The sequence below is a fragment of the Culex pipiens genome, chromosome 2 (assembly GCF_016801865.2).
Source record: "Culex pipiens pallens isolate TS chromosome 2, TS_CPP_V2, whole genome shotgun sequence".
NCBI classification, from domain to species: domain Eukaryota; kingdom Metazoa; phylum Arthropoda; class Insecta; order Diptera; family Culicidae; genus Culex; species Culex pipiens.
This window is the reverse complement of record NC_068938.1, coordinates 220728248-220800336: the sequence shown is the minus strand read 5'-3', so window position 1 is coordinate 220800336 and position 72089 is coordinate 220728248. Positions and strand designations below refer to the sequence as shown.

At 36.2% G+C, this 72089-nt stretch overlaps 3 protein-coding genes across 3 annotated transcripts; 1 reads left to right on the top strand and 2 right to left on the bottom strand.

Moving 5' to 3' along the window:
* Positions 1–34500: 34500 nt before the first annotated feature.
* On the bottom strand, positions 34501–37151 carry LOC120416703 (serine protease grass-like). The gene is made up of 3 exons (XM_039578518.2): positions 35963–37151; positions 35703–35893; positions 34501–35638 (listed from the first exon to the last, which is right to left on the bottom strand). Exons 1-3 carry the CDS (start codon positions 36436–36438, stop codon positions 35163–35165), a joined length of 1143 nt encoding a protein of 380 aa, XP_039434452.1. The 5' UTR covers positions 36439–37151; the 3' UTR covers positions 34501–35162.
* A 53-nt stretch (positions 37152–37204) lies between these two features.
* LOC128092923 (transmembrane protease serine 9-like) lies at positions 37205–39104 on the top strand. The gene is made up of 2 exons (XM_052708116.1): positions 37205–38384; positions 38443–39104. Exons 1-2 carry the CDS (start codon positions 37333–37335, stop codon positions 38690–38692), a joined length of 1302 nt encoding a protein of 433 aa, XP_052564076.1. The 5' UTR covers positions 37205–37332; the 3' UTR covers positions 38693–39104.
* A 14365-nt stretch (positions 39105–53469) lies between these two features.
* LOC128093099 (leucine-rich repeat-containing protein 39-like) lies at positions 53470–54499 on the bottom strand. Its single transcript, XM_052708751.1, has 2 exons — positions 54336–54499; positions 53470–54284 (listed from the first exon to the last, which is right to left on the bottom strand). Exons 1-2 carry the CDS (start codon positions 54356–54358, stop codon positions 53489–53491), a joined length of 819 nt encoding a protein of 272 aa, XP_052564711.1. The 5' UTR covers positions 54359–54499; the 3' UTR covers positions 53470–53488.
* Between the last annotated feature and the right edge of the window lie 17590 nt (positions 54500–72089).

Here is a 72089-nt window from a genome sequence, read left to right as displayed (position 1 = left end):
TATTTCAAGATTACCTTTTATTGAAAACGTAAATAAAATTTATATTTTTTCAGGAAAACTTTTTTTCATCAAAATGTTTTAATCGATTTTATTTTAATATAAGATGCAAAGAATATTATTGAAGGAACAAAACATGTTTTTAAAAAATCAGAGAGCAAAATATGTCGAAAGGTGAATTAACAAAGTTTTGAAAGTTTGCTCTATCTATCTTTAAAAAATAAAAATTTGTTAATTTTATTTTTTATTTATCCACCATTATTTCCGATCTACCACTTTTTTCAACAAAATGGATAGCCAGAAGTTTGGGCATTTCTATATTAAAGTCTTGTATTTGGAAGAGTAATTGTCTTATTAACCTCTAAAATCAGAAAATATGAACAAAAATTAATGTCTTGACGTTGTCCAAAACGTGCAATCACTGATGAATAAAAATCAAGTTATTGCAAACGAGAGGTTAGAAATTAAAAAAAAAGAAACCGAAATCCTTTTTGCGAGACAATAAAAACCCGGGATTATATTTAAAATATACTAGGGCAGCTCAAAAGTAAATAAATAGTTTAGAAATTCCCTTCTTGAGATTAACATTTTCGAATGTTTTCATGGCCCTCTACAACCCAACCCGGTCTGAAGACGGACTTCGAACTAAAAATTCTCCAAAAATCAATTTTCAATCAATTTTTGATCTAGTTTTCCTTTAAAATTTCTGAAATTTTTTGGGTTGAAAGTTTGACTTATTTTATGTGAATTTACTAATGTTTTTAAAAATGTAATTTTTCTGGGGTCAACTTTGGCTGTGTTTTCCATTTTCCTTTTTTTTGTAAATATAAATATGCATTATTTTTTGTAATGTCTAAAGGTGGGTACAATTGGAATTTTTGAAAAAAAAGAGATTGAGCAAAATATTAATGTTAATCTTTTTCTATTTATTCATTGCAATTTAGAAACAAAGGACAATCCGAACATAAAAAAATCCTATCTAAAACCATACATTTCTGCATAATTTGATTAGTTCAAACGAGCGCAAACAAATCAAGCATCAATCCGCTCAACATCAGCACACAAAAACAAATGCCACGGTGAATAACTCCGTAAAAAAACACAGAAAGACATTAAAAATGAACCGATTTTCATGGTGCAAAAACAACACCCGTGCCGCCGCCATCGCCATGTCAAACAAATCAGCTAACCACCAAAGCACCTGGGGTCGGCCGTTGCGCAGCGCTTAACACAAACTAATCAAAGCAGGCAAGCGCGGGCGCGCGCGTCACGCTGTGTCACCGACCGGTGTAAACACAGATTTGCAACAGGGCACACATCGTGACACACCCTCTCCCTTTTGTCCCTTCATCTCAGTTGGCGGCGTGTCGATATGATTGATGTGTGTGTTAGTTGTTTAGGTGAAAAAAAAAAACACAATTTAATTGCTATTTAATACTGGGAAAGTGTTACAATGTTGTAACGAGCAGTAAATTGTGCGTTTCACGCGGAGCTGTCAACGCGTCTGTCAAACCGGTCAACTTCTGTCACTGTTGAGTCACCGAAAGCAGTCCGCAAATGACACCGTCCCTCCATTGTTTGTCAGAACAGTGGAGGTTGGCGGGAGCGGGAAAATTCACGACCTACCGTCCGTGATTGGATAATTGAAAATTGTTTTTATGAAAATTTTAATTTAAACAAACACTGCCGTGTCCCTCCCCTCGGGCCGCCCGGGAATTTATGATTTGGTTCGACAGCCGAGCCAATGAACAAGCAGGAAAAAAGTGCCCCCCCCACCCTACCTTGATCGCTGGCAACCCTGTGCTAATGTGTAGTTTAAGGTTAGATTTATGTTTTAATAATAAATTAAGCCTACTAGGGCGAACTTTGTTAGCAACGGGGCAATTTTTTTTCGAGTGCGCGCCCTGCACTACAACTGCACTAAAAGCTGCATACAAGAGCCCTATAGTGGCACGATTGTCGCGAAAAAAAACGAAACGAACGAGCAGACAAAATCGCCAATCGTTAAATTGTTGTTACTTTTTTATGATTCATGCTTAATTTATTCCCACTCTCGGCCGGGCGCATTCGCGCTCTTTTGTCGTGCCATATGGTTTATGATTGTGTGAGTGTGTGTTTGGGTTTGTTTGAAATTTTGTTAGAGACCATTAGGGCGGTACAATTGAGGGGGGTGAGGACCCTAAATTATGGCACACAAAGATAATCGACGTTCACCGGGGTTTTGTTTGTGGGTTAAGCCACCTCCATCGGCAGATTTGTTAATGAAGCTGTGTTTGTGCCTCAAATCGGTGACGAAGTTTTTGTCACGATTTTTCAAAGCCCGAGCCCGTGTTGATTTTGGTGAGTGGTGAGAAGAATTGTGGCCCCCCCATAATGCTGGAACAAGTTGTAAACTTAATCGTTTTTCGCACACAACGACGACGACGACGAGGTCGACTTTTCTGGTGAGGGCATTAAATTTATCTGTGCAGTTGAATGACATTGTATTTTTGTGGGAGCTTTTCGAGTTAGTTAAACTTGACGCTGGATTGATGACATAAAAGGAAGCCAAATAGGGTAGGGAGTGATCAAGTTTCATGGGACTATTACTGAGAGGTGATGGTATGTTTGTGTGGTCTAGTGACGTGAAGTCGTAAATTCTGGCCGAATTTAAGTCTGCAATTCATATATGCCATTGTTGGAACAATCTAATACAATAATGGTGGAATAAACTGAAAGTAAAAGTGTAAATAAACGCCTTTAGAACAAGGTCATCAGAACTTTGGTATGCACACACTTTTTTACCAAATGATATGTTTCACCGAATGTACATTTAAATTTTGATGAATTTTTGCATACATCCTACATGATCATTTCCAAAAACATAGAAAAATATAATATAAGATATTATCAATTTTCTTCAGTTATTGCCTTTTTCAAGGCTAGAAATGAGGGCTCCCTATTATGCCATATATCTGTTCAAAAATAATTAAGTTTTTAAAAATCATAAATGATCATATTCAAAAGGATAATTATTACTAGCTATTATAATTCTTTTATATATGAGTAGTACTTTGATTTTCTTTTATATTTTTTGTGTTTCTAGGAGTTTCTGCAAAAGTTTGAACATAAATAGTTCGTTGAAAACCCAAGATTTTTTTAACATAAGAATGTTCAAGATATTTTGATCTGCAAAACTTGAATTATGAAGAAATTCACAGAGCAAAAGTTACAAAAAATGGGCAAGTCTGATATGAGGATCTAAATCAACTTATTTTTTTCAAAGATATTTTTTATAGATTGTATAGAATATTTTATCACAAAAGTCACTGAACTTACCTATCCATCAAATTTCTACGAATATGTATTGAAAGACTTTAATTGACACATTTTAACAATATTTGACCACCATTGACAAGTTTCCGAAAAGAAAATGACCAGATTTGTAGCTTTCTTTGAAATTACCTACACAAAAAAAATGGTAATGTTACATCTGGGAAGGGGTACATTTTTTATGTCTAAAAAATGCGTAATTTTACCTCTGAAAATGAGTAATTCTACCACTTTTCTGTAGTAATGTCACCTTTTCAGTCTAAATAGAGGTAAATTTACATCATAAAAGAGGTAAAATACAACCTTCCAAAATTACACCTTCCAATTTACACAATGTTTTATTGTGCAGAAAAAAACAAAGCATAAGAAAAAAAATCTTTGCATAAATTGTTATGACCCACATACTCATTTGAGCATTAAACAATGCAGAAAATACAATATTCAAAAATTGAAAAAAAAATTTACCCGAGAGATCTACAAAATGGGTTTTTAGATCCTCTGCCATAAAACATCATAATATTTTAAAACATTTTCGAAGTAATCAGGTTTAAAAAATGGTTTGCCTTTCAAATTCTTTGAAAAAATCAAATTTTGTTTAATATCGTACCGTTTTCGCATATCGACTTTTGTTCTTTTATTTGAATTTGTCCATGCATTCTTTTTGTCAAATTAAGCCACTCTGCATCATTAGTTTTCCCATACAAAGTATTTATTATCACTTAGAAAAAAGCTATAATTTTTCAACATGCAATTAGCATAGCATAGCATTGGTGTCTACCCGTAGCTGCTACTTCGTTATTGACCAGGACCCCCAAACATTGCTCCGTGGACCACAGATGAAAAGTAGGAACCAATCATCACCCCTTCGCAATTTTCAAAGGTCCCTATCGTGCTGATCAATACCGACGCCGGCCACGACCAGAGGTAAGACACGGGGAAGTGGATGGGAATGTTAGCCGATACTTGAGTGATGGGACCGCTAAATCAGCTGCGTCTCCGATAAAGTATCACATGAGTTTTGAGGGGTTAGTAATCTTATGAGGTCAGGATTCACTGTGGTAGGTGATGCGACCATGAGCAATTTGTTTATCGGCTGAAATTTTAAAAATCTTAGGCAGCCGGCTGCGGAAAGATACCTATCTAGGGATTTAAATATAGTATTAAATCGACCGCGATTCTCCAGAAATTCTCCGTCGGCGTGCCTTCCGATCAACGGTGATGTAGGAAGGGCTTCATTCATTAAAACTATTTTATATCATAAGCCTTAAAACATATTCGTCGACGTGCCTTCCGATCCTCGATGATATGGAAAGGACTTAATCCAGCAATACGACTTGCTTGTCTCAAAAAACAAAAATCGATCGTTTCTATCGAAAACTATATAAAGAGAACAAAAATAAAATTCATCGGCCAACGAACGCGCGAACTAAAACTAAATGAAAAAAGAAGAAGAAGAAATCCAATCATCCCATGCACTCGAACAGCGACACAAAAGAGATGGAAAATAACACGAAAAAACAGGACTGCGCGTCCCCACAAGAACCGCACTACTGATCACTATAATTTTTCAACATGCAATTTCTCGAAAACTATTGGTTCGATTTTAAATTTTAACTAACGAATCTTTTATCACTTTTTCTGCTCATTTAAAAAGGCTGATACAAATTTTATTTATTTTTTTTATCTCCCATCTCCCCTTCAAAGCTAGCCCGAAAAATCCCGAAAAATATTTTTTCAAAAAATTTCAATTTTTCAATGAAAATTTAAGTGCAATTAGTTGCAATCAACTTAAAATGCATTCCTCTGTGTTTAAAATAATTTTTAGCATGTTTGGGTTGATTTAAAAATCTTTTGAATTTTTGAAAAATTTTGATGACTATTATCGCAAAAACTTTTTTTTTCGCTAAAATATTTGTTTTCGACAAATTTTACATTTTTGAAAAGTAAACCTATCAAAGGTTTGCGATTTTTCCGCGAAATGAAGAGTACAATTAAAATACGTACGGAAGGGTATAGAATTATACTGACCGTGGCAGAGAAGTGTTCAAAGTACCTCAAAAAGAACTTTTCAAAAAAAATTGAAAAGTTTTAAAAGTTAATTAACTATAGTTAAGAAAATGTTCATGAAAGTCATTATTTTTAACTTCTCAAAGTGTCATGATTTTCTCAATGAACATGATTTTGAACCGGAAAACGGAATGCATTTTCGGATTTTATGGTCAATTTTCTATTAGTAGAAAGTTTGTAAATAATATATAATATGTGCTTTTGAAACACAATTAAAAAAATCTCCAAATTTATAGGCAATTTCAGTTGCACAAATTTCATGTAAAATGTGAAAAATTGTGATTCGTGCTTTGAATTCAGTTTAAAATGCAATATGATTCGATAATTGTATAAACAAAACTTGTTTAAACAAATTTCAGGCAAAATTCCGACTTTTTGACAGTTTTACCTAAAATTTATATGTTTTTTGTTAAAAAGCTTATAAATTTAGTAAACTAAATATAAACATTTTTTTTCTTCTTGAAAACTATATCAGCTACTTTAGTGATGGAACAATTAACGTACAAATAATGTTTGAACATCTTAAATATGATGTTTGAAAGAAAAACTATGGCTATCAAAGTCGCCCCGGAATTTAAACTAAGAATTTTTAACGTAACATTTCTTCTAAACACTTTTGTAAAAACTTTGTTTACAAAATAGTGCATGGACTTTGTGTGCCATACCCCTATACATGATTTGAAAATTATAATCTTGAGAAAAACCTTACCTGTTGGAAAATATTCCAAAAACGAATTGAAATCCTATCAAAGTCACCCCAGTTTACGGTAGTGTAAAATGCATTTTAAAACACTTTTCCCATGCAATTGTTGAATCTTAGGCTTGTTATTTCTATTTTTGTTTTCCAGCCTTTTGAAGTTTAAATAATGTGAAAAAATAATTTTCCTCAATGTCACTAAATAGCCCTCATTTTTGAACTCGTTATTCAATCTTGGAAATTATTGGCTCGATTTTCAATATAAACGAATGATACTTTTATGATTTTTTCTGCTCTTTAAAAAAAAGGAAAATTTATTAAGAAAAGTAAACTTCGAAAAAAATATTTATTTTTCATGTTTTAACATGTTGTACTTTTTTTGTATTTTATTTTTTTTATGTTATAAAGAGCAAAACTTTTTTATTTTTGACATTGAAAATCGAACCGATAGTTTGTAAGATGCTTTTAAATGACATTGAGAAAAATTTATTCATTGCAGAATTTAACAGAACTTTTTCATGAGGAGATGTCTTAGATAAAAAAATAACCCGGCCTGGAAAACATTTTTAAACGTAAACGCCAAACCTGGACTAAATTAAATCACTGAACTCTATAAAACTTCTACTTTAACTCATGTCTCATCCTCGTGAACGCCTATCCCAACAGTCAAAAAGCCTTGCCATCAGTGTAAATTGCACTATTCCACGCAAATAACCCTGTCCTCCTACACACGCGGACAGTCTCGCTCCTCCGTTCAATCCCCGTTTTCAAAGTCAACTCCCCCGTTGACCCGTTGCTGATCCAAGCAACACACAGTCACTGACTGACCAGACCATTCCCGGGGTCCGGTCCTTCCATGAAACAATAATCCCATCGTTCATAACTCATGGCATGCTGCGGCGGTGTGCGTGGTACAACCTGCAAATGAAGGGTAATTTATAATTATGAATGAAAGCACTTTTTCATAACCACGTGTGTGCGTGCGTGCGCGTTGCGTGGTGTATAGAAAATTAAATTTCGTTTCCAAAGCCTGCTGCCTGCCGCAAGGATCCCTTCAGCGCGCGCGTTGTCTTCGGGGTCATTAGGCTACGGTCACCGCCTGCTCCGAGCGGACTCCTCCAAGCTGACTCCAACGCCGGTTGGTTCGCCTGGGAAGATAATTTCAGGGTCGTTCAACGCGCGCGCGTTGGCGTTGGCCCGTAAGGGTTCCGAGCCTTGTGATACTGCACAGTTGGAGGTGCGTTTTGCCTTCCTCACCTCACTGAGGCAAGGCTATAAAATCACTCAAAAATTGAACTTTTTAAATAAGCCTCCCAGATATACCTTTACGTATACATATCGACTCAGAATCAAATTCTGAACAAATGTCTGTGCGTGTGGATGGACGTAGAATTTTTTTTCTCACTCACTTTTCTCGGAACTGGCTTGACCGATTTTGTCCGGATCTATGTTTTTGGATTTGCCTTCAGGTTCTTTAAGTCTTTTTTTAAATTTCATCCGGCTTGGTGCAGTACTTTAAAAGATATGTTCGAAAAACTGTTTTGGTTGATACTAAAAAGGGTTATTATTTACATAATTTGAAAGCTCCGGCGGATAGCTGTCGGAACTTTACGCTCAGTGCACGCACACAAACACTGCAGTGCTTTCAAATGGTTCATTAAATTTATCATACCTAGATGGCAGCACTCAGATGTATAGTGTCTTTACTAAGTAAGCGTTAGCCAAAGCTTTCGTAGTGTGTGGTTGCAAGGCTTTTAGGAGGAAGGCAGCAACCACCTTCCGGTGGATTAAGTAACGTTTTTTAAATTCATGTTCTGTACGCCGCAGAAACAACTGTCGCGAGCGCGGCAACAACAATCTCCCACGAGATGCGACCTTTTGTGTTACGATCTGGAATTCAATTTTCGACTTTTTCCCCTCTACGGTGAAGAGCAACAAAGGGACGAAACCAAAATATTGTGGTTCTTCGGGAAACGAACCGCCGCCGCTTCTATTGAATCAAAACAAAACCTCAGCATGTGCGCCCGTGGAGTGCGGAGAATCGAATTCTATTCATAAATTCTTGCTGTTTAAACAGGTACCTGCAGATCGTAGCAGTCGTGTGTTCTTCGGGTCATCGGGTTCTAGCTGGGATCGCAGCTAGCGTTGCTTTTTTTGACAGTTTGCTTCGTCCGTTTGGGGAACAAAACAGAAAGCAAGAAGCATTGTGAAGGAGAACATAATAAAAATCAAATTATAACCGTTTAAAGGTTAATTTTTATCTATTTAGAAGGTTTGGAAGGTGGAAAAAGGAGAAAAATACAAAGTGATTTCAAGCTGTGCCATTATCGGATTCTTTCTGGTGGTTCTCGTCGTGGTCGTTCTCGGGGCTTTCGAGAGGTCGAACTAAAGTGGAGAAGCGTGGCGAATTTGGGAAGTGAAAACATTGATTTTTAATCAGCTAGTTTTGGCTTTCATTATTTCGTTAAATTGATTCTCTGAGAAGGTTTCCGGAGTGAAACGATTCACGCTGTTAGAACGTTGACCTTCACGATTACGGACTTCAGCTGGAAATGAATTTAACAGGAGATATTCTATCTATCAATCCGTCTATCTGTCAATCTGTCAATCTGTCAATCTGTCAATCTGTCAGTTTGTCAGTTTGTCAGCGTCTGTCATGTAGAGAATGAGACGAGGATAGGCAATATTAGGCAAAATTAAATTATCTATTGAAATATTCTACGGCAAATAAGTGCTACAAATGATATTTGACCATTTCAAATGTTGGAATCGAAACTTGATTGTTGTTGCTTGCTGAGATGCAACGACGACGCACACAAAACAAGAGCTACCTCGTGCACCATGAAAAAGGCCAGCAACGCGTGAGTGACCGTACTAGTGTGGGTGCGTCGAGCAGGTTGAGCTTGTCTGTCTGCGCAACGCGAAGCGCTACCAATGGAAAGAGAGAGGGAGAGTGACACCGAACGATGTCATCGATTGCTGCGATGCCTGCACGGTGCGCGCTGGCGAGAAATAAAACAAGAGAGTGGTATGTGTGTGTGTGTGCTCTGGGATAGATCGTGAGTCGGGGCCGAGTCTTCAGTCTGGTTTGGAAATTTGCAGTGGTTTGACGACATTTTGCAGTTTTCATCTTCAAGATGGCTGCATATAAATAAATAAATAAAATAAGTGCCTTTGTTTACTACATGTCAGTCTGCCAGTATCTGTCAATTTTGAATTCGGAATTTGCAAATTTTGATACAATTGAAATTAGCAGTTTGGAAAATCAATCTTTCAAAATGTGCTATTCTTTTGGCTTTTGTCAAACATTATTCCAAATTTCGTTCCCAACCCCATAAATCGTTGAGCAATTTCCCGCTTGTTTCCAAGAATAATTCCAACTTTTCTCCCAAGGAAGTCCTGCACCGTTAACCCACTAAAGTTGCCCCGCAAGAAACCTTTTGTATCGCGCAAAAGCGCCGCTAAATGATGCTGAAACTTTGATAATTTCGCCTAATTTATGGCATATTTGGCCGGACCAGTCTCCACCACATTCAGATTCGCCGCACGGCATGAATCTTAAAGATCCTCGTCGTCGTCGTCGCCGGGTCGTTCCGGGATTTTCGCCCCGGTGAGTGAAAGAGCAAAAACCACCGGTGAAAGAGAGCTCATAACACAACATTCATAACATTCATTATCGTTATCGTTGGACATTCATGAACAAACAAACAAAACTGTGCTCAGCAAGATTGGGCCAAGGGATAAGCGCCGCCGACGCCGCCGCCTACCTCGCTCTGGCCGAGGAGTTGAAGAAACAAATGATGGGAGCTCTCCCCAAGAGTCTTGTGCATTTGTGTGCACCTTAAGATAGTTCCCGTATGCCACTCTAGGGGGGACACGTCAGCCGACCAGACTTGGGGGGAGCTTAAGCCGTATCGTCGCTGAAAAAGGGGAGCGAAAAAGACAAATGGGACGACAGCAAATAGCTGAACTGACCGTAGAGCGGAGCGAATCCAGTAGGCCTTGCGAAAATTGTAACGGGAGTGCGCCTGAAGGTAGAATGTTTGCGTGACAATTTGTATGGAAATTGACAGAACCACCAACGGGTGCAAAGTCACCCAGCTCAACGGTTCCGGGAACCCCTTCTGAGAGATGTGACCAGACCAGTTGGCCAGTTAGCAGTGGCGCGGCAGCGGGCAGTAGTGTCCCCGACGACTTCTGGTGTCCCGTCCTCGCGGTGCACTCCAGAACAAGCACAAGATAAACAGCGGCCATCCGTCTGTCATGTGGCGTTGGGAACGTAAGAAATCACCGGATCCGTGCCGAGCGCGTGAAAGGGCTCAATCTGGCATGTAAATACAAAACAAATCACCTCCGGTTTGAGTAATGACCGAGCTTCTGTGTCTCGGGATGTTTGTACACAAGCCGTGCGGAATGACGAAGGCGCGAGAGTGACCGGAATAGATGGATTAGGGCTCTTAACGGGGACGGTATCGAAAGTGGCTCTAGGGATGCTGGAAGGAGACCCATGACGAAGTGCAATCCGACGTCGTCGTCGTTACTCATGCGGCTGACTCAACATCGCAGCAGGCTGTGCAAACGTCAGTCTTTGTTCTGCTTGTGGTGTTAAATTGGAGAAAATAAGATTTTAACCTCAATTACGGACGTCAACTCTTAAGTTCTTAGCAATGGAACAAAGCAAGTTTGAGGTGTAGTGAAGTGAAATGTAAAGGTAAGTAAAGTGCTGTCAAACTGTCAAACTCTGTCAATCTGTCATCTGTCAAGTAAGCTGTCACCCTGTAGTGCACCGCGTAGCGGTCACACCTAATCAGTGGGTCGCTATCGACCCCAAGATGAACTGATACACCCCTTCTGATCGATAGGACCCTAGAACCAACGTGGCGCTACGCCCTCCAAAGGGGGCGCGCACATTCACCATGATTAATCACCCGGAATGCGTGTTCTATCGGACGGCTAACGAACGACGCGCAACCACCCCGGTCGTAGCAGGCCACTAAGAAGTCATAACAATAAACATCAGGCCGTGTACCGGCAAACCATTAATCTGCACCTCGTTTGCATCGTCCTCGCCGCCGCCGCCTACTTGCACCATAAACGGGAGGCATCGAAGCGTACTTTATGGCGACTATTATTAATAATTTTATATTAAAACTTGGCTCTGCACTATACTGATCTCGACAGCAGGCTGGTCGTTAGAAGTAAGAGTTAAAAAAAAAACAGCAGTTGCAGTGTGTGTACCTACATTATGTTGCATAACTCTGTCGAGAGCATATTACCTTGCGCAGTCCAGACGGGGCGACAACTGCAAGCACTCACCAGGGTACGGGTACTACTACTTTTTTCATCGCCACCAACCAAACTACTAAGAGGAGTACAAAAAAGTGCAACGCTGCTGCTGGATTAGAGCACGCGTGCGCCATCTGGATTTAACGACGTGTAGGAAGCGTAATAAAGAGGGTATCGCTCCGGGTGGCCAACTATGTTTTCGGGGCAGGCCGGTTAGCCGGCATGCCGGTGATCGAGCCTACCTCAACGTCATCGTTGTCGAGGTGGCCATTTTTTTTTGCGTGATATTGTTGGTTAGGCGGTTACGCAAAAAGAAAATAAATAGTTTTTTTTTATAATGTAAAATTGTATTCATTTTTTTGTTTACCCCATTTTACTTCAAGTATTTGCCCCCCCCCCCCCTAAAAAAATGTCACTGACTAAAATTTAAATTTCATTGAAAAAACTTCTAAAATCGTTTTTAACTATAAAACATAAAATTCATTCTACAAGGGTTATTCATGTACATTTTATATTTCCAATTAAGCTGATTAAAATGAATTTAGGAGCATAGATTGGTTAATGATACAAAAGCAATTTTGTTAAATAAATTAATTGATAGTAGCAGAACTGTAACGACGTATTTATTTTGTGATTTTTTTCGCTTCATTTACTTATGCCTGAATTTATTTTTTGCGAATTAAAAGCAAATGGTTTGTATTTATTTTTCATTTTACTCTTGAACCAATAAATTTATTAAATCGATATTATTTTCTTTTGCTACTTTTAACTTCTTTATTTTCCTGCAATCACAGAATTTCTATTTTTTTAACCGATTCTTTCTTGCTTATTTTTTTATTGTTTTGATACCTTGCTTAATTTTTCATCCTTGTTTATTTAGCATTTTAAGAATTTCTTTACTATTTTCATTATTTACCTTTTCTTTCTTGGTTTTTCTGTTTTTTTCCTTTTTTGCTGCATTGATGTCTTTTCTTTTTCCTGATTTTTTTAGCATTACTTTATTTTATTTTTTCCTTTTTTAACCTTTTCTTCATTGGTCCTATTTTTCTTTTTTGTCTCTTTGTCTCTTTTTCTCTTTATTGTGTTCTTTTTCTTGCTGTGTAATCTGTATTTTTTTCTATTGATTGATTTAGCCTATGTTATCCTTTTTCATTAAAATTTTCTCTTGTTTTTTTGTTTTCTGTAATATTTAAAATTGTCATTTTTATTTTTAGAAATTTTTCTATTTTTTCTGACATTTTGTACATGTTTCAACGTACTTTTAACTTATTTGTATAGGGCTATGCTATACACTATGTTTTTTTTTATCGTTATTTGATGCAAGAATAATTAATGAAAATACTTGAAACGAATGATGAAAAAGTTGCCCAAACCTCTTGAACAAGAGGTAGAAAAAAAATAACAGAAGAGAGTAAAAGAAAAACTTATTTGAAGTGCATTTCCCTGTGTGTGTGTGTGTGTGGTCCAATCCAATACCCGCTGGCCGGCAGCGAAATTATGGGAAAGTATAGTTTGTATCAGACTTCGGTTATGCTGATACAGCTTATCTCAGTCCCGGGTGGTGATAGCCCTCGCGCTGCTTCCAACGACCCATTTCAGAATGACAGAGCTCCTTGCGGTCCAATTCCGAGGTCGTTGGGCATTGTCCGGCCCCGCCTAAACATAGAGCAAAAACCAGACGAGTTCTCGATCTATCTTTAAACTTCCAATCCCATCAGGCAAACAGGGATCAGCGCGTATTTAATTATTGTTGAAAAGAAGGCAAAATTTTAAATTTTCAGTTCGGATAGATCTCACCAAGTTTCTGGATCGACTGGTTGTCCAATTTCTAGGCAGCTTTCAAGCACCCGGACGTTGTTTCCTGTTTTGTTCGCAAGCGCCCGGAATTCCACCTGCGAGCAGCTTGATCACATCCTGGAGTACAAATTCTCTGGCAATTCTTGGTCAGCTGCAGATGAGATACTGCGGCTTCAGCGCAATATCCACCTTAGTTTAGTTTCACTGATCTTCCAACACCTCCTCCAGTAGTAGATAAAACTGCTTCCAAAAGCATTCCATTGCACACTACTTTTATTTTCTTTCGCACTATTTCATTTTTGTTATTTTAGGCGTAGACAAAAAACAGGTTGAATACCACCCTTAGAGCGAGCTAGCTCACATCGCACTAATACAACTGCAAGACCGAAGCCACCGCGACGATTTGCATGAACTGTCAAACCCGTCGAACCAGGCGTCGTAGAAATTAAAATCACGAAAACTGGTCAAATTCATAAAAATAAAGGAAATCTTCACTTTCTACAAGTAAATCCACACATTTTACAATCTTTTCACCACTTTCCGAGGTCAGTACTATAAAATAAACGTTCAAATAATTGAATTTCCGCGGACCGCACAGCTCCAGCTTCACTCTCGATGGCCTTATTTGAAGTGCATTTCCCTGCTTTGAAAATCATATTTAAAATTGTTGGGCTCGGTTTAAATACTTCGAATATTATGGTGGGGGCATTCGCCTGCAAATATATTTGTCTGCTACAATTTTATAATTAAAAAAAATAGCAATTCAATAGAAATAATGAATATTCTAATGTCAAATTCAACGTGCAATCGCAAATAAGTTTTGTTAGAGCCATTTTTTAGTACTTAGTAACAGTCATTAAAAGAATTGTAGTTTCATTCTTAAACACTATTGTGTATCCGTGTAAGATTTTTTTTTTCCGAAAATGAAAAAAATCTCATTAATTTAAGTTCCTGAAATTGTTTGATGTTTGATTGATGAATAAATTTTAATTGTTTTTTTTTTCTAAGTATAACCTGTTGAGCTTTCAACTTTCAAATGACTTTATCTTGGATAGTATGTATGAAAAATTGAATTTAGGGGATATTTTGCCAAATACTTGATACTTAAAAAAATCCTAAATTCCAAAACAAGCTTAACTCGACTATCAAATATCAAAATTTGCCCTTTTTTATGTTAAGCGTTATTTTATGATTCTTTCAATAAGATGAAATGGTATCCAAGATATTATGAATATTTTTTGTTCTGAAAGCCTGTTTTCGTTTTTCATATTTTTCTGTAGGGGAGAGTGGGGAGACTTGATCCCCGGTTTAGATTGAGTTACACACATTTTTCGAAGAAGTGTTGCAAAAAACTTCCAAGAGATCTTTTTTCTTTGTTTTGATAAGTATAGAAAACACTCAAAAATTATTCAAAAAAAATATTTTTTATACATGAATTGTTTGATAAACATATCAACTCCAAAACCCTTACGCATTTGACGTTAAATTTATCGTCATACAATTTTTACAATCAATTGTTTAAAAAAGTGCGTTTAGGGAGACTTGATCCCTGCATTTTTACAGTCACTGGAATCTGCCTCAAGATTAATTAATTGGGCTGAGTTTTCATACATAGTTTCCTTTAGTATAGTTGTACATAACTAACTGCAGTTTGAACCATTTTGCAAAAGTTTTGTAAACAAAAATTACCAGCTTTTGTAACATGCTCAATTTTGGTCTAAAAAAGAAAATTTTAAGTTTTTAAATATTTTACATGCTAAACTTGTTATATTTTGAACACAAACGTACAGGTTTAATGTGAAATTGCTGTATCTTATAGAAAATTAAAAGTTTGGATTAATAAGAAACATTTTGCTTAAGATTTCTTCAAAATGTTGAAAGGGGGATCAAATTACCCCCAACATTTTGAAAATGCCGATTTGAAATATTTGTTTAAAACGCTTGGCATTATTCGAAGAGTTTATCTGATAAAATACCCTTATCAGCCAAACATAGTTGAATGTTTAAGCTTTCAATTCATGCAAAAAGATCATAATTTTGTGAGAAATTGACAGAGTTATGTGCGTTACAAAAAAAGGAGATCAAGTCTCCCCACTCTCCCCTACAGTTATTTTTTTAAATAGTATAGTTCAGTAGTGGCCAAGAACTTGAGAAAATTAAAGTTATACTTATTTGAACCTAAACATTAAATAAATCTGATAAAAGTGCTGCCAACGTCGAGATTTTTCATGCAAAACGAAAAAAATCGCAAATCTTCAATATATTGGTTCGCAAATATTTATAAAGCTATTTTGAAATCATTTCAAACCCACACTGTCTTAGATTTTTAGATTCTTGATATAATATTATTTTAATAACTATACTGCCCATGTTCGCATAAATGTCCCATATGCAAAAACGGCAACCTGAGAAAACCGCAAGGCAAGTTTGTCCCACACATAAGCCTTAGGTATTAGGTTTTCACGAAAAACTGGATTTCCTCCAGATTTCTAGAACAAAGTACTGGATGTTATATGCTTTTCTGAAAGATCTCACGATTTTAAACAAAACTGCTGATCGCATAAATGTCCCATATGCATTTTCATCGCATTTGAGTTATTGATGCAGTTTGGTACAAAATCGTGTGCTCTTTCAAAAGAGCCTATAACATCCAGTACTTTGTTCTAGAAATCAGGAGGAAATCCCTTTTTTTCGCGAAAACTTAACACGTAGCCTTATGTATGGGACAAACTTCAAATGCGTTTTTCTCAGCTTGCTATTTTTGCATATGGGACATTTATGCGAACATGGGCAGGCATCAATAACTCAAAAACGATGAAATTGCATATGGGACATTTATGCGATCAGGGGCAGTATAGAGGTGTGGAAAAAATCCTTATTAAATTTCATGCAACTCTACACTCGACTAGTGGCTAGAGTTAAGTTATAAAATTAACAATGTTCATCAAGTTGGAGATGATCTTAATATAAAATAAACTGCACAATAAGGATTATAAGGAAATGCAAATTAGAATGGAAATCCCGAAAACAAATAATTTCAAAAAAATATTTATAGATATGGATTATAAATTCCAATTCACAAAAAATATTTTATATATATTTCTTGAAAATTAAACATAAAGCAAACAAAAAAGTTCAAGAATTGTGTAAATTAATGCTTTTCAGGAATTTTTATTTCAGCAAATTACATCAACTAGAATCTAATAACAAATCTTCGCTTGTTGGCTATCTTGTGACACGTCCTATTTTTTACAGCAGACGTGTCACAAGATAGCACACAAGCGACGGAATATTGTTTAGGCCTTTGCAAATATCTTCAATGTCGGTGTCACTGTCACCTTCAAAATTGGCCTGCAAAATCAGGGGACAATTTTTTTATATTTAATAACTTAATTTTGCTTTATGTAACCCCCTTAAACTTCCCCGTTAGCCATAGATTAGAACCCACGCTTTTGCGCTGCGGCAACCCTTAACTTCCCTTCAGGTCACCCAGCCTAAACGGGGGCCAAATACTATCGCCACAGAGTCGTACGTCGTACTAGAGAGTTTCGCACTATCTCAGAAACAGAGCCTGCTACGCTGCGGCGGCGACGGCAGTCACAGCCATCTGTTTTGAAATAGTCAGCCTCAGAGGGCTACGACAAAAAAAAAAAAAAAACACCAGAGTTTGTAAACTTTTCCCCTCGGGAGGGAAACTCCACTCGGCCGGGTTGGCCAAAGTTCCGCTGCGTCGGTCACCTATTCGCCGGGCCGCCGCTGCTGCCTTTCGGGGGTGTTGAGTTGGGTTGTGCAAAAAATATTACCCAGTTTTCAGCTGCATTTGTTACGCGATAAATTTATTTCTATTGTTGTCATTTGTCATTTATGTACTTTCCAGCATCCAGCAGCAGCAGGCCATGGCTTCTCCGTTCGTAGGGAAAATAGGGGAGACTAGGTTAGGTTTAGGTTTAGGGGTAGGGGGGAAGGGGTCGGTTTTACCCGCTGTTGCGCTGCTGGTTAATTAATTTATTGCAGTGTAAATGTGGCAATTTCTCCGTTTATTCATCACGCAATAAGCTGCGAACGCGTTTTGTCGTCGTCGTTTGGCTCCTTTTTTTTGCTTCATGTTATTGGATCTAACACAATTCGCACATGTTGCGGGATTTTATGGCTTGGTTTTGCTGGAATAGTGCGTGTATGTGTGTGTCTGTACGTGTGCAAGTACCTTGATGGTAGTGGCTGTGGATGACGGAAAACATTGTGTGCAACAAATTAGGAGCTGCCTCGGAAACATGCACCCCGTCACATTTGAGCGTGTGTGTGTATGTGGTGACATTTTGCGTGTAGTTGTGGAGCAGTCAGTGTGTAACAGAATGTGTGGCAGTGGTTTACGGGAAAATGTATGATAATCGGTTGATTTTGAACTACTTTTTTTACATCGAACAAACATCGATCTCCTAGAATGGCAGGCTAATTAGTGCTGTCACTTTTCTAATTGCTTGCATCTATTATGGAACAATTCAGATCAATGTCATAAAACAGGTCACTTTTTGCAGAAAAATATTCTAAAAATAAATTTAACTGAAATGGTGGGTAGTTTCTCGGAAATCACTGGGAACCAGACATTTTAAACATTCTGTTTCTGTCAATTGCAATAAAATACCATGGTATATACAAATATCACACCATTTTATTGTACTGCGAATACTTCTTAATTTTATATCCAGGGTGAACTCAACAATTATAAAAATTTAAATTTCAATTTGACATGATTATGCTGTGCATCCTTATTTCACTTTTTCTGTATTTTAATTTTAACAGATTTCAAATTTATAAAAAAATACAGTGTAGATAATATATTTTAAAGATTTCAATTCTCTGCTCATGGCATTTCTTTATGATGTTTAAGTTAAATATTTAATTTTTTACTACTTAAAGTAAATATTTTGCTCCCTCTAGTTTTTACCTGAATGATGTGCCTATAATTTTTGAAACTTTTTTGAAGCAATATTTCTAGAGTTTTTTTTAAGGATCAATAAACATACGAAACACAGTAACTTATAAAACCTTTAAAAAAACTAGAAACAGCTTGAAAAATTCTGCCATGTTTCATTACTCAACTGTAAAAGCGTTTGGCAAATATTTTTTTTAGAAAATTATGCATTTTTTTGTTACTAATTTGTAAACCAATTTGGCTTATGGGTAATTCTCCGCCAACTCACACAGCAGTTGCCCCGACCCCTCTTCGATTTGCGTGAAACTTTGTCCTAAGTGGTAACTTTTGTCCCTGATCACGAATCCGAGGTTCGTTTTTCGATATCTCGTGACGTAGGGGTGGTACGACCCTTTTCATTTTTGAACATGCTAAAAAAGAGGTGTTTTTCAATTATTTGCAGCCTGAAATGGTGATGAGATAGAAATTTGGTGTCAAAAGGACTTTTATGTAGAATTCGACGCCCGATTTGATGGTGTAATCAGAATTCTGAAAAAATGTATTTTTCATCGAAATAAACACTATTTTTTTTAAAAATTCTGTCATTTTCCGTTACTCAACTGTAACAAATTTTGGAACATGTCATTTTATGGGACACTCTTCGAATCTACATTGACCCAGAAGGGTCATTTATTCATTTAGAACAAAATTTTTCATTTTAAAATTTCGTGTTTTTTCTAACTTTGCAGGGTTATTCTTTAGAGTGTGTCAATGTTCTAAAAAGTTGTAGAGCAGACAATTACAAAAATGTTGATATATAAACATAAGGGGTTTGCTTATAAACATCACGAGTTATCGCGATTTTACGAAAAAAAGTTTTGAAAAAATTACTTTTTGCGTTTTTCTTTGTTTCGTCGTCCGTGTCTGTCGCGGGTTACCATGAACGGCCATGATCAACGACGACCAACTTTTTCAAAACTTTTTTTTCGTAAAATCGCGATAACTCGTGACCCTTCTGGGTAAATGTAGATTTGCAAAAAAAAAAACATTAAATTTTCCTTTAAATTACGTGTTCCAAAATTCCGAGTAACGGAAAATGGGAGAATTTTTCAAACTTTTTTAAGTGTTTTTTTTGATGAAAAATACGTTTTTTCGGAATTCTGAGTACGCCATCAAATCGGGCGTCTAATTTTACATAAAAGTCCTTTTGACATCAAATTTCTATCTCATCACCATTTCAGGCTGCAAATAATTGAAAAACACCTCTTTTTCGCATGTTCAAAAATTGAAGGGGTCGTACTGCCCCTTCGTCACGAGATATCGAAAAACGGACCTCGGATTCGTGATCAGGGACAAAAGTTTCAAAAGTTAGTTTAAAAAAAGTTGCTTTCTTGTGTCTCTTTGTTTCGTCGTTCGTGTTTGTCGAGGGTTACCTTGAACGGCCATGTTCAACAATGACCAACTTTTATTTTTCGTAAAATCGTAAATCAAGCAAACTCCTTATGTTAATACATCATTTTTTGCAATTGTCTGCTCTACAACTTCGTAGAACATTGTTACACTTTAAGAAATAACCTTGCAAAGTTACAAAAAAATGATATTTTAAAACAAAAATTTAGTTATACAAAAAAAATGATTCTTTTGGGTTATTGCAGACTCTGAAAAAAAAATATTAAATTTCCTGCAAGTTGCATATGCCAATTTTATTTTACAGTAACGAAAAATGGTAGAATTGATACTTTGTTTGTACTTTATTCGATGAAAAATACGTTAACAATATCTCTTATTTTTTATTCTCTTTTAAATTTGAGCAATTTATTTTTTTTATAAAAAAATAAACTTTTCAAGTTTTTATTGTTGCAATTTATTTAACAGAACATTGACAGAACATTACAAATCACTACTAAGTAATACGCTTATTCCGTTTGAACATAGACTTGCATCCAGTTATTGACTAATTTGATATTCATGCCCACTGACTACGCATTGTTTATGTGATAGAGAGATTTGTACATAATTTGCATAATTAAATCGTCTTGGGACATTAAAAGAGCAAAACCGTTAATTACATTGCAAATCCTTACGTAATCTCTCCCCCCCCTTCATTTGCGAGCAAAACTCGCCTTCATTTCTTCTTCTTCTTCATCAGTTCATTTCACTTCGTCCAGAATCGCAGAAAAGCACCACCACCGGGCTTAAACGCAAACCCAGACCGCACACATTTCTTCCCGGTCGTCATCCGAGTGTGAGAGAGAGAGCTCCAGCTCAACCAAAACCCCGTTGGGAGTTCTCCAGAAGCCGTCCGTCCAAACGACGACGAAAACACGACCATAATCAAACCCATTCCACTTATTACTTAATTGAGTTATATTATTACGTCCAGGGCTCGGCGGATAAGTCCTTTCCAGGTGGGGAGAGGTAAGCACGAAAAAAAGTTGAGTAATCCACCTTTTGGGTATTTGGAGTTTTCTTAAAAAATGTATGACATTCTTTGCACAAAATTCAATACCTCTTCTAAAACTTAAGAAAAGCAAACGAAGAAACGGTAGCTCAATCACAAAACTGCTGGGAACGGAACGCTGCGGCCTCGCGGAGTTTGAGTGAAAAATTTTGCAGCAATGAAAATTACTGCGTGAGCTCGTGAAATCTCCAAAGGGATTCCAACCCGGGACTGGACGATGGCAAAACGTATCATTACGGCCCTCAAGAATCGCGCGGTTCCACCTGGTTCCGGACTACTGTTTTGCAGTCAATCCTCGGAGAGGCCTCACACCTTGCTCGGCTGGGAGTCTGACTGTTGGTTGGTTGGCAGAGATGGATCATCAGCAGCAGCAGCGTAGTCAGGGATGGGATCAGTACCAGAAACCAGCAGCAGCAAAAGGTCGAGAAGCCATGGAAAGCAATCAGTGCAATTAAATTGTAAAGTAAACCTTAAACAGAGAATAAATCATTTCTTGCTGAGATGGACTAGTGCTACCGGTGCTGATGCTGTTGGTTTTGGTTCTACACACAATGCAAAAGGGATGCTTCCAATGTTGATGAAAAAAAAACCAGTTCGAAACTGATGTACAAAAATTACAAAAAAAAAACTGAAGAGTTGATTTTGAGTTTACTTATTCAAGTCTGACAAAGTTTTACAAATAAAAATAATATTTTTAGAATTTTGCTAATGCTAATGAAATATACTGTTTAATGTTATTTTTGCATTTTCAATCAAATCGTGCACTTCTGAGGTTTTTTTTTTCACAAATTTTAAATAAAATAACTGAGCAATTCTCTGAGATTTCGGTCATTCGATATTTTTTGTATTTTTTAATCCAGCTGAAACATTTTTGGTGCCTTTGGTATGCCCAAAGAAGCCATTTTGCATCATTAGTTCGTTCATATAATTTTCCATACAAATTTAACAGCTGTCCATACAAAAATGATATGTGAAAATTCAAAAATCTTTTGATCGATTTGGTGTCTTCGGCAAAGTTGTAGGTATGGACTACACTGGAAAAAAATGATACACGGTAAATTTTTTTTGATGATTTTTTATTTCACTTTTTGTCATTTAAACCTGATTTGCAAAAAACACTATTTTTATTTTTTTTATTTTCTGATATGTTTTAGAGGACACCAAATGCCAACTTTTCAGAAATTTCCAGAATGGGCAAAAAATCTTTAATCGAGTTATGATTTTTTGAAACAATACAGATTTTTTCAAAAAATCGAAATATTGGTCGCAAAAATTTTTCAACTTCGTTTTTCGATGTAAAATCGAATTTGCATTCAAAAACTACTCTAATGAAATTTTGATAAAGTGCATTGTTTTCAAGTTATAGCCATTTTCAGGTAACTTTTTTCAAAATAATCGCTGTTATTATTTTTTTAAAATTAGTGCCCATTTCAAAAGGGCGTAATATTGAATGTTTATCCCTTTTGGAATGTTAGTCTTGATTTAAAAAATTTGAAAATATTTTTTTCGAAAAGATCGGAAAATTTCACGAATGTTTCATATTTTAACATTGTAAATCGGACCATTAGTTGCTGAGATATCGACATTAGAAAATGGTGGGTTGTTGGGGTGAGACTAAGAAAACATCAATTTTCATGTTTTTAAACCATTGCATGGCAATTTCTCAGCGACTAAGGGTCGTATCAACAAAGTTCAAAATCGCAAAGAATAGAGAATTTTCTCAGCTTTTTAAAAATATTTTTTTCAAAAGTGGGCAAACATGGGCACTAATTTAAAAAAAATAATAACTGCGATTATTTTGAAAAAAGTTACATTAAAAATTAATGAAAAAAAATTGTGATTCGTTGTTTTTTGCTGTGACTTTTATTATTTACCACCAGACTTGTCAAACAACAGTATGTAAACTAGAGGTGGGCAAAACTGCTCTTTTTTGGGAGCCGCTCATTTTCGTTCACTCATTAAAAAGAGCCGCTCTTTTATACGGCTCTTTCGCTCTTTTTCAAAATGTGGATGAAAAGGATTTTTTTTAAAATGGTGTGATTTTCAAAGCTATTTAGCATTGGAATAATATAAATTATTTGAAAAATTTAACAACAACGAGAATGGAGCATTTCCATTCCAGCAGTTTTTGCTTATTTCTACAAAGTATTCGTTATGGGAGAACTGTCTTTTCTACCACTCGAATCGGGTCCTCAATTTTAAAATTGCGTTTATTTCTGCCAAAATTGAACTAATGCTGATATTTTATTTAGAGAGAGTATTCTGTTTACTCTTTTCTACATTCTGATTTTATCGATAAAGTCTATAAACGCTGAAGTTTATTCGGGCAAGAGGATTTTTTTTTACAAAATCTTTCAGCTATTTAGGAGATTTTTGATAATAATTTACATTTTAAGAAATTTGAAATGCTAAAATTTTTATTCGGTGAAAACCGTACATCAAGGTCAGTACACTGAAAAGTTTTTTCATCATCATTTACTTTTGGAATTTAAAAAAGGAGGAAACTGAAAATATGAGCTTGAAAACTATTAAGTGGTTTTCGAATATTAACATCAATTGCTATTGATAGTCTTTCAATGTAATTTGATGAGAAAGTTCACCAAGAGACAATTATTATTTTTTTTTTTAACTAGCATTGAAATATTTGAAATTGTGTTTTAAATTCTCACTACAATTTGTTGGAAATTTAATAAACTATATTTATACCAAGTTAAAAAAAAATTCCACCTTGGAACGTTTCTTTCAAAAGACCTGGAGGTTTAAAAAGAACCGCGGTTCTTTTTTTGTGAGCCATGGTTCGTTCGCTCTTTTTAATGATCCGGCTCTTTGAGTGGCTCGTTCTTTTTTTGCCCACCTCTAATGTAAACGATGTCTGTGTGTAGAAAAAAATAAATCAAAATTGTTAAAACAGAATTGAAAACAGAATTATATAAATATTGGATAAACGCTTTCGAATATTTTTTTTTGTTTTAGGTTAACGTCCGTTTGATTTGTCAACTATAAAAACAAAAGAATGTTGAAAATTATTATTTTTCGTAACAAGTGCTTAAAAGTGGATCTGTTTTGAACTCATATAAACTTTTCAGCTCTTTTGTTTTATGATTTTTTTTCAAAACGGAATTAAAAAAAATAAAACTTCAAAACCCAATAAAACTAGTAGTGCTTTTAATTTAAAAATTGTCTGAACATTTTTCACGCATAAGATTCATTTTTTGCTGATTTTGTCAAAATCTTTTTTTTTTAACATTTATTAAACTTGATCCGGTCGTGAATGGGGCAAAAATCCTTCCAATCGCTCACTCGACCGCTTGGAATCACTTTTCGCAGGTACCAAAGTCCACGATGCAATTGGCCAGTACCACCAACGGAGATGGATTACCCGGGAAAGATTTCGTTTTTTCTTCTCTCTCGCAGCGCAGCTTCTTTCCCGCAGTGCACTTTGTTACAAACCACTTTGCCACCACAGCAGCAGCAGTAGTTGAGCACAGCCTCCTTGGTGATTCAATTAAATTAATTAAAAGTGATTCAACAATTCCATTCTAGAAAGAGAGGGCGACTCTCAAGAGAGTTGAACAAGATGACTTTTTCTTGCAGCAATTTTCTCAAAATGCGTACCATTTCTGCAGCTCATAGGCTCTTCAAGGTTTTATCCTTGATTTCAGCCAAGTGTGTGCGGATTTGCTCGTACAATGTACGCGCTGGAACAATTTTGCTCCCCCCACTTAAGGTGGTTTGAGTGGAGGAAGGGGTCGGGAAAATTCCATTGTGTAATCGCACCGCTCTTCAGAGACAGAGTGCCGAGCCGAGGCCGAGCCCACCCAGGTTGAAGAGCTCGGTGCGGAGATGCATCACTGTGGTGATGGAAAAGAAGTCAGAGTTGGAAGTGAATCGAAAAAAAAACGCCAACCTGGCGCTCCAACCATTCTTTTGGGTTTTGCACTCACAGATGTGGTTCTTCGGTTTTTTTTCTGCTTCTTCCAGCAGATCCACCCACTTCCATTGTGGGGTTTCGAAAAAAGCCACTCGCTCAACAGAGAGCCCGGGGGCAATCCGGCGTTGAATGGAGTTGTACACCAGAATTACAACAACAGCCTTCGTCCTTTACACCGATCGATCGCGATGACCTTTGCGGGGCTGCGAGCTCATAAATTGATTTTTTTCAGCGTTGTTGTTGATTCCATTCATTTGGGGTTTTCCCTCCGTGTTTTTCAATTAAAACCAATCACAATTCGCAATCGGTGCTGCACCACGGTTGGCACCTCGCTGGGAGGTCGATTGTTGGGGCATTGCGAGTGCTTTATTTGGTGCAGGCAGGTTGGGAAATTGACTCGGCACTCACTTGCTTTCAACTATCATTTAACGATTTTTCTGGTTTTTTTCATCTTGGATCAATTTTCTACATTTTTGAATTTTCACCGTATTTTTAAGAAGAAATATTCAAAATGTAAAAAAGTAAAATTACGAAAAACATTCAAATTTAACCCAAACAAACAATGTTGGTTACATAAAATATCAGGAAATATAATTTTTTTAGTGTTCTAAAATGAAAAGCGTCGTAAATGTAAATTTTGTTTAATTTAAACCCAAAAGTAGTTCCTAACTCCGACAAATGTATGCATCGGTGCCTCGTCTTTTGTGACACAAATGCTACAGTCTGTCAACTCCCCAGAAACCTTTCTCAACCCTTTCTCCACCACACGCAGAAAAAAGAATTCCCAAAATCGTGAACAAGCGTTCATGAAAATGGGAACCTCGAACAGAGTGTTCAAATCCCATGGTACGATTTTGAAAAACGTACCATGAAATTTGAACACTTTGTTCGTGGTTCCCATTTTCATGAACGCTTGTTCACGATTTTGGGAACTCTTTTTTCTCCGTGCAGACTGTTTGATTAGCATAAGTTCGTCAACATTTCAACCCCCAAACGTGAACTCCTTTCTCCCATTCCATAAATCCAAAAAGGGGTCTGCAAAACCGATTATCACATCATTTCACCGCCAATTCAGTCCCAATCAGCAGCACAATTCTTCACTGCCTGGGACCCCGTCGCCGTCGACATTGGCATTGGCCCGTTGGGTGACCTCGGCGTGGCACCCCGAAAATTTATCAAATCATTTTTCCTAATTAACATATCTCTGCCTTCACTTGTGCGCTCCCTTCAGCTTCTTAAGCCCCCGCGCAAAGCCATAAAGTCAACAATCTCTTAATCAAGCGTCCAGCGGCGGGTTGTGACCCAGATGGTCACTTGTCGAGTGAGTGGCGTGGCCACTGACTGAACGCCCGGAGGGCCATTTCTAGCCTTTCTCCGATCTTCGATTGTTAAGCACGATCATGTTCGATGCTTCAGATCAGAGACGACCAATTTGGGCACGCTGAGCGGTCAAGAGTATTGGGTTAGTGCGGTGACCTCCCTAAAAAACGAGTCAAGTGCGGTTTCGTGATCAAGTGATGCGTTTTGGGGGTTTCGGATTGTTTGGAAACCTTTTGAGTAACTTGGTTTGCTTTACGGTGGTTTCGAAACAAGCAAACAGGTGAAATTGATTCTTTTCTGAACAGGGCCGCTCATATTCGTCCCTTATGTTTAAACATTTATTTTGTAATTGACTGCTCTACAACTTTCTAGAACATTGTTACACTCTAAATAAAACATAACCCTGAAAAGTTAGGAAAAATTCGAAATTTTAAAATGTATTTTTTTTTGTTTTAAATGAAAAAAATACCCTTTTGGGTTATTGCAGATTCAAAAAGCATAAAATTTTCCATTCCGGGATTCTGAGTATGCCATCAATTCGGGCGTTTAATTTCACATAAAAGTCTCTTTGATACCACATGGAGAAAAATCAGTTCCCAAAATCGTGAACAAGCGTTCATGATATTTGGAATCACTTTTCGAATATCATGAACGCTTGTTCCCGATTTTCTGAATTGATTTTTCTCCGTGCAAATTTCCAAACCCACACCATTTCAGGCTGCAAATTATTGAAAAACACGTCTTTTTCGATTGTTCAAAAATGGAGATACAGTAAAACGGGGTGAATGGTTTAGAATCATACTGACCGTGGTAGAGAAGTGTTCAAAGTACCTCAAGAAGAACTTTTCATACAATATTGAAAAGTTTAAAAAGTTAGTTAACTATAGTTAAGAAAATGTTGATGAAATTCATTATTTTAAACTTCTCAAAGTTTCATGTTTTTTTTTCAATGAACATGATTTTGAATCAGAAAACGGAATGCATTTTCGGATTCCTTGGACAATTTTCCACTAGGAGAAGGTTAAATCAGTTTGTTAATAATAAATAATATGTGTTTTTGAAACACAATTTAAAAAAAATCTCCAAATTTATAAGCAATTTCAGTGATCCATGCTTAAAATTCAGTATAAAATGCAATCTAAATCGATAATTTTATAAACAAAACTAGTTTTAACAAATTTCGGGCATAATTCCGACTTTTTAACAATTTTACCTAAAATTTTTAAAATAACTTAGTTAACTAAACATAAACATAGATTTTTGCCTTCATCACCTCAATTAGGAAAGGCTATAAAATTACTCGAAAAATGAACTTCTTTATTCGACCTCGTAGACCCATTTTCACTAGTGCGTCCATCCCGGGAATTCCCGGGACAAAAATCCCGGGATTTTTCCAAAACCGGGAATTCCCGAATCCCGGGAATTTTCATAATTTATCCCGGGAATCCCGAAAATAAAATTTTGGTCTGGAAATTCAGATTTGGTTGTTAAAAATAGATGAACACTTGAATACATAGTAATCGATACGAATTTTAAAGCATTAAAATTTGTATTCGGCATATATCAGCTATAATTTGGCTTATTAGGGAAAATTGTATATTTTTTTATTTCACAGTTCCCCAAAATGCCTGGCGCTTTTAATATTTTCTAATTAATTTAATGTTTTTTTAAAGACTGGGTATTATATTTTTATTTAGAACTTTAATTTTGAAAATAAAAATATCATCTTAAATTATTTTTTATCAGACACCGGAATCTGAGGCAAATCACGACAAATGTAACGAATTAAGACAGCTATTTAAGTCCGATTTCCAAATTTATTGCTCTGAAATCTCCTGTACCTTTTCAGCCTATACACAGAAAAAAAAGTTGAATTTTGGAAATTTTGTAGGTTGAATATCACCTCTTTTTTGAGTAATATTACATAAAAAATGTGTAAAAATGTGAACCTGATGAATATTCATCAAAAACTGATGAAAATTCATCATTTTCTGGGGTAAAATTTATCATTTATTTTGCCACAAAATCTGTCACCATTTCCTGATGAATATTACCATTATTTTTTTTTTCTGTGTAGTCCCGGCTTTCCCCAGTTGGCGGTAGTAACTTAAAGATTATTAGTAAAATATGTTTTATCTAAAATAAGACAATCAAAACCTATCTGAAATTTTACATTGACTGGTATCATTTTATTTCTAGAGTTTTTTGTTTTCAAAGGTCCTATAAACAAATGAAAGACTATAAGGACTTTTTTTTAAAGAAAAAAAGACTCTGGAATTGTTGTCGCTTCTCGTTTTTTTTTTAATTTTTAAAGAAAATTTTCAAGCTTTTCTAGTAATGGCATATAAAAAATATATTAAAGAAATAAATTGATTAAACACTTATTTAATTTGAATCACATAAAATTTGAAATTTGTAGTTTTTTTTTTTATTCCAAAGCACAGCAAAGAACAAAAAAAAGAAATTTTAATTTAAGTTATTTAAAAACCGTCATCCTTGTCTAGATTGAAGTGTAGACTGTGACCAATTATTATTATTGATCTAATTTATGATTTTAAGCTTGAAAACGTATCAAATATTATGAAAACATAGATTTTCTGACTGCTTTAAAAATTTCCCGGGATCCCGGGAATTCCCGGGATTTCAAAAATATTTTTCCCGTTTCCCGGGAAATTCAAAACCCGGGAAATTTGGACGCCCTAATTTTCACGTATACCTATCGGCTCAGAATCAAATTCTGAACAAATGTCTGTGCGTGTGTATGTTTGTAAGTCCGTGCACCGAAAAATATGCACACGATTATCTCCGGACTGGCTAAACCGATTTAGACTGTTTTGGTCTCATTCGATCCGTCTTGGGGTCCCACAAGACCCTAGTTAATTTTATGGAGTTTAGAAAAGTACTTCAAAAGTTATGCTAAAAAACGATTTAAGCTACACTTCGAAAATTGTAAAAAGGGTGTTTTTTTGTAAGAAACCCCGTCATGCTATACATTTTTAGAAAGGTAATTAAAAGACCTTTCCAACGAGCTTCAAACATTGAAGATCTTACAACCCTATCAAAAGTTATAACCACTTAAGTGTTATTTATATACTTTTAAGTGGCTGGATCTCACATATTTTGATGAAAACGTTGTCCGGATCTACCATGCGACCTGTCGTTGGATGGGTAATCAAGGGGTCTTTCCAAAGAGTTCAAAAGATTGAAAATCTGACAACCCAATCAAAACTTATAAGTACTTTAGTGTTTTTAATTCACTTTTTCTAGGCCGGATCTTAGATATTTTGATAAAATAAGAACACTTTTTGGAGGCTGTGTAGTGTATTCACTTTATGGATGTGAGGAAGGCAACAACCACCTAAAGGTGGATTAAGTAAGGTTTTTTTCTTCAAAACTATATCAGCTACTTCAGTAATAATACATTAAACGTACAAATAAAGTTTGAACATCTTAAATATGATTTCAACAAGAAAAACTGTGACTATCAAAGTCACCCCGAAATTTAAACTTAGAATTTTTAACGTAACTATTTTTCTAAACACTATTGAAAAATCTTTTTTCCAAAATAGTGCGTGGACTTCGTGTGGCCTACCCCAGTACATGTTTTAAAAATAATAATCTTGAGAAAAACCCTACCTGTTGCAAAATATTCCAAAAACAAATTGAAATCCTATCAAAGTCACCCCGGTTTACGGTATCGAAAAATGGAGTTCGGATTCGAGATCAGGGATAAAAATTACTTCTTAGAAGTTTCACGCAACTCTTATTAAAAACCATTCTTTAGCAGAATTGTTAACCTTTTATCCATTAATTGATTATAATTTTAATTAAAATTCTAAGTGTAAATATGGGTATTCGGCGACGTCACTCCGTGCCATACTCTCGTAAACTTAGGAGCCCAGGGCGGCGAAGTCCTTGTAGTTAAAAGGAAGACACTAGTGGTTGGTACTAGCAATGGTGGCCGACAGCTATAAAAGTCAACTTCGTTGATTATAATTTAATGCATTTATAGAAATTAAATTTTGAAATATTTTTTATTATTTAAAAAATCCTAAAAAAAGGAAATATCTTACAAATGAAAATTAATAATTAATTTTATATTTTTATAGATAATATTTGGGTTACAAAACCCACCACACGCTTATCAAAGTGTCATTGCTCCCACCCCGCAAAACCAAAGCGCCAAATTTCACCGCCCACTGCGATGACACATCGTGCTGTCATTCCGGCAGCAGCTGCCGTTAGCGCAAGGTGCTTCAACCTAGGTGGTCCGGCCCAAATCCCCGTCGTCGGTCGTCTTCTTATCGGTGTGAGGTAGGGCGTGTGCTGGCTGTCCGTCCTGTAGCCAGCAGAACGGGGAAAAAGAAAACCCAAAACAAAACAACGAAAAATCAATACAAAAGATGGGGAAGGTCCACTCCGAATTCGTGTGGTCATGTGTGGAGGTATCAAACTCGCAGTCAATTGGGGACGACAGCCAACGACGACGACATTAATTAATTATTTTCCGTCAGAATGCAGAACTCTGGTTGACGGGTTGTTGGGGTAGGGAGGGGGTTGGGGTTGTGTCAAAACTGTAAATAGAGCGTGAACGAGCGAGATAAAGCTTTAATGGCGTCCCGAGGACCAAGGTGATGTGTGGTGCCAGGTAGCTCACACAAACGTCAGGGGCGGAACGCCAGACGGGAGATATCTGACGACGAGATTAAATTATTTCTTTGTTGGAAGGGTCAGAGATTTTTCCCTCTTTCGGGGTTCGTTTCAGGTCTCTAATCTTTGAAGCTGGTGGTGCGGTCTTTGTCTTTCCGTTTGGTTGAGGGACGGGTTGGAATCCGAAACCTTCTACAAGTTAATTTGGGTTGGATTTCGGGTTGGCTTTTTGTCAGCTTCACCGGCCAAATGAGATTTTTCTGTTTCCTCGAGTCTCGTCTCGTTTGAAATCGATATTTTGATTGTTGTTCACATCTGTTTGAACACACATCAACCGTCGTAATGAGCAACTCACTGGAAGTTTGAAGAGACAGACAGACCCGGCGAGGGAGGCCATAGCAGGCCTTGACATTCGGGTTACGGTTCAACGAATGCTGCTTTATCGATTACATCCCATTACCACAACCTCGGCCAACTAGATCCAGCATTCCGGCCATCTTCCCACCAGCGAGATTAAGACGTCCAGGCCGCGGCCAATTAAGATAACAATAATCTTCGCCAGCGCGCGCCTCCATCGATAACAATCAATTAAAGCGAAAAACATCGATAATGCAGAATATCTCAATTAAGTAAACAAATGCGCGGCACGGCGGCGGCCTCCTTCGATGTCCATAAAGTGGCGCAGAAGGAACCCACTCGCGCGCGCGCCCCCGATCATGAAACCAAAGCCTACTCGGTAAGGTGGCGCATTCCGGGGTCGAAGACTCGTTCCAGAATTTATTACGCCCCCTCTTTCCACACAGAGTAGACTGGGATGGCGCATTCGTTTGAAACTCCGTTCCGCACTAAGTAAACTACCTTTCAAGTTTAAACTCGTTCAGAACGGAACTTTAAACGAATGCGCCAACCATCAGAAGACGAGGCGCTTCATAGCTCTAAATCCACCTCGCCAAGAAGCGAGTTGTAATAAAAGCCACCGCCGCAGACCCAATAAGGCCCAGTTTTGCACCAAAAGAGGGGCGCATCAAGGGCTTAAGCAGAGCAACAACCCAAAACAAGCCAAGAACACATGTCCGGAGAAGTACGTTACGACTCCACCGGAGAGATATAAAACGGGCGCGTGAACCGGAATCGTTTTGATTTACAATGCATTTACAGCATTTTAATGATTGGACATAAATTTATTTATAATCTTTATATAAACGGAGGGCGCGCGCGAGCCCGCGAGTGCGAATAAAACGGGGTCTTAAAATGGTTTTATTCGCCTCTCAGAGGGGAAGACTCTGCTGTGGTGTTGGGCCTTAATTTCTTCTTCTTGCGGCCTTTTTTCCACAAACAAGATGATATACGCAAAGAGGTGCGAATCGATCTCCGCGGTTGGAAACAAACATTGGTGCTCGTTCAGAGGAAACCTTCTGCTGGGAGTAGGATCGAGCTGTAAATTATGGCATCGACGACCATCGATCAACAAGTTGGTGTGAATTAATTTTCACCTCGGAGTAGGCGGCGGCTTTCTTTTGGATTGCGAATAAGTTAATATAAGTTACAGGTCAAACTGGCGTGAGATTTTGAAGAGTTGTGAATTTTAACAAGGAACTTGTAAATTACTGCAAATATTTAGGACACTGTCTGAAAACTAAAATTAGTTTATAAAATTTCCTACGGATGAATTGTAGAAAAAGTATATTTAGAAATTTTATGGATTGCTTCTGCAACACTGCAAAATTTCTTAAAATGTATAATAAAATATTTATCAAGTTCCATTTTAATGACACATCTATGATTTGAATTTTCAATAGAATTGAAACGCGGAATATTTCTCATTTTTGATTTCATTTAAAAAAAATATGGACAATATTTCTTACAAATCTTGATATAAAATAATGTATGAAAATCAATTTAGTTTTTCCAATAATCTAAATCGTAAGGCAAAGAATAAGACATGAGGTTAAAAATTTAAGTAGCCTTACAAAAATAACTTTAGTCTTGGCTACTTAAATTTTAAATTGTTAAAAAATGCTGCATTAGAATTGCAAGTGAAATCAACAATGGTATGAGCAAATTAATGAAATATGCATATGACAGTCATATTTTATTCATGTTTTTTTTAACAAGTTAAAAAATCAGGGGGAAAATATATAATGAACAATGGAAAAAGAAGTGCAAACAACTTAAAACCTTTTCAAACGCATTTTTCCAATTTAAATATTTTGAAGTAATTAGAAAAAATATTGAGCAGTTCTCTCAGATTTCGATCTTTCGTTTTTTTTGTAATTTTTAATCCGACTAAAACTTTTTTGGTGCCTTCGGTATGCCCAAAGAAGCCATTTTGAATCATATCATATCTTTTGAAGGAATTTTTTTAAAAAAATGATACATGGTAAAAAAAAAATTGTTGATTTTTTATTCAACTTTTTGTCACTAAAACTTGATTTGCAAAAAAACTCTTTTTTTTATATGTTTTAGAGGACATAAAATACCAACTTTACAGAATTTTCAGGTTGTGCAAAAAATCTTTGACCGAGTTATGAATTTTTTAATCAATACTGATTTTTTCAAAAAATCGAAATACTGGTCGTAAAAATTTTTCAACTTAATTTTTCGATGTAAAATCAAATTTGCAATCAAAAAGTAATTTAGTGAAATTTTTATAAAGTGCAGCGTTTTCAAGTTAAAGCCATTATTAGGTAACTTTTTTGAAAATAGTCGCAGTTTTTCATTTGTTTAAATTAGTGAACATGTTTGCCCGCATTTGAAAAAAATATTTTTGAAAAGCTGAGAAAATTCTCTATATTTTGCTTTTTTGAACTTTGTTGATACGACCCTTAGTTGCTGAGATATTGCAATGCAAAGGTTTAAAAACAGGAAAATTGATGTTTTCTAAGTCTCACCCAAACAACTCACCGTTTTCTAATATCGATATCTCAGGAACTAATGGTCCGATTTTCAATGTTAAAATATGAAACATTCGTGAAATTTTTAAACCAAGACTAACATTTTAAAATTGCGTAATATTGAATATTTAGCCCTTTTGAAATGTTAGTCTTGATTTAAAAAAAATTGAAAAATATTTTAAACGAAGGAAAAAAAAGAAAAATTAAAAGTCAAGCTATATAAATCTCACAACACAAAACAGTTGAGAAAAGAGGTTTATAAAATATTACTAATCACCACTGTAAAAAGTCTAGAAAACATAGACAAGCTGAAATAAACCAAACTCCCCGTAACTTCCCCAATCAAAATGTTCAGTCACGTACCGCACTCTACCAATCCACCTCCCTCACCCTATGATTAGTGGTCATCATCAATTTCGGTGGCAAATTTGGGATTTCCTGGCCACCGTTCCCTTTTCCTCTGACAGGAAGAAATATCCCGAATTGTCACTTCCTGCTGTGAAAGCTTCCCCGTTCCTCCCCACCCCACTTCACAAAGTGGGCCCAAAACAATAAATAAGTGTTTTATGGAGTGCGGATAAATTTTGTGTTAATTCTTTTTTTCTTTCTGTTTCGTTTCGTCCTTTCGGCCCACTTGGGGATAAATAACGCCTTTCCCATAATAATAATAAAAAAAAACGAAACCTTTCGAAGGCGGTTTTTTCCTGGAAGTCACACATTTTCCGGGAGGGCAGCTGGTGCGCTTCAGTTAGAGAATATGGCTTTGGCTAATAAAATACGGGGAGCAAAATTTAAAATTCTAGACACATTACTCTTGGCCGGTGAGCTTTAATTTATTGCCAATTGAAAGCGATTCTCGTGGTTTTTGCTGCTTCCTCTCCTTCCGGGCAGCAGACAGCAGGAACAGGACAGGAAATTAAATGGGAAAAATCTGCCAATCAAGATTGATTGGCAGCCGGGGAGGTGAGGTGGTCCCTTAAGAAAGAGTGGAGGGAAAACTTTGGATCGCTTTTTTTCGGTGAAGGAATATGGAAAATTTGTCCGGCTTTATATAAATTAAGTTAGGTTTTAGAGCCCCCAATTACGAGATTTTGGTTCGGTTGTTTGGAGTGAAAAACCACAGAAGTTTCCAGTTGGCGTAGCAACAAATTTATAATTTATGCAATACGGGTTTTAATTGTCACATATGAATGGTTGGAGAATCGTGGGAGGTCATGACAATCAGCGAGGTTTCTATCGGTTGTAGAAAATGTTTGAATTACAGTTGGTATCTTAAAATCTCAAAGGAGTGTCACTGTCGTGCTATCTTGTCGCTTTTTGACGTTCCGAGAAAAACGCGTTTTAATGTTTGGCCATGAATAAACAAAAACTAGAACACGCAATGTAAACAATAACAAAAAGTTATTGTTTGGCTGACCATTATGTGCATTGTCCCGAAGTTTGGTTGAATTTGGTTGCAGAAGTCCCGAGTTATAGGTAATTACAAATGTTTACGGTATTCGGGCATGTACGTTTGTCAAACGCGTTCTGATCTGAAATCCCTTTGACCAGTTGTCGCACTTACAGCAATTTTCAGGGTGTGTCAAGACAGCACGACAAAATTGGAACTTCTTTCATATAAAGAGTGACAATAATGCACGGAGTTTTTTAAAGTAAAGGTGAGGCATTGAGAGATTTAAAAAAAACGTATTCCTAACTCAATTTGGCTCAAAATGCACGTGCGACAAGATAGCATGGCAGCCGACCTAATTCATAAAAATATCGAATTTAGAATTTTGGACTTAAAATTCAAAAGTTTAAAAAAAAATTAATATGATGTTCAAATTCTATTAAAATGTTTAGGACCTAATCAAGAAATCGGTCCCCTTTCTTTTCAAAAGGACGCGACCTTCTTGTGGGGCATCCATCTCCATGTTGTCCATAATCCAATCCATGTAATATGAAATGTTCGTGTAAACCAAAGAGAAAAATCTACAATTGTCTCTAAATGATCTTATTCCAAACTGAACATAGCGTTCGTTGTTGTGCTGGACTGGATATCCCAGTGGTTCCCCACCGTATCCAATACATTTTGAGAAATGGACGGTATCATTGGTACAAAAAATGGCATCCTCAAATAGTTTTATGGAAGAGTTTAATGATTTTCGCTGCTCAAGACACTCGGTGAGTTCCATTCTTTGAACCGTCTCCTTTTGCGGCTTCACAAACGATAAAAAAGTGTTCCACCCTTCATGCCAGCCAGCTAAAACGTACTGAGAAAGTTGTTGCTTTTTGAGGTCGTCAGTAACTGGCAGACACACAGGTTGAATATGATCTTAAAGTATATCAGATATAAGTGAATTGAAATAATTATAACCTATGGATTTTTTTTCGCAAACCTTGATATACAACATCTTTCAACAAGCGTGTCAATCCAATATCATGTATTTGATTTTTTTTGTCGTAACTTTCATGATGAATGTGGTACTGAACTTCAAAGTCCTGAGCAAGTAGGAAACAATCGGGTTCGGGGTTCACACTGCAATTTTTAATCTTGTTCAGACTATTCTCTCCTAATCGCACCGTGTTCCTGCAAAAGTGAAATGTAACTCATTAAAGTGGTCGGCAGCTGTCTTTGAATGTAAACAGTTCATCTTACATGCCCCCTTTATAAATGCAGGCAGCAGAAGTCAACACATAGCGTTTGTTGATGAGTGTTCCTAAACAGTAAAAGGAAGGTTTCTTATCTGCATCTTTTCTTCCAATAATGGCCAACCAAGGCTGTTCCATAGTGTGTACGTCTTCACTGTCAGGTTGCTTATTGGGAATAAAATTTCCACATTGTTTTGGAAACAAATTTGAGCGTTTCGGTGATGATTTTATATCCGTGGCATTAATCGTCGTTTTGTCTCTATCAAGATACGACAATCCAGTATATTTCAAAATAAATTGTTTATAGTAATCAACTGAATTATACAGTGCGTAACTCTTTGTTACACATCTTTGGTCATTTTCTTTTGGAGGGGCCTCAAACAATACGCCTATAACGTGCCACATGCCGTCTACTACGTTGTAAAGACCTCCTCCTACATCCCCGTAACAGAGGCCAGTGCCATTGGAATTCCGACACACCATGGCATTTCTCTGAAGAAAGGCCCAAACTCTGAGTAGAGACAATCATAATCATCAAGAATTGGCATTAGATAATTTCTAAGCTCCGCGGACGAGCTATGATTCGTTGTAGATCTCCATCCAATGACCGTGGCATTCGTGAAAAAAATAGCTTGAGGATGAACGCAGGCCGGTTGGACGTATCTAGTAAATCTTACGTGAGTTTCCAGCTCCAAAATCGCAACCTCCACCCTCCGATCCCTGACATCATCCGCCATTTCAACTAGTTCTCTTTCATCTTCAAGAGCTCGATGAATTCGCTGCACTGTCCGATACCGCTCAAAGTTCCGGTTCACTCGGCCCAGATCGTAGGCTCCCAATCGAATGAAGAATTTCTCGCTCAATTCTTCGTTTCCATTCTGGTCCCGAGTACACTGACCAGCCGTTAGAACATATTTCGTCCCTATTAAGGTACCAGCGCACGTGTAATTTAGCCTTTGATTGGGTCTTGCAAGGTAGATCGCCACGTGCCACGGCCACTGGCCTCGATAGGTGTCGCTTGCTGCGATTGTAATGTTTGGAGCACTGACTTGACGTTGACCACACTGGAAAAAATCACTGCACTCAACGCACGTTAGAAGTGGTATGACAAAATAGTAGAATAAATTGAATCTAAGCATTTCGTTCCGAGTGCGTAACAAAGCAATCTTCTATCTTGAGAGTTCTATGCCAAACTGGACCGTCATTCAAACTGAATCACGTCATGAATAAATCGGCGATCTTCCGCCAATCAAGCTCCAACCGGTCCATTTGAAACTGGTTTCAAAGTTGGGTTATACGATTATACCATAAAGAACAACTCTGCTGATAACAGTCAGTTGAATTTGCAACATTGTCTGAAGAAGTTGTTGCTTTGAGATGAAATTTTACCTAGCAGTCGTTCCATTTCTACTACTGTTAGTCCCGACTCGCCAGCAGGGCTCCTGGATCAGCAGCAACGAGTGCGGGATTCGCAAGGTGAAGACCTCCGATGGCCAGTGGCCGTGGCACGTGGCCGTGTACCGCGCCACGCCAACCAACCGCACCATGGAGTACACTTGCGGTGGGACGCTTATCAGCGAAAAGTTTGTTCTTACGGCCGGGCAGTGCGTTTTGGACGAGTATTTGAATCTTTTGAACTCAAATTTGTTCGCGGTTCGGCTAGGGGTGTTCGATTTGGAACGGCTGAGTCTTAGATTTGGACGATTTCGCAGGGTTGTGCATACTTTTGTGACGTATGGGGTTTGGGAGAATGGAAGCTCGATTGCGCTGCTGGAGTTGGGTGAAGGTGTTCAGTTTGGTGATTACGTTCAACCGATTTGTGTTTATCAAGGGTTTTTGGAAGATATTGGGGATGGAACGATGGCTGGTTGGAGTTCGACGAGGAAGCAACCAGATGTATTGAAGAGTTCTGAATTATCTGTAATGCATCCGTCAAAGTGTTCTGAGTTGAGTCAGTGGCTTTTATGTGCTGAAATTTCAAATGGAACTATAGTGAACAAAGCCGCGACAGGTGGAGGATTCTTCGTTGAAAGAGATAATATTTGGTACTTGGTTGGGGTGTTGATTCAACTACCTCAAGGACAAACCTACGTGGGATTCCAAGGACTAACACAACATATTCAATTTATTAAGATGATAACGGATATCTCGTATTTGGAGGAAATCAAAACCTTAAAAATCTCAACTGATCAACCAATGCCTCCATCAGCGCCAGATTACGCCAACCGTCTGCCGAAACAGTGTGGAAATTTCATCCCCAGCCGAGTGTACGACGATTTCCACTCGGAAGTGTACGAATTTCCCTGGATTGCTCTCGTAGGCTACCGCCGACTTCACTACACTTACCTGCCGTACTTTAGCTGCACTGGAACGCTCATCAATCGACGCTACGTGCTGACGTCCGGTGCATGCGTTAGTCATGGGAAGATGTATGGACAGGACGGAGAGATGGCTTGAAGGTTTAATATTTTGTACTTATGTTTGCAGTAACGTTGTACGTCTTGGAGAGCAGGAAATCGGAAACCATCGGGATTGTGATTTGATTGACAAAAACGATTGTGCTCTTGTGGTGCAGGACTATGACGTGGAGCACTTTATCAAGCATCATAGTCACGATATCGGGCTGATTCGACTTGCTGGAAATGTTGTTTATGAAGGTACTAAGCCGTTTTGTTCTATATTACGCATTGACTGTAATCCTAAGATTTTCACATCCAGCCTGTTTGCCTACCGGTGACAAATGAATTACAAAACCAGCGACCAGCCTTACACTTTGTCACAGGTTGGAAAGAAACCCTGCTGAGTAATCGATACCAATCGATTTTACGTAAGGAATAAGTGAGAGAATTTGGCGCCAAAAAATGCCAAAAGTACTACAATAATTTGAGCATTCCAATCGAAACTAACGCCCACCTATGTACCAAACTTGATTTGTTCGTTCCTTGTGAAGGACACGGTGGAGAACCACTGGGTGCTGCCGTTCTGTACAACGGATATCGGTTTGTTCAATATGGCATTAGAACGCAAGTTAATCGTTGCGACTCGGGTGCAGCGATTTATTTGAACGTTGCATACTTTTTGGACTGGATCATGTTCAGTATGGAAGCTAAAGATTTTGCTAAACCGGAATTTGGTTATCAATAAAGGTTAAAAAAATATTTCTTGCTTCAAATTTTGCTAACTTCGACTCTGACTCTGAATCTGATTCTGACCCTGGCTCTGACTCAGACTCTGACTTTGACTCTGACTTTGACTCTGATTCTGATTCTGACTTTGAGTTTGACACGGGGTTTGACACTGGGTTTGACTCTGATTTAATTTGATGTCTCTGACTTTGATTCTGACTCTTACTCTGACTCTGACTTTGGCTCTGATTATGTTTCTGACACCGATTCTGACTCTGATTCTGACTCTGATTCTGACTCTGATTCTGATTCTGACCCTGAATCAGACTCTGATTCTGACTCTGATTCTGACTTTGACTCTGATTCTGTTTCTGACATTGGTTCTGACTCGGATTCTGACTCTGATTCTGACTTTGACTCTGATTCGGTTTCTGACATTGATTCTGACACTGATTCTGACTCTGATTTTGTCTCTGAATTCGAGTTCGACTTTGAGTCTGATTCTGACTCTGTCTCTGATCCCACAGCCCTGGATTTTTTCACAGATAACAGATAGACTCTGTATGATGCTAATACTTTCAAATAAATAGCCTAATTCTTGCCGTCTGTTGTCTGTGCCCCGCAGGTCACCGCACCCGCAAGCACTTCCAGATTATGATTATTTCGTTCCGTCCTCGTCCAGCCAACACTTCCCGGTGGTCCCCGGTGACCCATTGGGCCAAATTGAATCCCTTTCGAAGTCATCTTCAGAATAAAGAAGAAAAAAAACTTGGCCACTCAAACCTGGGGAGAAAGTTAGCCAGCCAGCATCCTCCGAGGTCGTAAAGGGATTCCCGGGTAACCAGAAAGGTAAACATGTGATTTTATGTGGGTTTTCGGATGCGCCGCTGGCCGGAGTTTGAGTTTGCTCTCCCTCTCTAACGTGTGTGAGGGGTTGGGTCAAAAGTCAGACTAAATATTTGCGCCCCCTTTAGGAGTTTCTTCCGGCGGTGGAGATTTCCGGGTGGGGTCGCGCCGACTTTTGTCCAAAATGGGAAGTTTTCTTCTGCTTGTTTAGCGAGATGATGACAATGATGCTGGTGACACAAAGAACTTGGGATTTGTGCAAATAGAAGGTTTACAATTTCGGAAATTGAGGGAGAAAAAGTTTTGTATCAAAATGAGGGTTTTTTTTTGCTCTTTGTTGTAGAACTTTTTGGAATCAGTCGTTTGTATAACATTACAATGCGTGCCAATTACTGAAATCAATAGAATAAACAAAGCCCATCACACAACTCCCCATCAACGGCAACAATGAACATTCCTGCCAACACAATTCAAAATAACTCTCCAGTGTCCCATTCAACAGGTACATATCGAACTTCCCCTTCCTTGCACATCTATTAGCAAATAATAGCAACCCTGGCATGAATGGGTATTAAAGCTCCCATAATTACAATATCCCTTTCCGATCAACTCGAGAGTAGGAGAGAATTATTGGCCCACTATTCAAGTGACTCACAATAACACTATTTTGCACCTATCTCACCCCATCGCAGACGAGTTCGCATCAAAGTTACCTCTGGATCAATCCAGAGCTTAGTCTACTGCGCTGACCACTGTGAGTCAGCAGCCTACTGCGTTCGCTCGCGATGACCATCGCGATGCTCGTTCACTCACTCGATGAGGGCTCACGACCACAAGTCAAGAGGTTGTTGCGGGGCCCTCCTCCGAGGGCCATTCAGCACCATCAGCATAACTTCCAAATCATCGAACGCGAACACACAAGCGATTCGCTGCTCATTGATTCTGACAGCGCGCGAGGGTTCTTTCCATCATTGAGGGAAAACTCCAACGACTCGCGATGATTGTTATTTTCATTTCACAGCCGCTCCATCTGGCTGAGGTTGGTTGGGCTCAACCAACAAGTGAAGCTCTCGTATGTGTGTGCGGGGATATTATTTCTCAATATTTAACGTGTTATTATGCTGCATTATTAAAGAGCGTATTGAATGTGAAATGCGCAATAAAAGGATGAGAAAGAGATATCTTTTGGGGGGCGAATCGATCGGATCAATGTTGAAAAGGGGGAAAATGAAGGCACAACTGCACATACATAATAAATATTGATACTTCGACGTTCAACTTTGTGGGATTTGTTGGCCAGCTCAATCGTCAGTTGGCGAACCATGTTTGTGATCAAGCGTTGGTTTTTCGAGTTGGTGTCTTTCTTTTTTAAATAGGGGAAGGTGGGGCAAGACGACCATATGGGGCAAGAGGAACAAGCGCTCGTACGGCCGTAATTTTTACAATTTGGATTATTTCCAGTATGAGGAATTGTTGCTAGCAATGCAATTAGCTGATTCTACTAACACATAACCGCTAAAACGACGTAAACGCCACGGGGCATAAGATTTAATGAAGTTTTTTTCAAAACCTTTGCTTCCATATAATATTTGGAAAGTACAAAATAAGGCTTAGGGTTCATTTTAAGGCTCATTTTATCAAAATGCTATTTTCCTAGATCAGTAGTGTCCCTACCGATTACATGCACCTATTACAAAGTATGATTTAACTTTTGGTTATTTTTGTTGAGAGCTTTTAAAAATCTTGTTCTGGTGGGGCAAGTGTACCATATGGATTTTTAGTATGGAAAAAAATACGAATTGCTGCAACAACATATTTTATTGGGAAATAAATACATGAAAGTACTTAAAAACAGAATAAAAAATTGTTAAAAAAAATTGTCCATACAAAATATAGTGATACTATCAAAAATTTACTATTTATCATCTAAGTAATATTTTTTTTCGTAAAAACGATAAATTTTTTAGTAAAATATTATTATTTCATCTTAAAATGAAAGAAACCTTTCAAATACATTCTAATCTGATGTATCTAAGTGATAACAGTTCAATTATCAGCAAATTAACATGTTTTTTCATGAATTCCAGAGCAACATTTGAAAGGGGCGGTACGACATTGCTCTTACGGCCTTTCGTCCCCTTTAAACGCGTGTAATGAAAGGCCGTAAGAGCAATGTCGTACCGCTCCTTTCAAATGTTGCTCCAGAATTGTTCCTATTGCCCCAACGGGTTGTTCGTCTTGCCCCACTAGTTGAGTAGAACGTACGGAAAATCAAAAAAATTAAAATCAATTTTTTACATTGAAAAATCCGACAGATTTTTTAACTTTTTAATGGGTTATAACGAGCATTTCCTTAGCTTGTTACACTTGCCCCACTTTCCCCTATTCTGTCCCTTTTTTTGATTTCATTTAATTGTTCCATGTATTTAAAATTTAAAAATTGAATCTGATTCTGACTCTGACTCTGACTCTGACTCTGACTCTGACTCTGACTCTGACTCTGACTCTGACTCTGACTCTGACTGTTAATCTTAGTCTGACTCTAATTCTGACTATTTATTTAAAAAAAAATGTGTTCTGTCATTTTGTAACATCCGATTATTGACTTTTCATAAATTTGACATTACATTTTTTACAGTTTCGCAAGAAATCATTCCCCAACTGTTTCGATTGAATGTTATATAAAAATAAGTAAACTCTACTCCAACTACGTGCTTTTTCCACTTCAATGATCAACTTTATTGTCTTTCCGAGAAACAACTCAAGGAAATGAATACGCCAGCCCCGTCTGACGTGACCACCTTATTCCTACGAAATCCCTAACCCCAAGCGAAAGAAGGCCGCCTGGCGTGGAAAATCCTCCGTTTCCCAGGTGTCAAAATCGATTCCGGCCGTGATTAGTTCGATTGCCCGGTCGTCGGCGTCCATTGTTCCAAACGATTATTACGTGCTCGATTTGCGCCCTGTTCGCGCGCCCACGTGTAACCATTGTGTGAGGAAAATACACACCTGTAATCAATTTTTATTACGACAATCGCAGAAGGCGACGGCGCGGGTGGGACTTGGATGAAAAAGGATTCCAATCAGTGGAGAAGTAGGCCTTGGTGGAAATCGGGGAAAGGCATTTTCATAATCCTTGGGAAAGTTTATCGCTGAGATCGGTTCGATGGCCGCGCGGCCATTCATGCATATTTGATTGGTGAACGAAAATTGAATCGAGTTAGCCTTGCGGAATCGGAACTGAGGAAAATGTTAAGGGCTTCATTGCATAAAGAAGAAAGCTTGGAACTTTTCCACAGGAACATATAAACCAACCGTCGCCATTTCCGCGGGTCAACACAACTCAACAGAACACAAAAGTTGCTCGTAACTCCTTCCGTTGTTTCCTCACTGAATAAAAAATGCATTTCCTACCGAATTAACAGAGGAAATACGAAGAAAAATAACCACACACTTTCCACTGGAGGAGGAACATTTAGCTCCGGCGATGACTGGGCAATCCATCAAAAGGACGATGAAAAAGTGGTACAAGGAACGAACGCCGGTTGACTTGCCCTCCGGTTGGCCGTTCATCGGTCATCGGAAGCCCCGTTGACGGTGGCTCTTGTTGTGGGGTACTTTATGGTTGGCTTACTTGGATTCATATTTTTTATCAAATAGTTCAACTTAAATTGAAACCACCTACGTCATTGCGCATTAACTAGAATTCCTTCCTCAAAAATTGTTATAAAACTACCCAACACACCCCCCCCCAGGACACCCCCTCACACCGGAGAACTTTAATTAATAACCAACATTAAAAGGGGTATTCCTCGCCTCGGCTGCAACTCGCGCTGAGACGGACTTTTTGCCCCGTTCCATTTTTCATTCACTGCATCGTGACTAGTGACTTTGACTAAAATATCCTTCCTTCCTGGGGCCAGTGTCTGACTTACGAGCAGAATCGACGACAAAGAAAAAGGGTTAGCCAGCAGAGCTAAAAAGCTTCCGTCATGGATACATGGTTTAGGTTTAGTTTGGCCGGCCAACTGGCGTTCCCGGAGAAGGCAATCAATTCAAAAGTGAAAATAGTTGAGCATGACTTTCGTTTTAGGCGGTATTTGGCAGCGAGACATATGGGTTTGCTGGTTCCAAAACTGGTGTGGCGAATGGACGACACTTTGAAAGGATGTTTATAAATTTGTGATGAGAGGGTACATATCAAGCGTGGTTCGGTGTCAAATTCAAAATAGCTATTATGGAGCAAAATTCCCTCAAATTTTAGTAGAACTATTCTTTTTTAAAAAAAATATATGAAAATTTCGCAAAAGTTTCATTCTTTAACACTAAAAATCGGATCAATAATTTCCGAGAAATCGTCAGTTGAAAATTACAGGCTAATCATTATTTTTTATGATTCAAATTCTTTATGAGGCTGTTCTCAGAAAATATTTGCCAGATTTTCAAAATTCCAGAGAGCAAATTGTAGAAAATTTCCGAAAACTCAGTGTTATAAAAAACAATGTTAAGAGTGTTTATTTTAAGAAGTATTATTAAAATGCAAAAATAAGGTAAAGCAAGCGAAAATTTATAACTTACAAAGTCCTGATCGTAACCTACAATTTTGCACAATTTACCTAATCGTTCAGAAAACTCCTTCTCATGATTTTTGGATACTTAAATAGCATTTTTTTTTTCAAATGTTATGGAGACTTTTATAGACGACATAATGGTGACAAATATCTTTTTTGCAAGGTTGTTAATCGAAAGAATTACCGTCGATAATATTCGCTATCGTTATGGTTATTTCGTTAGTTTTATCGGCGATAATTTTATCGACGATAATGGACAATAACTTATATTTAATATATTTCTAGAATTGACTGAAACCAACCAAATAATGTTGAATTTTCAAGCTTCCTCTTATTAAATATGTTTTTGATAATCTGGTTAGTTTCAAAGTATAAATACTAAAAAAATCACAAAATACCGTATTTTGTTTTAAGTACTCATTTTTTTTATAATTTGCAATATGAGTATCAAACGATTCGAAATTTTGCATGCATTTTTACTGTTTTAAAGTGTTTTGAATGAAATACTCAAATTTTCACAAAATACCGTATTTTCTCGAAAATACTCAAATTTTTATAATTCGCAATGAATGAAATACTAAAATTTTCACAAAATACCGTATTTTCTGGAAAATTCTCAAATTTTTTGAATTCGCAATATGGGATCAAACGATTCGAAATGTTGCATGTATTTTAACTGTTTCTTGAATGAAATACTAATTTTTTTACAAGATACCGTATTTTCTCGAAAATACTCAATTTTTATTCTTTGCAATATGGGTATCAAACGATTTGAAATTTTTCATGTATTTTAACTGTTGTAGAGTTTTTTGACTAAAATACTTAAATTATCACAAAATACCATATTTTCTCGAAAATTCTAAATTTTTTAAATTCGCAATATGGGTATCAAACGAAGCGAAATTTTACCTGCTTTTTCATTAAAAAAACTCTAAAACAGATAAAATACATGCAAAATTTGGAATCGTTTGATACCCATATTGAGAATTTTTAAAAAATTGAGTATTTTCAAGAAAATATGGTATTTTAGAAAATTTTAGTTTTTCTTTCAAAAAACTTAAAAAAAGTTAAAATACATGCAAAATTTGGAATCGTTTGGTACCCATATTGCGAATTATAAAAATTTGACTATTTTCGATAAAATACGGTATTTTGTGAAAATTTGAGTGTTTCATTCAAAAACTCTAAAACAGTGAAAATGCATGCAAAATTTCGAATCATTTGATACTCATTTTGCACATTATAAAAATATTAGTACTTAAAAAAATACGGTGTTTTGTGATTTCTTTTAGTATTTACACTTTGAAACTTACCATATTATCAAAAAAATATTTACTAACAGGAAGCTTGAAAATTCAAGATAATTTGGCTGGTTTAAGAAGATAGAACTATCGTTATCGTTATCGAACCTCGAAAATTTTATCGTTAACAACCTTGGTTTTTTGGTCATAAATAGTACACTAAAAGTTTCATTTAAATAAAAAATACATAAATTGAATTTACAATAAGTTTGTTCATTGTTGGAAGCCACGCATGGGCTTATATTTAATAAGTACAAAAATATGGATATTCATCCTTTCAAAATGCTAGGCAAGAATTTTAAGTTAAAAAAAAAATATTGATCACAAATAAATATATTTTTACATCGAAAATTTGACGAATGGTTGCCGATTATTCTTATTTAGATGACGCTTGAAAATACCTACAGAAAAGAAATTATAAAGAATATTCTCAGCTATTCAGAAAAAAATAATGTGGAAAATAGACAAAGAATGCCAATATTGCAAAAAAAAAAATATTCCTATTTTTACCCTTAGTTAAGCTTAAAATGACTTAAATGTGAAAAAGATGCATTTTACATCAAAAACTGTAGTTTAAACATTATGTTGGGTGAAATTTAATTTTGTTCCAAAATAAACAACTTTTTCAAAAATCTTAGCTTGACGGTATCATTTCTGTCCGGACTACTCTATGGCTCAAAATTTGCGGGATTTTGTCCTCTTAAACTTATTGAATGATTAAAAAAAGCAAATTTTGCGAAATTGAGTTTTTGAGAAAAATAATACTTAGAAACCGGCAAGTCTTTTTCTAATGTCCCTTTAATCTGGAAAAGTCTTCATCTAATTTCATCACAACAAATTATGGCAATATTAAGATCTGGAAATGGTGGCAGATTTTGTGTCGAAATATGTGAAATTTAATCAGGTTTTTTGAACTTTTTTTTTACTGTGTGGGAAGTGAAATAAAACTGTACATGTTCAGACAAACAGCGAGAGACAAATGCACACTTGTGTAAAATCGCTTTAATAAAAAAAAAGACAAACAGCTAAAAACTTCAAATTGCTAACATTTTCTCAAAAATCATTTTTTAGATGCATTTGAAAAGCCAAAGCCTAAACCAAAACCAAAAAAAGTGAACCAAAAGCAGGTTTTTACAGCTACCTTGTAACACTGCGAGTTTGATAAAATAGTCACCTGTTGTTTAAGAATTTGCAAAATAGTTCCAGCTATCAAAATGCTTATGCGCCCTTTTAAATTTTGCTTCAGATTTTTCCTAGTAAAAATGATGAAGAAACTAAAATCTAAACAGTATTTGCACATTTCTGACCCAGCATTCAAATTAAGCCCTCCAACCCATCGACCACGCAGACGGGCACAGATTAACGATAATCACGACAACTCGGCCCATCGTTCTGTTTTTTTTTCTCCACCCAATCCAAGCAGTCCAACCATCTCGAGGACGATTAAATTTTGCGTTCTTTACTGTCTCGTGCGGTGGGCCTTCTGCGATCAAATCGGGCCTTTCTGGCTTTGCAGCTCTGCAAATTGTGCTCTGTTTTGCGCTTTGCTTTCGTGCGTGGGTTGCTACGATATGTGGACAACACGCCGAGATCGCGATGCTTGACGGTGTGCGCACGTGGACTTGGAACAATTCGCATGTGAGTGACCGTCGCCGTGCGTGGTTGGTAGGGTGGTCTTTTAAGAAACATAAATTGATTTATTTTTCTCAGCTTCAGACTACCCTACCGCTACAGCTATTGAACTTGGATGCCACCTCGAAGACTTAATTCCTCCTCCAGGCGTACACAAATCCAGTTGATTTAACGGCCCCGGATCAACCATGTATGTACGAGGATCGCCTGCCAGGGTTCGTCGTCCAGTACTGTTCAAAATCGACGCCCGTGAGCAATCAATTTCCAATTGCCAATCGTTGGCGGCGGCCGCGGCGGGCAAAAGTGAAGATTATAGCATCGGCGGGAGGATCGCCCCGGACGTGGTGTGCAATTTATCGTTCGATTGTTCCACTGTCAAACGTAATTTGAATAATTCAGACTTTTAGAACGTTCTTGGTTCTCCCCTGCAGGGGAAGAACGTCCGCAAGATAAGTGCGGGGAGATTATACCGTCAATCAGATTTATCAATTTCACAATTGCGTGCATGTGTGCCCCCCCTCCGCCCATGCAACTAAGCCACCCACGCACACCTACCCACTTTTAGAGCTTAAGAAAGAGAGTTGATTTAACGGAGGTTTACCCCCGCCTATGAGTAATGGCAAGCAATTAGGGTTGATGCTGGAACGCACCGTGGCGGCGAGAGTTGTTTGTCTGTGGATTTAACGCCCGGCAAACCGCTTCAGGATAAATCGCAAGATGAACGCAAATTGTGAGCAAAAATAATATGCCATTGCGATTGATTTTGAATGGTGGAGAGATTTTCTTTGTGGTACTTTGTAGCTGGGTGCAACATTGAATGCAACAGATATTGAAGGGAGAACGATGCATTGCACAGAAATCCCAGTTTTACGTGCAAGAATTACGTATTTTGTAAATAAAAAAAATGTAATTAACGATTTCATGAATGTAATTACTGATTTCGAGAATGTAATTAACGATTTCATGAACGTAACTTGCGCTTCAAACCCCACTACAGTATATTTCCACTGGCTGGGAAACTCCATAATTCATGATTCATAATTAAAATAATCATCATAATTCTGTAAATTTTGCGCAAAACTAAAAAACAAAACAAAATTATTCTGTTTAATAAATTGGCAATGGTTTTTTTTTCTGGAGACTATATTTTTTACTCTTTCTTAAATTTAACCAAAATTCAACAGAACCAAGTTTAAAGCCCACAAGGAAACCACGTAGCTCGGTCTGATGAAGAAAAGTGTAATTTTAATGACGCTCGAGTACTTGAAAATTTCGTACAATAAATTTCGCCTGGTTTTCCCGTTTTCCACTGTCAGATTCATCCCCAACCCCGAACGAAATTTCCCCGAGATCGTAGTGCAGCAGGGTATAATGAGGCTCACAGACACATCCCTCCCTCCCAGTCAGAACTCACTGGCACTCATTTATAAATGTGAGCCAAACAACGGACAGACAAACTATTATTCTTTTCCCCGGCATCCTCTCCTCTTCCCCCACCGAATGCACCGATTCGAACGCTACTCATGTGTTACAACGTCTGGTGTGGCGCGGGTTGCCTAGCTTGCAGGCGCAGCAGCAGCGGCCATGAATTGCACTTGGTCCAAGTCGGCGGCGGCGGCGGCGACGAGCCCTTTTTCGGCGCGTTCCAGATAAGGAATCAGAAGGCAAGAAGGCTAATAAAAGTTGGAACTCTCTCCGAATTCTTTGAAGGTGTGATGGTTGGGGAAAGGAGCGAGAAAATTTATGGATATTATTAGATGGTCCAAACGTGTGAAGAGAGGGGGAGAGCAGGTCTGCAAGGGGTGCTTCCTCCTCTTTTGGACGGAACACGTCAGTGTGAAGGACGACGTTGGAGTTTCAGGAAGGTTGTCTTTTTTTTTTTGCCCAAAAGGTTGTCTTAGAAAAATAATTAAATTTTGTCAATTTTGACAATTTTGACAATTTTGACAATTTTGACAATTTTGACAATTTTGACAATTTTGACAATTTTGACAATTTTGACAATTTTGACAATTTTGTCAATTTTGTCAATTTTGTCAATTTTGTCAATTTTGTCAATTTTGTCAATTTTGTCAATTTTGTCAATTTTGTCAATTTTGTCAATTTTGTCAATTTTGTCAATTTTGTCAATTTTGTCAATTTTGTCAATTTTGTCAATTTTGTCAATTTTGTCAATTTTGTCAATTTTGTCAATTTTGTCAATTTTGTCAATTTTGTCAATTTTGTCAATTTTGTCAATTTTGTCAATTTTGTCAATTTTGTCAATTTTGTCAATTTTGTCAATTTTGTCAATTTTGTCAATTTTGTCAATTTTGTCAATTTTGTCAATTTTGTCAATTTTTTCAATTTTGTCAATTTTGTCAATTTTGTCAATTTTGTCAATTTTGTCAATTTTGTCAATTTTGTCAATTTTGTCAATTTTGTCAATTTTGTCAATTTTGTCAATTTTGTCAATTTTGTCAATTTTGTCAATTTTGTCAATTTTGTCAATTTTGTCAATTTTGTCAATTTTGTCAATTTTGTCAATTTTGTCAATTTTGTCAATTTTGTCAATTTTGTCAATTTTGTCAATTTTGTCAATTTTGTCAATTTTGTCAATTTTGTCAATTTTGTCAATTTTGTCAATTTTGTCAATTTTGTCAATTTGTCATTTTGTCAATTTTGTCAATTTTGTCAATTTTGTCAATTTTGTCAATTTTGTCAATTTTGTCAATTTTGTCAATTTTGTCAATTTTGTCAATTTTGTCAATTTTGTCAATTTTGTCAATTTTGTCAATTTTGTCAATTTTGTCAATTTTGTCAATTTTGTCAATTTTGTCAATTTTGTCAATTTTGTCAATTTTGTCAATTTTGTCAATTTTGTCAATTTTGTCAATTTTGTCAATTGTGTCAATTGTGTCAATTTTGTCAATTTTGTCAATTTTGTCAATTTTGTCAATTTTGTCAATTTTGACAATTTTGTCAATTTTGTCAATTTTGTCAATTTTGTCAATTTTGTCAATTTTGTCAATTTTGTCAATTTTGTCAATTTTGTCAATTTTGTCAATTTTGTCAATTTTGTCAATTTTGTCAATTTTGTCAATTTTGTCAATTTTGTCAATTTTGTCAATTTTGTCAATTTTGTCAATTTTGTCAATTTTGTCAATTTTGTCAATTTTGTCAATTTTGTCAATTTTGTCAATTTTGTCAATTTTGTCAATTTTGTCAATTTTGTCAATTTTGTCAATTTTGTCAATTTTGTCAATTTTGTCAATTTTGTCAATTTTGTCAATTTTGTCAATTTTGTCAATTTTGTCAATTTTGTCAATTTTGTCAATTTTGTCAATTTTGTCAATTTTGTCAATTTTGTCAATTTTGTCAATTTTGTCAATTTTGTCAATTTTGTCAATTTTGTAAATTTTGTCAATTTTGTAAATTTTGTAAATTTTGTAAATTTGGTCACTTTTGTCAATTTTGTAAATTTTGTCAATTTTGTCAATTTTGTCAATTTTGTCAATTTTGTCAATTTTGTCAATTTTGTCAATTTTGTCAATTTTGTCAATTTTGTCAATTTTGTCAATTTTGTCAATTTTGTCAATTTTGTCAATTTTGTCAATTCTGTCAATTTTGTCAATTTTGTCAATTTTGTCAATTTTGTCAATTTTGTCAATTTTGTCAATTTTGTCAATTTTGTCAATTTTGTCAATTTTGTCAATTTTGTCAATTTTGTCAATTTTGTCAATTTTGTCAATTTTGTCAATTTTGTCAATTTTGTCAATTTTGTCAATTTTGTCAATTTTGTCAATTTTGTCAATTTTGTCAATTTTGTCAATTTTGTCAATTTTGTCAATTTTGTCAATTTTGTCAATTTTGTCAATTTTGTCAATTTTGCAAATTTTTAATATTTTTAATATTTTGTCAATGTTAAATGTTCTTTTAAATTCAAAAACAGTTGACGGCTAAGGGTTAAATTTTCCAAAACGAGTGGGGTGGATCTCGTCCCAAGTAGGTGAACTTCTAAATAGACAAACGACCTTTGCAACACGCTCTTCGTATAGGTCTTGGCTTATGTCGTTGGTGCACAGTGAAATTTATTAATGTGAGTTACGATTTTTTGTTTAAAATTTTCTAATATAAAATCATGGATTTGTTTTGAGAAGTTTTATTCATGTTAATTATTGACAATTATTGTCAGATTTAAAGATATTTTTCTAAATTTACCACACTTTAATAATCCAGCAATATTTCTTACTGTGCACCTCCCCACCAAACTCTAATGGTTAATGTTGCACAATGCTCTTTCATGTTCGTTCCTGTCGTGCTGGTGGAAACGACGACGACGACTTTTGCCCCTCAACACGGAACCGGAAGCAGCAGCAGCAGCAACAGCACTGGAAAGATTTTCCGGCCCAACATGTGAGTGAAATGCAGAAGAAGAGGGGATGTATTTGCGCCATCGCCAACACACCACCGCCAGCAAAGCAGAAATAATTGCTCCCGGTATTATTTTTAAGGGCAATTAAGAACGAAAACGGAATCAATTTATTACACCGCTGCAGAGGCGCACCTTGAATGGTGTTTTGGCAAAGGTTTTCTCGGAAGGGAGCGATGGGAGTTGAGGATTGACCGGAAATTGCGGATAAAATGCTGAATTATTCAAGGGGGATAGACGAGGAAAATGTCTTTTTATGGTGTTTTGCTTTAATGCTTGAAGTATGTTTGTCTTAAAGTTTGATTTCCATATTTTTGTTCGATATCAACCCATAAAAAGATGTGTCGTGTTTCATCTCTATCAAAACGTCATAATCTTTTGAAACAAGGCGCTCGTAAAACTTTTTAGATCTTTGACCTTTCCGAACAAGATTTCCAAAAATGGAATTGAAAATGACATCAGTCCACCTAGAAACGCTGACCAAGATAGTGATAGTCAATAATCTCCAACCGTCGATCTTGATTGACTATTTTTCATCCAAACCAAAGATCCTCCTAATTGTAGCCCACGAGCTAAGCCCCTACTTAGCCACTCTGGCAGCCAATCGGTAACCCCCGGTTTGACCCCGTTTTATTGCCAATCGGCCCCCACACACACACACAACCGATAGTTACATCACCCCGTCACCTAAGCCGTTTAAACCCCGAGCGCCCCCCCTCAAGAGCCTAATAATCGCGATGACAATCTCCTCTGTGTATCGGGGCTCTATGGCCTACTACGCGCGCGGATCCCCCGTTCATAAGCCCATAATGCACTCCCGAGCCCGAATCCAAGCAGGCCAGGCATTCAACGGTCCCAAATCACCAGCGGTGAGTTGAGCTACCACCATCCAGGCCTACTGCGACTAGAACCGGTTAGAGTTGGCGCTCGGGCATCGAGGTGAGACAATGCAGACTTAGATCGCCGGGTCGCAAATCGTGTTTATCACATTAAATCGTTTGGTGAATTGTGGAGCTAAAGAGGGATTGTTGTCAATTAGGTTTTAAAGAGGTGACAAACGTACTTTAAGGTTTATGAAAGCTACGGTGGTTTGGTTTGGATATTCTGATAGTTTGGTGGTCAATGGTCAAATTGTAGATAATTATAGATAACTATAAAGCTCGATTTATGAATTCAACAGATTCTGATTTGATTTGAAAAATATCAATTAATTTGGCAAAAACATAATTTATCACTTTTTCTTAAATCAAATACAAGCACACTCAAAAAAATGAGTTCGCGTAAATGTGAACAGAGTTCATGCCACCGGGAACAAGGAAGAAAACTGTTCAACTTTTATAGTGCATCGCACCATAAGTGCAGCTTTCATCGCGAACAGTATAAAGTAACACACGTGATCCTATAGAGCTGATACCGGCGACTGATCAAGATTGCCGTAACTAATACTGTGTTTATAAAACAGAATATCTCGGAATTCCCTCACGACAAAGCTGTTTCATAACAAATGTTGCGCAGTTCACGAGGTTGGAAGTTCCTTACAAGTATGAAGCTATAAGTTAATGGTTCAGTTGGGATTTCACAATTCCTTAGTTCAGACGAATTCACTTAACTAAAATGTTTAAGATCTATTTTATTTGAACAAACATCTTAAATACTACAAATTGTGTTTTCCCACAGCTCAACCTTTCGCTCGTCCATCGCTTGTTTCAAATTTCTTCTCCAAAAACAATCCAAAGGATTATTTGACAAATCCAATTCCTTCAATTTCGGAAAATTAAACGGCATCAACATAACGATCTGCAACTGATTATTACGCACGCTGATCTTCTCTACTAAAGGCGCATCCCACTTGGCGAGAGAAACCATCGCAAGCTGATTGCCAGACAGCTTCAAATCTTTCAAGCTTGGCATCACGATAAGACTTTGTGAAGCTGAGCTGATAGTCTTGATTCTACTATCGATCAAGTAGAGTTGCTTCAAATTAACCAACTTGCTCAGCTCGTCCATCTCAACGTGCTCAATCAGCGTTTCAGCGCCGTAAAGTCGTTCAAGCTTTGTCAAAAGTCCCAAATTTTCGGGCAATTCAGTTATGTTATTATCCACGATAGCCAACGCATTCAGCTCGTAACTCCTGTCCGATTTGATTGTGATGTTTGTCGTTTGACAGGAATGAAACTGAAGCTCTTTGAAGCGGGGAAGAATCTCGAATACTTTCAGGGTGCCATCTCGGCAGGCAAAGTTGACTGTCTGAGCTAGATGTTGTAGGTTTTGCTCCGTCAGTGGCGGTAGTGATGAGTTCAAGAAGCCGATTGTGGTGTAGTTTGAGAAGCGTGAAAGTTGTTCTGAATTTTCGCTGGTTATGTTTAGGTTGAAGATGAGAAAGTTGCCATCTTCGTTTTCGACATTTTCCGTTGAGATAAATTTGAATAAACAAATAATTATTCTGAAAAATAAAAATTATTCATACAATGCTTAAAATATTCAAATAACTTACGTTAAGCAACAAGCTTGACTCATGATGCTCCTGTTTCAAGAAACTCGTTTGTTATGAGATTGTGCCTTGAACTGATTGTGATTGTGGTTGTCAGAGTATTTATATCAAGTCCACACCGGCATACAATCACGATTTGCTGGTACAGATGTATTGCTAGCAGGGTTGATTGATATGCATGGTGTCGAGCTTAAATCAAAGGAGGTGGGCATCTAGTTGTCACCAAACACGCATATTTTTCAGTGTCTATGGTGATGCACGTCACTTGTTTATTTTCACGTGCTTACATTTCGGGTTAGCACGTCACATTATAAGCACATTACTGCACGTGTGCTTATTTTCAAAGGGACTTTTTCCAAGTGATATTCAAAGGTTTGTAAAATATTTATTATCTTTCTTGGTGAAACTCAGAAAAGATCTTTTTTCTGTTAGGATGGAGCAATTGAAAATTTACAGACAGAAAATTGAAGAACCTTTTTCAAAATATCATATTAAAAAAAAAGGGAAAACACCCGGTAGAAGTGGTTTGCTGGTAAAAGTTGCTTGTTGTAATCCAGTCTTCGGTTGCCGGAAGCAGCGTCCTTTGCCGACCTCCGTATACGGCTTTGTTTTCTCGGCTGCTTGTTCTGGGTCTATGGATGACCTACGGGCGTTACTGGTTCCGACGGGCAGGCGTCTACGCTTCCCTCCTTGGCTGTTAGGCAGTTCCAGCACCTGGTGATCCTAATAGGTAACCCTTCTTTGAAGGTAAGACCAGCGGGCTGACGATGATGGCGCGGGGATGCGCTAGACGATGGGTTATTGTCCTATCACTCTAGAACTCCAGACCTTCTAATTCGGGACAGAGCGCTCACGTAATTTTCGGGTTCCGACAATTGGAAGGTCGATTACCAATTTAATTTCATTTAGTCTATGAACTAAACCAATCCTTGAAAAAAGTTTTGGTTTACCGATTTTTTATCAAATAATCACATCAGATTAAACTAGGACCAAAGCCAATGAAGTTCGTTCATTATAAAATATAAGGGGATGATTTAAAATGTATTTAAACCAGATAGGCACGGGAAATTATAAGCACTGCGTGCTTAACATAAGCACGTACACTGCTCACAATTTTGTCGTGTTCTGCCTAATCATAGTACACATAGAAAATTCTTGTGTGTCTTTTTATCAACCCTGATTGCTAGTCATTTCTGGATTTTCCTATTGGAATTAATATTATCAGCTGTGATATAAGGTGGCATTCACAAATGTCGTAAAATGCTATGGGACCATCCATAAACCACGTGGAAACTTTTTTGGGAATCTCTTACCCCCTCTCCCTTCGTGGACAATTGTTCATACAAAAAAAAACTTTTTTGTATGGATCGTGGCCAATCGCCATACCTCCCCCCCTAAAGTGTCCACGTGGTTTATGGATGGTCCCTATCAAAGATCCCACCCCCCCCTGTACCATATTTTCCCATGCCAAATATATGGATTGCTCTCACTATCGAAATAATTTTGAATTCATTTCCTACTGTAATGTCCACAAAATTATTTACAACTTAACTAATTTTAAATCAAATTGTTGCAGGATTGGGACCGTATGTTTGACAATTTTGGAATGACAAGATAACAACTTCCTTGGTGGGGCCTTTTCAAATGTTTGTCGAAAGATCGGAATATTTTATGATAGTAAAATAGTAGAATATTAAAAACCTTGTTTTTTTGGTTTGCCTTGCTTTCAGAGACTGTAACTCAACAATCATTGGTCGTCAATGGCTTTTAAGGTGAAGCCGTTGAAGAAATTTGATCATCACTATAAAATATTCTGTATTAAATTCAATTTAACGAATTTCAGCACCAAAAGGAATCAGCGTGTGCCGGTTGTTGCCTTCTTGAAGCCACTGAAGGAAATGTTTGATCTAAATCAATCAGCATGTGTAGGGCACTATTCTAAACAACTTGTTGAAGGAATTTTGTCAAAATATTGAAAGCGACTGAAAATTTATATCTTTGAACGAAAAATCATGACAATGATGGAAGTCTTCACGTTAAGCAAATTTGTAGAAAATTTTCTGATTATTAACATGCATATTTTCAGTGATAGTCACACTTGGTCACTTTCTACAGATAAAAATAGTCACGTTTTTAATAGAAAATTAATTCTAATCGGCTATAGCTTGTAAATGGTCCACGAAATCAAATTTATAGTATAGTACTCTTTGATTGCAATTTTGAATTTATACCTAAAATAAAGTTTTTTTTTTCAATTCTTTTGCACGTTTTTTTTTTAAATGAAGATTTTTTGATTAATCTGGATCAACTGGTGCATATGATAAAAATAAGGGTCATTCCATCCCAAGTGACCACGCGTCCAACATCGACCTTCACCAAATCTGCTCATATTTGGCATGGGGGTTGTTTTTGCCCCAAAAACAAAGAATCCCAAGTTTGGTGACATTTGGTCCACCCCCACGCCCGTGGCACCCCTCTCTTTTTCTGAGATTTTTGAAAAACCTCATTTTTAAAATGCATTTTGCTAAGAGAAAAGTTTACAAAAAGTGAAATTTTGGGCATGCATATTTGAAGATTTCGTGGTCGCTGCCGAAAGCGGTGATGCGGCCCAGCAAGGAGTCACCGGGGAAGATCTCTTCACCCTGCCGGAGTTCTTTGCTCTCGCGGGGGAGATGATGACGCGGTTCCGGACCTGCCGTAACAAGGCGGAGCAATTTCTGGCCCTCGGGGAGCTGATGATCAAGCACATCTATAAAGGATAAAAACTGTGATCTAGTTTTAAGCTTTCTCTATTTCTATCCCTTTTCCCTTGCAATTTTAGTAAGTTTTTTTTTCTTAACTTTTTCTTACTTTCGGTAACCCCTTAGCTAGAAGCAACAATTGTTCCAAAACGGATTATGATGTAACACACAGCTGAAAGGAACTCCAAAACTCTGTTATGTATTCCAAAAGAACTTATTGTATATTGATAATTCACCAATAAAACCGAATTGAAATATTTGAAGATTTTTTGGCGTAGAATCGAATGGCGTACTTAAAATTTACGTACAGTGTTGTCAGATATGAAAATTTTTAACCCTTTGGACGAGCACTTACGGGAAAACTGACAATTGCATTCGATTGCTGAGAGTTTTTTACATTAAATTCAATCAAAACCTCAGGGTAAATTGAATATTTCTTGAGATATCACATTTTTAAGTTGGAAAGCTCTGTATTGCATAGCAAATGTTTTACTTTACCATTAATTTTCAACAGTACATTGCGTGAGAGCATAGTAGGCCTTGAAACTTGAATATTTTTTTTTCAATTTCCCAAAATTGAATTTATGTATACATGTATTGTATGTATGCATTTGATCCCCCCCAAATTAAATTACAAGCCACGGTTTCAACAACGTGGACAATTTCTGGAAATCTACGAAACCCCCTCCCCCCCCCTAAAAGTGTCCACGTGGTTTATGAATCGTCACTAAATTTGCAATTTTTTAAAGCATTGACAAAAAAAATATTTTCGCGAAAAAAAAGTGTTTGCGTTGCTGTACATTGGAATTACAAAAAATTCGAAATATTTTTGAACGAGCACTAACAAAATGCTAAAAATGATTATCAATGCGGAAAAATGCATTTCAGATTGTTTTCAGTTGATTAGACTTCTATTTCGATTGACATTTTCAAGTTTTTGCCCCTAGTTTTTTCAGACAAATTTTGAAGGTGGGGAGGGCATAATTTTTTAAAAATATTTGCAACAGCCTTACTGAAATTTCACAAAATACAATGATTCATGAAAAAAATAAAATTTTGTTATTTTATAATGGTATCAAAGGGTTAATTTTTTTAAATATTTTTTCACCTCATTAAATTTGTACAGTTTCTTTTTTGTTTTTTATGAAAATAATCTAAATAAAATGAAAATGGAAAACAAAGGGAAAAGAGCTTTGGGAAATGTTGTATTTTTTTATCATTTTAACATTTTTTTTTGTAAAATATTTAAATTTTCACAAAATACCGTACTTCGCAAAAAAAAAACTCTGATGAAGATAAAATGCTTACAGAATTTGGCCCATATTGAGCATAATGAAAATTTGTGTTTTATGTTGATGCTTGTATTTTCTCATTATTACAGTTTTTTTGATTCTTTAATATTCCACAAAATATCGTTTTACACAAAAAAAAAGTTTAAGGTAAACTCTAATTAATTGAAAATGCATAAACATTTCGTTTTGTTTTCTACCCAATTGAAAACATTGAAAATTTTAGTATTTTTTTGTGAAAATTTTAGTATTTTACAAAAAACACTAATAAAGTAAAAATGCGTCCAAAATGTCGCATATACTCAAATTGTGAAAAAAAATATTTTGTTTTTTTAAGTGCTAACTATGAAACTGATCTCAACTGAAACTGATATCAACATAAATCTTAGCAAAAGCTTTATAATTTTACCCATACTTGGTTTCAATAAATTAATTTTAGCAAGATTTTTTGATGAGTCATCGTGGATTATAGTCGATAAGGTTCATAGATCAATCGTATTTTGATAACGATAATGAAAATTATCGTTATCATCCCGACCATAACGATAACGATAACCAACGCTAAAGTTATCGATTAAAAACCTTGTTAGACTACTCACCCAATTTATTTATTATTTATTGATTGCTAAAAAAATTAAATACCCAAAAAATACTATTTTTGAAAAAAAAAAATTATAGTTGATCAAAAATTACTTTCATTTGATTTGTGATACAAGTGGATCAAGATCAGATTGTCTATGTTACGGAATTTCGAAATACATAGTGATTTTAGCATTATTTCAAATAATCGAACAATGAATGATCAGTTAAAACTAAATTTATAAAACCTCAACCAACTCACCATCCCACCCTTCAATTCGTCCAGACAGTTCCCATTAAAACCAATCTTGTCCCGCAACCACTCGGAGAGTCGCCGCCACGAGTGCCCCCGAGGGATATCTCGTCCGCCGAGCCCAAACCCTTGGAAAAGCTTGCGAATAAATTGTATGTACAGTAAAAAAAGCAGGGACCAGCCGCGCGCGCGTCCAACTTTAACGACCAGCGACAACCCAGAAATTGAACCGAGTGTGTGTGGGAGTTCCCGTAAATTGCAACAACAAAACGAACGCGCGCTCTAACGAGCTGCGGCAGCACAAGGAATAAAATAATTTTACAATTCTTTGTACGACTTTATGAACACCTAAAGGGCATATTGTATTAAAATATCGCGTTTTTTCTACTCTTTTTTTCTTTTTTTTATGGAGACAAGGTAAATCCGCAGGTAAAGACAGTACGAGAAAGAACGAAGGAGTACCCTTAATAGATGCATCATACGCGAATGAACTCTCCTGAAAGTATGCAATTGCACGCAGGATGGAGACGCTGGGGAAGGTGAGAAGTGCCGCGCGCGGAAAACGGAATCTATTTCGCGAGAAATCGCAGACTGCCATGCCTGGTTTGCCCCGCCACGACTAGACAAGACTGTAAAGGGAAAAAGTCACCAGACTACTGCGATGGCACTCCCTGTAAAGTTACTTTATGCGGGGGAGTGATCCTAATAGGGGAATACGCAGATGGCGACTTGGATGCAGTCGTTGACATTGCAAATAGCTGGAAAAGTTTGAAATAGCTAAAATAAGCCGTGGATTCTTGAAATAACTGTTCAATTTGTGTCAGTTATTACGCGACAACTTTCAATTACCTTTGTCATCTCCGTTGCATATTCCCGAAAAGCACATTTTTATTTCATAACCAAAACCTTTCAAATAGCTTCCCCCAAGGGGGTATCATCACAGAAAGAAACCACTCCCCCACCATTTTAACGGTGGGGTTCGTCGCTCAAATAGACAGATAAATGCTTCAGGAATAGATTTCCCCTTCCCCCAATTCTGAAAATAAACCTGAAGCCATGTGCATGTGGGAAGATTCCACGTGGCAGATACAAAAAAAAACCTTTAGAATGATCTTCCACGTCACCGATTCCAATATTATACCCGCCCGACCACATCTGCTCGAGCGCGGGACTGCAACTGAGACCAAGTCGCGAGAGGGGAAAAAAGCTTGAGGTCTCTTCGACTCGGTGATGGGATGAGGACGCCGAGTGACTCTTGAAATTGAAACGCGCGCAAATAGGAAGATTCTGCGACTTTTTGCGGTTCTTTTGAGGAAAATTGGAATATTTCATTTAGATTTTTAAAGAAAACATTTAAATTTATTTTATATACTTGATTCAACAAAGGTATTTCAATAAAAAAAAATCATTTGTACGCAGAAATGTAAAGTGAATGCTCATTAAGGTGTCCAAAATAAGAGACTTTTGTGCAAAACCCCGTTCACAAGCTGAATCTTGTTTTCTGAACCAAATATGAACCAAATTCTTAAATTATAATAAAAAAAACTATGTTTCTACGTTTGATTTCAGCAGGTGGCGAAGTTTCGAAAGCTGTTCAACTTTATCCTGGAAAGTTTTCAGTGATTTAAAATCAAGTCATTGTTTCACCAACTTCAGCCAAGAGTATTAATGGGTTGATATCTTTTTTCATTTCTCTCAAAATTGGCACCCATGGTTGAAATTACCTTGAAAAGTATTCCACTTATGGAGCTAAGAGTATTTTTCTGGACATCCTAATGCTTATTTCTTTAAAGAACACTTCAATAATAATTTGAAGTGGAATATTTGTTTTTGAAATTCCACTGTAAAACTATCAACTTTTCCTGTCTTCCGGGAGATGAAATGGCCTACTTTTCTATACCTAAAAAAACAGTGCTGAACAGTTGAACTTTTCAGTACTGTTTTGAATTTCGTCATTTTGGGATAATATTTTGAAACAAAGATTTTTTAAAACTGTAATATTTAAAAGATTTCCAGACCCTGTTTTTAATTTCAATTTTGAAATTGCTATATTTTTTCGAATTAACAAAGACTATCCTTTTTCATTTCTCAAAAACTAATAAATACTTTCTTGATTGAACTTTTTTTCCTGAGATAATTGTCATGACTAATATTTGAAATGAGCTCGAAATGATAATTTTCATTTAAAGTTTTGATTTTATTTTTTAGATATTTATTCAAAAATATCACAAATTTGCACTTAATTGTTGTTTTTGTAACAAATATAAATAAAATCCTTAAGTTCTAAGATATTAATATTTGAAAAATGAGGTATGATTGCGTAACACATTTTTATAAATTTAAAAAATAAATTTACTTAAATAATATAATTAGGTCGTTGCTAATATTTTTCAATGTTTATGTCGAACCCCCCCTTCAAAATTGGTCCAAAAAATCAGGGTGAAAAAAAAAATATTTTCAAAAAACTTCAAAATTTCCATGAAAATAGAAGCCTAATGAGCTGAAAACAGTCTTCAATGCATTTTTCTGCATTGATAATCATGTTTAGCATGTTTGGACTCTTTTAAAAATGTTTAGAATTTTTATGAAATTCCATTGTACACCACCGCAAAAACATTTTTTTTCGCTAAAAATAAAATTTTCCTTAATACTTAGATATTTTGGAAACTGGGCAGGTGTATAATGCATTTTAAGACTCTTTTTTCAATAAAATGTTGAAACCATGGATCGTTTTTAATCATACTTAAAATAAAGATTGCTGCAAATATTTTCAAAGCAATTTTAATAAGTAAAGAAATTTGGGAGCAAAAATATATTTTTTTCATAAATTTCTAAATACTTATTCTTCGTTTTTAGAAATTTATAAAAATTGAATTGAAAACTATTCAAAATATACCTTTTTTACAATGTTCAAGTTTGGTGTGTTTTTGAAATAATTTTCAAATATTTTATAAAATATATGAGTGGAGGTGCATAACGCCAAAAGTGTTTTTTTTTTGTAAAATAGATTTGAGTTCATATTTCGATCCAATCAATTTATCATGAATCATTGATTTTTATATTTTTATCTGTTGAGGAAATTAATTTGTAAGAAATTTGAAAAAACCATTAAAATTTTAATGTTTTTAAAAAGTTATAATATATCAGAGTATTTAATTGCAGTTGACAAAAATAATTACAATATAATTTTAAGTAATACAAAAAAAAATCAGATAAACACATTTTTGTAAGTAATCTTTGTATTTCTTTTTTTAAAGCAAAATATTTAAATCATATTTCTAACACTAGTTAAATACTTTGTTTACTAAAAAGGACCTAAAAAATTAATTTTACGAGAAAAAAAGTTAACAAACATTACTTCCGGCCCGCCACTGCTTTAGAAAAATCTGATCCGGCCCGCAGGGTTGAAAGGTTGGGCACCCCTGAATTATAGCTTGGCCAATGTTACGATGCCGGTTCATAATTCACGGCTGCTACCTTATTGTAGACCTTTTTGCACAACGATAAAACAATATTTTAAAGGCAGAAATGTCTCGCAAACCTAATCATAACTTACAATCAAAATTCATAAAATTTGACCATGTGCCGAAACAAACCTTGCAAGCATATTGCACCAGTGAAGAATGAAGGAGTGGTAGAGGAGACAATTTGGTTAAAAAAATGGGATCTTTAACCAAATTGATTATTTAAAAATGGCTCAATTTGCGCTTTGAAAATATTATAATTTAATAAACATGATCCTTTTCATAAAAAAATATGTATAATAAACGCGTCCAATTTGTAAGATTTTTCAATTAAATTCAGATAAAAATAATGAATCATTTAAACTCTGTCCAAATCTGGAACAGAGAAAGATAAATCCTTAATCTATCAAACACATGAATACTTGGCATTTCCAGATATATCTGCTAACCTGGCATTCCAGCTTACATTTTTGCTATAGAGTAGTTATCAGATTTTTGAAAATTTTCATAGTGTATTGAAAAAATTGAAGTTTGTCAAAAGCTTATTCCGGGTATATATTTTTTTGGGTGAAAAACTGAAATATAAGAATAAGTGACTTTGTGCACCTATAACTTTGTCTTAGAAACCGTATTGCTCTGAAAACTTGTTTTCAAGCTGCAGATTTTTATGTTTTTATGGCATTTTGGTTTGAACAGCTGCCATTATTGTATGATGACTTGTATGATGCAGAATGGCTTTTTTGGTCAAAGAAAAATTTGTCATAAGGTTTATTGTTCTGTTTAGTTTTTTTCAGTTTTTCGCAAAGAATGGCTCAATAGTAATAAAATTAAAATTAAATGAATGGTTGGACTTTCCTAGAATATCAGAAGCTTCGCTGAAATTTTGAAGACTTGGATATTAAAAATCAGTTCAAAATGTCATCCTTAAAAAATAGTTGTTGCTGTTGCATAAAAATATTACAAGAAAATTTAAAACTTTTTTTTGCTGAGCTGCAAATCCATATCCATTAATCAATATAAATATATCGAATTTTTTGAACTTTAAAAATTATCTTTTCAAATCGTGTTACATAAATCTGTTTTTTTTTATATTAAATGTTCAGCATGCACAATAAAAACATAGACATTTTATTTAAAGATATCGAGTCACTTTAAAAAAACATTCTTTAATACTGAGCAATTCTCTGAGATTTCGGTCTTTCGATTTTTTTTGTATTTTTTAATCCGGCTGAAACTTTTTTGGTGCCTTCGGTATGCCCAAAGAAGCCATTTTGCATCATTAGTTTGTCCATTTAATTTTCCATACAAATTTGGCAGCTGTCCATACAAAAATGATGTATGAAAATTCAAAAATCTGTATCTTTTGAAGGAATTTTTTGATCGATTTGGTGTCTTCGGCAAAGTTGTAGGTATGGATATGGACTACACTGAAAAAAAAATGATACACGGTAAAATTTTTTTTGGTGATTTTTAATTTCACTTTTTGTCACTAAAACTTGATTTGCAAAAAAAAACACTATTTTTAATTTTTTTAATTTTTTGATATGTTTTAGAGGACATAAAATGCCAACTTTTCAGAAATTTCCGGAATGGGCAAAAAATCTTTGACCGAGTTATGATTTTTTGAATCAATACAGATTTTTTCAAAAAATCGAAATATTGGTCGCAAAAATTTTCCAACTTCATTTTTTGATGTAAAATCGAATTTGCAATCAAAAAGTACAATAGTAAATTTTTGATAAAGTGCACCGTTTACAAGTTATAGCCATTTTCAGGCAACTTTTTTGAAAATAGCAGCAGTTTTTCATTTTTTTTAAATTAGTGCCCATGTTTGCCCACCTTTGAAAAAAATATTTTTGAAAAGCTGAGAAAATTCTTTATATTTTGCTTTATTGAACTTTGTTGATACGACCCTTAGTTGCTGAGATATTGCCATGCAAAGGTTAAAAATCAGGAAAATTGATGTTTTCTAAGTCTCACCCAAACAACCCACCATTTTCTAATGTCGATATCTCAGCAACTAATGGTCCGATTTACAATGTTAAAACATGAAACATTCGTGAAATTTTTCGACCTTTTCGAAAAAAATATTTTCAAAAATTTAAAATCAAGACTAACATTTCAAATGGGCGTAATATTGAAAGTTTGGCCCGTTTAAAATGTTAGTCTTGATTTTAAATTTTTGAAAATATTTTTTTCGAAAATGTCGAAAAATTTCACGAATGTTTCATGTTTTAACATTGTAAATCGGACCATTAGTTGCTGAGATATCGACATTAGAAAATGGTGGGTTGTTTGGGTGAGACTTAGAAAACATCAATTTTCCTGATTTTTAACCTTTGCATGGCAATATCTCAGCAACTATGGGTCGTATCAACAAAGTTCAATAAAGCAAAATATAGAGAATTTTCTCAGCTTTTCAAGAATATTTTTTTCAAAGTTAGGCAAACATGGGCACTTTTTTAAAAAAATGAAAAGCTGCGACTATTTTCAAAAAAGTTACCAAAAAATGGTTATAACTTGAAAACGGTGCACTTTATCAAAAATTCACTAGAGTACTTTTTGATTGCAAATTCGATTTTACATCGAAAAATGAAGCTGAAAATTTTTTGCGACCAATATTTCGATTTTTTTTAAAAATCTGTATTGATTCAAAAAATCATAACTCGGTCAAAGATTTTTTGCCCATTCTGGAAATTTCTGAAAAGTTGGCATTTTATGTCCTCTAAGACATATCAAAAAATTTAAAAAAAATAAAAAATAGTGTTTTTTTGCAAATCAAGTTTTAGTTACAAAAAGTGAAATTAAAAATCACCAAAAAAAATTTTATCGTGTATCATTTTTTTTCAGTGTAGTCCATATCCATACCTACAACTTTGCCGAAGACACCAAATCGATCAAAAAATTCCTTCAAAAGATACAGATTTTTGAATTTTCACATATCATTTTTGTATGGACAGCTGCCAAATTTGTATGGAAAATTAAATGGACAAAGTAATGATGCAAAATGGCTTCTTTGGGCATACCGAAGGCACCAAAAAAGTTTCAGCCGGATTAAAAAATACAAAAATTAAAATTGAAGAAAAAATACCGATTCCGTAGAGAACTGCTCTACTATCATCTATAATTTCTAAAATGTTATTCGTACTTTTGATGTCATACTCTACATATTTTTCTTAGTAATACCTTATTCAAAAGGTAGATTTGTCATACATTTTTTCTTCCGAATCCTCACCACACTATCGCACACCACCAACACCTCCACCCCCACCACCGCAGAGTGCAGTTTCTCAGTTCAAGTATGAAAAATTCATAGTCGTTCGCTGGAGGAAAATGCGAGCTTTACGATAAAATCACACATATCATTTATACGGTCTTCTTTTTTTTTCTCGGGGTAGATTTCCGCTTCTTTTTTTCTCCGTTGTTCCAGCTGCACGGTGATGCGACTGTGTCTGTGGGTGGGTGTGTGACTTGGCCCGGGGGCCGGCTCAGTTCGCACAGATGAAAAGCGTTTTCTCCGTGAATAGATTTTCTGCCAGCCAGCGCAGCGCGCAGCGGTGCGGAGTTAGAGATCTGCATATCAAAACGAGAAATGGAAAAGAAATCGAGGACGCACAAGGAATATCAGTATGGACAAAAAAAAAACGGAATAAAACGCCCGTCAGACATGCGATAATCGATAATTGCGCGTATCTATATGCAAAACGAATGATGATTATATGGTGGAATGGTATGAAAATATCTCTCCAACAGAGCGAAAATGTGTGTGTGTGTGGTTGTAATGTTGGGGCGCATTCAACATATGCGAGAATAAAAGACTGCGGGAGGAAAAAAAAAGAATTACAACGTTGCACAGGGCTTAATGGCAGGAATTTTCAATAAATGTTGCAAACGAAAAGAACAAAGTAGGCATCCTCGTGGGATTGAATGGATCTGTAAAGATCCACGCAACCAGCTCTTCAGCACGAGTGATTCAGAATTTACTACTTGGATTGGCTACTTGGATTAATGGCAAAAAATTCTAATAGTTTTGTTCAATGAATTATTATTATTAAAATCAACAAAATAAAAAAAAATCCGGTTTCCAGATATTTTAGTAAGAAGTTTATATTACACGGTGAGGGCAAGGTCAATAACTGAAATAGATACGGAAGTCTAAACAACTAAATCCTGACCTAATTGATAGAATTGTGACTGTGATATTAAAGCATTGAATGTTTTCTTATTAGTTCGAATGTTAATTTTGTTCAAATTTAGAAACATATATTTTTTTTAATTATGACAAGATACCAATAAAAATAAAGGAGGTTATAAATAGATAACAGTTATTTTTTGCAATAATCTATCTAACTTTTTTTTCAAGTTTATTAAATTTTATAATTTTCAAAATTTCGAAAATTCACAAAAGTACTTTTTGATTCCAAAATTAAATTAATATTCAAAAATATTTTCTAGAAGCTATTTCGGGTAAATTTTTGATTTTTGTTTAATATCACAATTTTCCTTAACACTGGAACGCCCAACGCATGTCAGACTTACACGGACGCCCAAGCCTCCCAAAAAAGTTGGAACGGTAACTTCAACTCGCTGGTTCTCGGGGATTACTCAACCAATCGGGACGATTCTTGTTTCCACTGATTTGTAAGAATGTCTAGATGATTCTAGAACTTTGCAGAAATCAATTTGATCAAATCTGTAATTGCTGCGACCGAAAACATCGTTGCACCTTTTTTAAAACGACTGCCTCCACGGAATTTTTGGCGATTTTTTTTTACACGCGAAAAAAAAAGTTGGAACGATGTTTTTGATCGCAAAAATTACAGATTTGATCAAATAAAATTCTGCAAAGTTCTAGAATCATCTAGACATCCTAACAAATCACTGGAAAGAAGAATCATCTTGATTGGTTGCCCGAGAACTATTGAGTTGAAGTTACCGTTCCAACTTTTTTGGAGCCTTGGGCGTTGGAATGTTAAAAAAAATCATGATTTAGCGAAAAGCTAAACGTCAATCATACCTTGCCACTCAAAAGTCGACACTTTTTGAATGAAATCGAAGGGGGTAATGCTTGACAAAATCTAGTTTTGATGTTAAATAGTGAATCAAAAATATGTTTTCGTAGTTCTAATCCTTTTCGATCAGAATATCTAGGACTAGTGATTTTTAACGGCAAAACAATAAATGAAATTTCGCGGCATGTCAATCACAAAACAGTTGAATTTCACGGCAATTTCACGGTACTTTAAAAACAGCTCAAAATAAATGTAAAAATGTATTCGTTTAGCATAATTTTGAACAGAAAAGTTTTTTAAAAGTAACTGTTCAGGATACAAAAGAAAATTTACGGACATAAATGTTTTATTTGAAAAAAGTATTGGATTGATTTTTTGATTTTTTTTTATTATTCAGCTATTCTTATTTTTTTTTGGATTTTAGACATTTATTTGCTAAAATATCTCCAACACGAGGACTTCCAAAACGTCATATTAATCAAAAATAGAACTAGTAAAATATGTAACAAAATTTGTTTTGGTTTTTTCAGCAAGATATAAATTTGAGTTTTTTAAATAAGTTTCAGAAAAATCTCATTCAAATAAAAAATAAAAAAAAAAAATAAGTTGATTATTCCAGGAAATTATAATACATTGCAAAATGGTTTGATGATTTGATTTCAACAAATCTCATATTTAAAAAAAATTGAATGAAAAAGCCAAAAAAAAAAAAAAAAAAAACAGTGTTCCCTCACATTAAATAAAACTTGTACAAATATTTAAAAAAAGCACTAACTTTGTTGCATATTCTCATTATGAAATATTGTATAATGTTCTCTTACAACCTTTTTGGAATTTTGTGGTATAAAGAAATTTGGCTGGAAATGTAAATATTCTAATGAACAATGAATCTAATGAATCTGACATGCAATATTTGTTTTTATTGCAAACTGCTTCCAATTTGCATGTTTGAAATCATGTATTAAAGTATTAAATATTGCAAACTTCGTGGCATTTCACGGTAATTACCAATTTACAGGGACCAACTTCAGGGAATACGTTGCTTCCGCGAAATCGCGAAAAATCACTAGCCCTAAGAATATCCCTTCTTAACATACAGATTTTCAAATATTTGCCTAGAAATTTTCAATAAATTGCCCTCAAATTTGTATGAAGAAACTAATTATTGGAAATGGCTTATTTGGACCTAATACATCGATGAACATAATTTTATCCGAATAAAAAAACCAAAAATAAAAACATTTTTTTTTATGAAACTCTTGAAAACTTCTCAATTGAAAGATCGAGTGAAAAGCTTTCAAATGGAATATAAAGTTAATATGTTGATATTTTATTGACATTCTCTGGTGTGTTGAACATTGGGCGAAATTTAAGCTGTTTAATATTCGAGGGATGTCTTGTGTAGATTTGTTTTTAAAATGAAAAAAGCTGATTTGTTTCAACAAATTTGCAATTTATTATTTCTAGCTTACACGAATCTCTATTGAATTGAAAAATCTCCGTTCCTTAAATCGCAGAAGGCCAGGCTAAAACAACAATCTGCAGCAACATTCTTCCCAAGGGTTCCTTCGACCATCTCGAAATTGACTCGCTGGTTAGAAGCAACTCGGTGGAGAGACGAAACAAACCCGATAGAGGGAGACCCCGCGAGTTTTATTAGAAGGCTTTTCAGATTGTTTTTATTGCCTTGATCTGTTGTGTTGTGCTGTATTTTTTATACGTTTGCGATTTTCTGCCTCTTCAACGTGTACCCTATGTGATGCGCTTATAAAAAGCTTTAAAATGCGAAAAACCTGCTGAGCCTCGGTTAATGATCGTTTATGTTCCATCTGCCGTATTCCCTCACCCTTTTTTTCTTCTGACCTATCAACACTGCCGAGTGCTGGAAATGGGGGTCACAAGTTTACGAGGAAACCCCCTCAAGGTGCTGGTGGCGGTGAAAGTACGCGCTCGGGTTTTATTGCTTTCGGAACTTTGTAGCCGATGGGCTGTTTCGATTACCCATATTGATAAGAGACTCAGGCTTGATGTTTGCCGCGGCGCCGCCAGGTGAATGATTGGCTCGAACACTACACAGGTCCGCTGAGAGATGATGCTTGAGTGGCTTACCTGGAATTTGAAAAGAAGAGAGAAGGAAAAACTTTAGTTTGGCGAATTTTGAAATCTACCTTTTAAGACAAAACTTTGCTTCCTCAAAAGTTGTCATTTGGAGTCTCGAATGCTTCCCTTAAGGCAACATAAGCCCACGTAGGTACAATTTTTTTGTGGAAAACCCGTAACATATTCACCCACAAAAAAAAGTGTGGAAAAGTTTCAAAACTCGGGTACACGCATTCGAAACAAAACTTTTTTAATTAAAACTTTCGTGTGAGTGTGTGGCGTACACAGACATCAGTTTTGACTTGTGTGTGAAATTTATTTTAACCACATGTTGCGTTTTTCTGCGTTTGTGAGTACGTATCCGTTCGTATCGTACAAATCGACGCTGTCGTGCTATCTTGTCACACGTCGCTTTTTGACGTTTCGAGAAAAACGAAAACAAAAGCACGCAATGTAAACAATAACAAACCCGTTTTGTTTGGTTGACCATTCTGTGCATTGTCCTGAAGTTTGGTTGAATTTGGTTCCCGGAGTCTCGAGTTATAATTACAAATGTTTACGGTAGTCGGGCGTGTACGTGTGTCAACATGGCACGATCCACTTTTTTTTATATGAAGAGTGGCAATGCAATTTTTTTTTTGGTTTTAGCTGAATATCTCAGGATTAAAATCGATTTTTGGGATCTTTCAAGCTCAAAAGGTGAAACATTGAAAGCTGCACAAAATGGCGTCCTTTACTCAATTTGCTCTGAAATCGACCTGCGACAAGATAGCATAACCAGGACGATATATGCAAAAGGTAGGTAGCTTGGGTTGAAGATTTGTTCGGAACAACAACTGTTTTGTGAGGGCCGCCGCAGTTTGGAAGTGGAAAAGTTTTTTGCTGGCGGCAAAGTTTCGTCATAAGTTAGGTATTTTTACATATATTCGAGAAGAGTGGTAAAGCTTGTGATGTCGTGGTAATTGACTCCTTTACGGTGGCCTAACCGAGAAATGTTTTTGTGTTTTTTTTCAAGTGACTGCATTTTTTTAAGTAATAATTTCTTAACTAGTTATTTTATTATCGCAATCAACCTAAACTCAATTAAGCTTGAAATGCCCCCAAAACAGCACTTTTACCGTCATACTTTCCCGCCAACTTTGATCGCTCAAATGTGCAATTAACCACCATCATCATCATCCTCGTCATCACTCCACGTGCATCACTTTCATCGCCAACTTTGATGGCCGCTTAACTGCAAGTGCAATTAAGAGCGTGCAAAATATGGCGACACAAACCGCCCGCCCATCAATCAGGCCATTGAGTCAATCAATCAAAAAAGTTAGAACCAAGTGCACTAAAACTGGGCGCATTCTTTCGTGTGACGATTTTGAGTCGCGATGTGATGAGTTCAACGAATTTTGTTAACGATAATTATAGACAACGCTTGTTGGAGCTAGAAATTGAGGAATTTATGTGTTTCATGGGAATTTTTCAACCGAACATCGATTAAAAGTTGAGCAGAGACGACGCAGAGTGTATCATCATCGAATCAACTCCGGTTTTTCGAACGCGTTTTGTGTGATTTGAATTAAATTACAGCGCGCTTGCCGACGGAGCTTAGAACGCGATGCAGTTCACGTTTTATCGGTGTACGGTGAGCTTTTTGTGAATTCTGCGTGCATCCGTGGGTTGGTTGGTCGGCGACGTCATCAAGAATCGTCACACGAGAAGTCGTTGGGTTACTGAAACACACTGAACAAAGATGGTGTATTTTTTTTCTTACAATTTTCATTTATTTTCTCACGATTCTGATCATTTTGTTCAAAAATACAAATTTAATAAAAATCAAATGATTTTTTTTAACAGTGCAAGCAATTCTCTGAACGCGGTTTTCACGTCACGTCGTCATTTCTGTATTGCTGTTGTGGAGTCCCCTCCCTGGAAGCTACAACGATGTGACGATTGTGACACCGCCGCGACCATTAGAGGTTTCCCCCTGGCGTGAGATATCTTGTATGGCGGAGTCGGACAAGAAAACAGACAGACAGCAGACGATTAGAACAGCGATTGCACTCTGACTTGGCGCTAATTGCTGTTTCCAGAATGCTGCAATGTTGATAGCAAATATGACTCATTTTTCTAATATTTTTTTTTAATTTTTAGAAAATCATTACTAAAATCTTTCACTGGCTCAAAAATCTTGATATTAATTAAATAAAAGTTAATTTATTCATCAGCAAATAAGCCAATTATGCCATCAAAACCAAACGTCAAGAAGTGCATACTAGGGTGGTCCAAATCCGGACTTTTTTGGGGCTACCCCCTAAAATCAAAGAT

Coding starts and splice junctions, on each gene's coding strand:
- LOC128093099 (XM_052708751.1), bottom strand. CDS start 54,358: ATGAGTCAAGCTTGTTGCTTAAC. Junction 54,285..54,335: donor AGTCAAGCTTGTTGCTTAAC/GTAAGTTATTTG, acceptor TTTATTTTTCAG/AATAATTATTTGTTTATTCA.
- LOC120416703 (XM_039578518.2), bottom strand. CDS start 36,438: ATGGTGTGTCGGAATTCCAATGGCACTGGCCTCTGTTACGGGGATGTA. Junction 35,894..35,962: donor TGCATTTATAAAGGGGGCAT/GTAAGATGAACT, acceptor TCACTTTTGCAG/GAACACGGTGCGATTAGGAG. Junction 35,639..35,702: donor GAAAGATGTTGTATATCAAG/GTTTGCGAAAAA, acceptor ATATACTTTAAG/ATCATATTCAACCTGTGTGT.
- LOC128092923 (XM_052708116.1), top strand. CDS start 37,333: ATGAAATTTTACCTAGCAGTCGTTCCATTTCTACTACTGTTAGTCCCG. Junction 38,385..38,442: donor TGCGTTAGTCATGGGAAGAT/GTATGGACAGGA, acceptor TTATGTTTGCAG/TAACGTTGTACGTCTTGGAG.